Source organism: Zea mays, chromosome 4, assembly GCF_902167145.1.
Source record: "Zea mays cultivar B73 chromosome 4, Zm-B73-REFERENCE-NAM-5.0, whole genome shotgun sequence".
Classification (NCBI taxonomy): Eukaryota; Viridiplantae; Streptophyta; class Magnoliopsida; order Poales; family Poaceae; genus Zea; species Zea mays.
In genome coordinates this window covers 231026268-231097679 of record NC_050099.1, presented here as the reverse complement: position 1 = coordinate 231097679, position 71412 = coordinate 231026268, and the positions used below count along the sequence as shown (strand labels likewise).

General features: G+C 52.7%; 1 protein-coding gene and 1 pseudogene across 2 annotated transcripts; one reads left to right on the top strand and one right to left on the bottom strand.

The window, feature by feature from the left end:
* Positions 1-31291: 31291 nt before the first annotated feature.
* LOC109945954 (reticulon-like protein B2) lies at positions 31292-40075 on the bottom strand (annotated as a pseudogene).
* Positions 40076-43758: 3683 nt separating this feature from the next.
* On the top strand, positions 43759-45461 carry LOC100382331 (uncharacterized). Of its 2 annotated transcripts, XM_008679329.1 has the most exons (2): positions 43768-44442; positions 44989-45461. In XM_008679329.1, the coding sequence occupies exon 1, from the start codon at positions 43773-43775 to the stop codon at positions 44403-44405; it is 633 nt and encodes a 210-aa protein (XP_008677551.1). In that variant the 5' UTR covers positions 43768-43772; the 3' UTR covers positions 44406-44442; positions 44989-45461. The 2 variants fall into 2 exon arrangements, with proteins under 2 accessions (NP_001168551.1, XP_008677551.1); NM_001175080.1 differs by lacking the exon at positions 44989-45461 and having other exon boundaries at positions 43759-44527.
* The last annotated feature ends 25951 nt before the right edge of the window (positions 45462-71412 follow it).

The window sequence follows — 71412 nt, the reverse complement described above, 5'->3', positions numbered from 1 at the left end:
CCCCACCTCGTCGCCGGCCTGGCAAAGAAAAGGTTGACGACGAGGTGGCCGCAGCTGAACGGGACCTCGGGTATCAGTCACCCGAAGGGGACCTGAAGGATGTCTTCGCCGAAGGCTCCTACTCCGGTGGGGACAACTAGATGGACCCCCAGAGGGACCCCGTGCTCCCCGGTCTATGGGGCCGAAGCTTGCCTTCCCCTAGAAACCCTTCTGGACTCCCCACGGGTCCAAGCCTCTGACAAATCCATGCGAAAATGGCTACAACGCGAGGACGAGGACTCCCTCATCAAACGCAGATGGGAACCCAGGGTCGGGACCAAGTCCTACGGCAAGTACCAAACCAAGAAGGGCTCCGCAACTCTCCCCTAGCTGGGAAGGACCCTTCAAGGTGGCGGGAATACGCCGACCCGGGGGTGACTATCTTGCTATGACTGAAAGAGTACCTCTTCCCCACCTCTGGAGCATCTCTGTAAGTTCTATCCATAGGAGCAAGTCTGAGGGGTCGAATTTGTTTCCTTTTTGTAACTAGATAACACATACGTGTACGCCAACCCGGTGAGGTCCGCCCTCATAAGCCCTGCCTGTTGGTCTGCACCCATGCATGACAGGTTATAAAGAAAATATTTACCCCCTCAGATGTGCCTCTACGATAGTTTGTCCTACTGCACCATGGTCTTACCTTGCAGTTTTTCAGATATTATTTTATCTAACCCACCCGAACAGTTCCCTTTCGATCAGACATAATGACATCCAAATTGAACAGCCAGGCTTGCAGTTTAGGACCTCTCTGCGAAAGCAGGAGGGCCCGACAGCCTGGGAGCCAGCTCTAGAAAACGAGGCCCCGTTCCATGGGGTGGTCCGGAGCCTGTGTGGCTGCTTAGCCTCGTTCCGTACCCGGAAGCCTGCACACTCCACCACTTCGTGACGGGTACATAGTATTTGGAGCTATAAGTCCTGTGGGTTCGACAACCTGGGGTCTGGAACTAGAGAATAGACATTTGTCTCCTAGGGTGGTCCGGAGCCTGTGTAGCCGCTCAGCCTAGTTCCGTACTGTGGGCCTGCACGCTCCACCACCCTGCGACGAGTGTCTTAGTACCTAGAACCACCATCCAGGGGGTCCGGACGCACAACTTGGCCTCCCAGACTAGACCATGCAGGTTCCGAGCATGTATCAAAGGATGGCTAGTGTCAGATGACGGGTCCTGTGGGTGTACTACTGATGCTCCCTAGCCGAAGCTGTGTGCAGGCCCAGGTCCCAGTCGAGGTTACCTCCTGAGGGCCATCACCGACTCTTTCTTAGGTACACTGGTCTACAGCCTCGACAAATCGAGCCTACATCCCAGAGGGACCAGGTGCCAAGGAAGAATCAGTTACACCACACGCAACAGGGACAAGTGGTACACAGATAAGTGCTAATACTGCTTGATAAATAGTACTCAAAAGTACCTTACAAAAAGCAAAAGTATTACATCTGCTCTCAAGCGGAGCCCTAGCTCCATCTCTACTCTACAGGTATGAACTAGCTCCACACTAGTAGGACCGCGTGGTAGCTAGCTCTGAGCGGCTCGCCAGCGGAGGCGACCACCTCAGCACCGACGACAGCGGCCACCTCTGCACCGACAGCTCGCCAGCGGCGACGACTACCTCAGCTCCGAGTGGCTCGCCAGCAGAGGCAACCACCCCTGCAACGGGCAGCCTCACCAGCGGCGGCGACCACCTCTGCGCTGGGCAGCCCCCCCAGCGATGGTGACCACCTCAGCATGCGCGCCATAGCGAAGAGGTCCTCGCCTCCGTCCCCCTACGGGGGTGAGGGCAAGACCATCCAAGCCATGGAGCTGGGAGCACGGCTGAAGGCGGTGCTTGCGGCCTAGCCGCGACTGCGTAGCCAAAGTTTGCCTCCTTCACAAGGCTAGTGATCATCCTTTTCCTCCGAATGCTGGAGGAAAAGGCGGGCACCAGCCCATGTGGGAGGCGAAGCCGCGGCTCATCTCGCTCCCCACCACCGCGAGGCTGATGAACATCCTTGAAGCCAAGCACCGGTGGGAGAGCGCCGCTCCCCCAAGGCCGTGCACCTCCAACAGAGGAAAAACAAAACCGGTAGCACCGACCCACTAGGGAGGACAAAAGGCACAAACTCTCTAGCGGCAAGCTCATCGGGGTGGATGACGTCGGCGCAAATCCTTCCGACAAGCGCCGGCGTATTCCATCCAGGCGGGCGGTATACCATTTCGAGCACTCACTCAGTCTGGGTGTGCTCGGCATGAAGTTACAAGGCCATGGTAAATTACGACAACGCAAAGCAGAAAGCACGAAGGCGAAAGGGCACCGCAAGTGGGAAAGAAGCAAGACATGGCTGCTACTCGAGGGGTGAACCCCTTTTTAAAGGCAGATTTCCCCGCTCGCACCCCGAAGCGTCACGGGCAAGGTCTCCCCAATGCTGTCGGGGACCATAATTAGGGGTACCCCCAAGACTCTTAAACTCGGCTGGTAAACACCATCAGCACCAAGCTGCAAAGGCCTGATGGGCGCAACACAGGACAAAGCTCTGTCCACTCAAGGGACACGATCTCGCCTCGCCCGAGCCTAGCCTCGGGCAGAAACAGCAGACCCAGGCAGATTCACGCCTCGCCCGAGGGCCTCCTCAAGCAACAGGCGCACCTCCGACTCGCCCGAGGCCCAGCTCGGGCAGGCTTCGCGGAGAAGCAACCTTGGCCAAGAACGCCTCGCCAGCCGACCGGATCGTAGGAGCATTCAAAGCAAGGATCGCCTGACACCTTATCCTGACGCACGCTCTTCAGTCGACAGAGCCGAAGTGACCGCAGTCACTTTGCCCCTCCACTGGCTGACCTGACAGGAAAACAGCGCCACCTGCGCTACTTCGACTGTTGTGCCACCCGTCAGGGTGAGGCTGACAGCCGCCAAGTCTGGCCTCAGGCGCCATAGGAAGCTTCGCCTCGCCCGACCCCAGGGCTCGGGCTCAACCTCGACCACGGAAGACGATCTCCGCCTCGCCCGACCCCAGGGCTCGGGCTCAACCTCGACCACGGAAGACGATCTCCGCCTCGCCCGACCCCAGGGCTCGGACTCAACCTCGACCTCGGACGACAGTCTCCGCCTCGCCCGACCCCAGGGCTCGGACTCAGCCTCTACCTCGGAGGAGCCTCTGCCTCGCCCGACCTTGGGCTCGGACCGACCACGTCGCAGGGGGGCACATCATTACCCTACCCCTAGCTAGCTCAGGCTACAGGGGACAAGACCGGCGTCCCATCTGGCTCGTCCCGGTAAAACAAGTAAAGATGGCACCCCGCGTGCTCCATGACGACGGCGGTTCTTAGCCCCCTACAGAAGCAAGGAGACGTCAGCAAGGACTCGACAGCTCCGACAGCTATGCTCCTACAGGGCTCAAGCGCTCCTCCGACGGCCACGACGTCACATGAACAGGACGCCAAAACCTCTCCGACAGCCACGTCGGCATGTACATAGGACTCTAGCTTCCCTCTGCTAGACACGTTAGCACATTGCTACACCCCCATTGTACACCTGGGCCTTCTCCTTACATCTATAAAAGGAAGGTCCAGGGCCCTCGTACGAAAGGTGGTCGCGCGGGAGGAAGGACTGACGAGCAGGCTCTCTCTCTCTCCCCGCGAACGCTTGTAACCCCCTACTGCAAGCGCATCCGCCCTGGGCGCAGGACAACACGAGCCGCGGTTCCCCTTTGTTGTTTCCCTTTTGTGTTCCGTCTCGCGCCGACCCATCTAGGCTGGGACACGTAGCGACAATTTACTCGTCGGTCTAGGGACCCCCCGGGGTCGAAACGCCGACAGTTGGCGCGCCAGGTAGGGGCCTGCTACGTGTTGACGAACAGCTTCCCGTCAAGCTCCAGATGGGTAGTCTCCAGCAACCTCTCCAACCCGGGACGGTGCTCCGTTTCGGGAGTCTCGAGTTCATGTCCCTCGACGGCAGCTACGACATGGTGCTCCTTCCTCCGCCGCGCGACAACGACAATGGCGGCCGTCAGCCCGCCCGCCGGCAGCGGAATCGACGACGTCTTCCCCGCGTGACAGAAGAACAGCATCCGGGTCTGTCCCGTCACCTTCCCCGCCGATGGAGGAGGAGGTGGGGCAACCATGGCCAAGCAGGAGGCGACACCTCGTCGGCTATCGAGCGAGTCGACGGCGCCGGCGCCCCAGCGGGGGACACGTCGAGCGTTGACCTCGCGTCTAAGATGAAGACGAGCGTCGTCTCCCCGCAACACGCCAACCCCAAGCAGACAGACGACGCCATCACGCTCGCGAAGGACTTGCTGGGCGTTAGCCTCGTACCTGAGATAGCGGTGCAGTCCGTTCCCGACGCGACTTCGTCACCATCCATCGATCAAGAGGTACCGTCCGTTTTTCATCCTGTTCCTTTTAGATTCAGCTTCGACCCACCAAGCGACCCCGCTTCGGTGGATGCTTTCATAAAGGCATATCCGAACCTTCCGGGGTATCATATGCGGTCAACCTGGGACCGACTGACAGCCGTCTCGACCTACGGGCCCCCGAGTTCCGAGGAAGTTGACGAGCCCGACTATGGTTGGGATTTCTCCGGGCTCGGTAACCCCAGTACCATGTGGGACTTCATGACCGCATGTGACTACTGCCTCTCCGATTGCTCCGATGGTAGCCACAGCCTCGACGACGAGGACTGTGGCCCAAGTCGCGAATGTTTCCACGTCGATCTAGGGGGTCTCGACAAAGGCAACCACCTTGGTATGCCGGAGGACGACGATCCCCCTAGGCCTGCGCCTCGCGTTGACATCCTTCAGGAGCTAGCTGTGGTTCCAGTCCCTGCGGGGGTCAGGACGCACAGCTCGAGCAAATCCGCGAGATGCAGGCCAGGCTCGACGAGGAAGCAGGACAACTTGTGACCCTCCGGCAGAACATCGGGCAGGAGTGGGCAGGCCGAGCTCCGGTCGGAGAAGCGCGTCATCTGGCCCAGGACGTCCAACACCACATCGCCGACGATGCCAAGGCAAGGCTGCCCCCAGCTTCCAGTGGGGTCGGCCAGAACCTGGCTGCAGCAGCAATACTACTCCGAGCGATGCCGGAACCATCCACCACCGAGGGGCGGTGTATCCAGGGAGAGCTCAAGAATCTCCTGGAGGATGCCGCGGTCCGACGGGCCGAAAGTTGTGCCTCCCGAAGGCAAGGGTACCCCCCGGAGCATCGCGCCGCGACTTCCCGATTCATGCGGGAAGCCTCGGTCCACACCGGGCGCACGCGGGACACAACGCCTGCGGTCCCGGGACGCCTCAGCAACGAGCACCACCGCCGCGACCGTCAAGCCCACCTCGACGATTAGCTGCACCGAGGCTACCACCCCAGGCGTGGGGGACGCTACGACAGTGGGGAGGATCGGAGCCCCTCACCCGAACCACCCGGTCCGCAAGCTTTCAGCCGGGCCATACGGCGAGCGCCGTTCCCGACCCGGTTCCGAACCCTGACTACCATCACCAAGTACTCAGGGGAGACAAAGCCGGAACTGTGGCTCACGGACTACCTGCTGGCCTACCAGCTGGGTGGAATGGACGATGACAACCTCATCATCCGCAACCTCCCCCTGTTCCTCTCCGACGCCGCCCGATCCTGGCTGGAGCATCTGCCTCCTGCGCAGATCTCCAACTGGGACGACCTGGTCAAAGCCTTCGCCGGAAACTTCCAGGGCACATACGTGCGCCCTGAGAACTCCTAGGATCTCCGAAGTTGCCGCCAGCAGCCGGGAGAATCCCTGTGGGACTACATCCGGCGATTTTCGAAGCAGCGCACCGAGCTGCCCAACATCACCGACTCAGATGTCATCGGCGCGTTCCTCGCCGGTACCACTTGCCGCGACCTGGTGAGCAAGCTGGGCCGCAAGACTCCCACCAGGGCGAGCGAGCTGATGGACATCGCCACCAAGTTCGCCTCTGGTCAGGAGGCGGTCGAGGCCATCTTCCGGAAGGACAAGCAGCCTCAGGGGCGCCAGCCGGAAGACGTCCCCGAGGCGTCCGCTCAGCGCGGCACCAAGAAGAAGAGCAAGAAGAAGTCGCAAGCGAAACACGACGCCACCGACGCAGACCTTGTCGCCGCCGCCGAGCACAGGAACCCTCGGAAGCCTCCCGGAGGGGCCAACCTGTTCGACAAGATGCTCAAGGAGTCGTGCCCCTATCCTCAGGGTCCCGTCAAGCACACCCTTGAGGAGTGCGTCATGCTTCGGCGCTACTTCCACAAGGCCGGGCCACCGGTGGAAGGTGGCAAAGCCCATGACAACGACAAGAAGGAGGGCCACAAGGCAAAAGAGTTCCCCGAGGTCCATGACTGCTTCATGATCTACGGTGGGCAGGTGGCGAACGCCTCGGCTCGGCACCGCAAGCAAGAGCGCCGGGAGGTCTGCTCGGTGAAGGTGGCGGCGCCAGTCTACCTAGACTGGTCCGACAAGCCCATCACCTTCGACCAAGGCGACCACCCCGACCGCGTGCCGAGCCCGGGAAAGTACCCGCTCGTTGTCGATCCCATCATCAGCAACGTCAGGCTTAACAAGGTCCTCATGGACGGAGGCAGCAGCCTCAACATCATCTACGCTGAGACCCTCGGGCTCTTGCAGATCGATTTGTCCACAATTCGGGCTGGTGCGGCGCCCTTTCACGGGATCATCCCCGAGAAGCGCGTCCAGCCCCTTGGACAACTCGATCTGCCCGTCTGCTTCGGGACTCCCTCCAACTTCCGAAAGGAAACCCTCACGTTCGAGGTGGTCGGGTTCCGAGGAACCTACCACGCAGTGCTGGGGAGACCATACTACGCCAAGTTCATGGCCGTCCCCAACTACACCTACCTCAAGCTCAAGATGCCGGGCCCCAACGGGGTCATCATCGTCGGCTCCACGTACCGACACGCGTACGAATGCGACGTGGAGTGTGTGGAGTACGCCGAGGCCCTCGCTGAATCCGAGGCCCTCATCGCCGACCTGGAGAGCCTCTCCAAGGAGGTGCCAGATACGAAGCGCCACGCCAGCAACTTAGAGCCAGCTGAGACGGTTAAGTCCATCCCTCTCGACCCCAGCAACGGCGCCCCCAAGCAAGTCCGGATCGGCTCCGAGCTCGACCCCAAATAGGAAGCAGTGCTCGTCGACTTTCTCCGCGCGAACGCCGAGGTTTTTGCGTGGAGTCCCTCGGACATGTCTGGCATACCGAGGGATGTCGCCGAGCACTCGCTGGATATCCGAGCTGGAGCCTGACCCGTGAAGCAGCCTCTGCGCCGATTCGATGAAGAAAAGCGCAGAGCCATAGGCGAGGAGATCCACAAGCTGATGGCTACATGGTTGATCAAAGAGGTATTCCATCCCGAATGGCTAGCCAATCCTGTGCTTGTGAAAAAGAAGGGTGGGAAATGGCGGATGTGTGTAGACTACACTGGTCTAAACAAAGCATGTCCGAAGGTTCCCTACCCTCTGCCTCGCATCGATCAAATCGTGGATTCCACTGCTGGGTGCGAAACCCTGTCATTCCTTGATGCCTACTTAGGGTATCACCAAATCAGGATGAAAGAGTCCGACCAGCTCGCGACTTCTTTCATCACACCCTTTGGCATGTACTGCTATGTTACTATGCCGTTCGGTTTAAGGAATGCAGGCACGACATACCAAAGGTGCATGAACCACGTGTTCGGACAGCACATTGGCCGGACGGTCGAGGCTTACGTCGATGACATCGTAGTCAAGACGAGGAAAGCCTCCGACCTCCTCTCTAACCTTGAAACGACATTCAAGTGTCTCAAAGCGAAAGGCGTAAAACTCAATCCTGAGAAGTGTGTCTTCGGAGTCCCCAGAGGCATGCTCCTGGGGTTCATCGTCTCCGAGCGGGGCATCGAGGCCAACCCGGAGAAGATCGCGGCCATCACCAACATGGGGCCTATTAAGGACTTGAAAGGAGTACAGAGGGTCATGGGATGCCTTGCGGCTCTAAGCCGCTTCATCTCGCGCCTCGGCGAAAGAGGCCTACCCCTGTACCGCCTCTTAAGGAAGACCGAGCGCTTCACTTGGACCCCGAGGCCGAGGAAGCCCTCGGGAACTTAAAGGCGCTCCTTACAAGCGCGCCCATCCTGGTGCCCCCCGCTGCGGGAGAAGCCCTCTTGATCTACGTAGCCGCAACCACTCAGGTGGTCAGCGCCGCGATCGTAGTCGAGAGACGAGAAGAAGGGCATGCATTGCTCGTCTAGAGGCCTGTCTACTTCATCAGTGAGGTACTGTCTGAGACCAAAATCCGCTACTCGCAAATTCAGAAGCTACTGTACGCGGTAATTCTGACGCGGCGAAAGTTGCGACACTACTTCGAGTCTCATCCGGTGACTGTGGTGTCATCCTTCCCCCTAGGGGAGATCATCCAGTGTCGAGAGGCCTCGGGTAGGATTGCAAAGTGGGCGGTGGAGATCATGGGCGAGACAATCTCGTTCGCCCCTCGGAAGGCCATCAAATCCCCAGTCCTGCCGGACTTTGTGGCTGAATGGGTCGACACCCAGCTTCCAGCAGCTCCGATCCAACCAGAACTTTGGACCATGTTTTTCGACGGGTCGTTGATGAAAACAGGAGCGGGCGCGGGCCTGCTCTTCATCTCACCCCTCGGGAAGCACCTCCGCTACGTGTTGCGCCTCCATTTCCCGGCGTCCAACAACGTGGCCGAGTACGAGGGCTCTGGTTAACGGGTTGCGCATCACCATCGAGCTAGGGGTCCGGCGCCTCGACGCTCGGGGCGACTCGCAGCTTGTCATCGACCAAGTCATGAAGAACTCCCACTGCCGCGATGTTGGAACTTGTTACCAGGTGCAAGGGGATCCAACGGGGGTGAGAGTTGACGTAAACAGGGTTCTCGCACGAGATGGCAAAAGCTCTGTTAATCTAGCCTCTCAAGGGCACTGTGCGAGGGTATTTATAGGTATCTGAGTGCCCAGCGTCCTGTGTTAAGGACGCATGTGCCCTCAGACGTCTAGGTTATCCCCGGAATATTCCCATAAAGCGGGGTTACAGACCGTAATTACAGGGATGCCTTTACAAATTAGGCCCGTAACGCGCAGCGGCCACGCAGGGCCTGTTACAATGGGCCGGATCACACGTGGGCCTCCATGCTGGACGAGGTCGCAATGATGGGACGACCTCGTCACAGGTCTTCGTCCGATGACGTGTGGGACGAAGGGTGAGCCTGCCTGTTGTCTTGTCTCCCTCGGTCCGACGATTACGGCGAAGGCATCGAGCGAAGGGTGGCGTCTTCGCCTTCGCCCCAACATTTGCCCTCTGAGGGACCAGTTCGACTAAGTCATCTGGTGCCGAAGACGTCGCTAGATGGCGGAGACGCTGCCCTCGCTCGAAGTGGTTCCGCAGGGGTTTTTGACATGACCGTTGATTGACACCGTACTGTTGGACTGCGGGTTTCCCGAAGCACCGCGCCCTGTGTATAAAAGGGGGCGGGGGGCGGCGCGTTTTGAACTTTATCTTTCCGCGCTCCGTGAAAACCCTAGCCGCCTTTTCCACCATCTTGCTGCTCGTCTGCCCTCCTTGCTCTTGTTCGCCGGAGATCTGGCCCGAGTGAAGCAGACTGCCCGCCGCCGCCGACAGTACGTAGCGATGCCGACCTCTTCTTCTTCTGCTGCCGCTACGCCGCCGGCCGACGCGTCGTCTGAGGAGACGCTGAGTACTGTGGCGGCGGAGGAGTTGCGCGCCGGTGATACAGTGGATTTCGGTGTGTCGCGGATGTCCTCGGTCCGCGTGCAAGATATGCAGCAGCTTGGTTACTTTGGCGGCGGAGGCGCTCGTGTCCCGGGGACGGAGGAGGTCCCCGAGCCGGAAGGCGAGTTGGTTGTGTTCGAGGCGTTCTTTGCTGTTGGTCTTCGCCTGCCTGCGCATCGATTTGTGGGAGAAGTCCTACGCAGATTTAACGTTCAGATCCATCAGCTGACTCCGAATGCCGTGGTGGCTCTGTCGAAGTATGTCTGGGCGACGACTTCGTACGGCGGACAGCCATCAGTCGAAGTCTTCGCGAAGTACTATTGCCTGCACTGGCAGAAGAGGATGATCGGAAATGAAGTTGCCCAGTTTGGGTCCTGTACATTTACGCCGAAGACCGGCAAGACCTCGATGGAGGTAGTTGAGTTGGTTCCTTGCGCTCGCAACAAGTGGGCAGCTGGCATGAGTTTTGGTTCTACGTCGTGGAGGGCACAGTCGAAGACCATCCGGGGCTCCCGGTGTCCGAGATGTGCTCGCATTATTACTCAGCATACCCGCCGTTTGAAGTGGCGGAGGAGGATGCGGACGAAGGGGCCCTTCGGTGTGCCGCCGGCCTGAGCAGCGGGCGCGATTTGGTTGAGAAGTTTGTGGCGTACGGGGTATGGCCTTTGGCGCATGGCTGGGCATTGGGCGAAGTATGCCCTCGCCAGATGCCTTCCCATGGTGGGAAGCTTGTGCGAAGTCCCGCCTTCGCGCTGGATCTGCATAGCCGCGATCCGGCCGCCTTTGTGCGTGAGGCGGAGGATGGGGCGGTGCAGATCGTCGGTCGGTACGTGTCGAAGACAGAGGGCCAGCGTAGCTGGGATATTCGCGGGTCCAATGACCGCTTGAACAGGGTTTTCGAGTTGAACCGTCTGCTGTATGGCGGTTATCCCGGCCAAGACGATGTGGATCGTCGCGGGAAGAAACCGGTGGTAGAGACTGGAGATGACCCCGCGCCGGCGGCCGCCCCGTTCTCTAAGAAGAGGAAACTAGGTATTGCTATGGGAGGTCTGGGGGTTTCTGATGGTTTTGCTAGGGAGTTGATGAGGACATGCGCGGCCCCGGGGGGAAGGATGTCTTCGCCCGAGCTCCGGGAGTCCTCGGCGCGGATGCTGAGGGTTACCGGGGGTTGGTGGCCTAAGAATGTTCCTATCCCCCGCGCGGCCGGCGAAGACTTTTTTACATCTCGCATGGTTCGTGATTGGAAAGTGTTTCCTTACGAGCGGAATATCGCTGCTGTTGTGTCGGCAGTGATGGACAAGGATTGTCAGGGAGCTGCGCAGAAGCGCCAGTCGGTCGTCGGGCTTCATGAGGCCAGGCTGAAGAGGCAACGGGGGGCTGCGAAGGCTGCTGCCCCCGGCGGAGGCCAGCTGCCACTGGCGGCGAAGTCGGCCGTCCCTGCATCCAGCAGGGCGCCGGAGGTTGCGAAGGCGGCTGCCGCCGGTGGTTCCAAGTTTGTGAAGGCCGCCCCTGCGTCCAGCAGGGTGCCGGAGGCTGCGAAGGCGGCCCGAGAGTTGCTGCCGTCGGGCAAGCGTGTCGCCGACTTCACCACCGACATTAGTGTGGAAGATTATCTTGTTGGTAAGTCATTGGCTCGAGTTTTTTTATCTGTTGACACGTCGCAGGGTCGGACGAAGGCCAACTTGTTGTTGTTCCGCCTGCCGTGGCGATCGCGGTAGCTGCCGTGGTGCCCAGGGCGAAGGGCAGTGCTCTTAGTGCCGGCGGCGAGATACCGGCACTCACTGCCGTCAGGGACGAGGCGGGTGTTGTGTCCCGCCGGCTGAAGGAGATGCAGGAGGCACTAAGTCAGGTGCGTTGAGCTAGACTTCGGTTTTTTACCGGCTTCGCTGGGGCTGTGGTCTTATGTGTGTCTTGTAGGCGGCTGACTTCGCAGACCGCGCAGCGTCGGGGGCCCTGACGGCAGTTGTGTCTGCCGAAGTCAAGAGACTTCGGACGCAACATGCTGACGCCGTCCGGGAAAAGTCGGCCGCCGATAGTAAGTGCCACAAGCTGGCGGATAAGGTGGCCGCGCTGGAGGGTGAGAAAACTGACCTCCGGCGCCAACTGGCGGAGGAAAGGAAGGAGGCTAATGAGGCCCTCGCCAAGGCGCAGGCTGCGCAGGCGGAGGCCAATTTGGCGCGGGCGGAGGGCAGTCTTGCCAGGCAGCGCGCCGAGCAGTTGGAGGAGCGGCTCAGCGCTCTGCAGAGCCGTGTGGAGAGGACCGAGGCCTCGACGCGCTCGGAGGCTGAGCGGACACGCAAACAGCTTATGGATTCATACCATGAGCTGGGCGTGCGGACCGCTGACTTCGAAGTGCCGGACCGAGAGCCCGGACTTCGCTGCCTCGAGTGGATACAGGAGGAGTTGCTGGCGCTTCCTGCCATCGTGGAGGGGTTTATGTCCTATGCCTCCCTGGTCACCTGCGAGGGGGCGATGAACGCGCTCTCTCGCGAAGGGTGCCGGCACTATGAGGTCTTCGACCAAGCTGATGAGGATTTCGAGCGCGATATCTACAAGGTTGAGGACCCTATGGTGAAGGAATCCGCGGGAGCCCTCTACGACCGGATGTGGGGCCCCCACGGTCGGGAGGTGGTCAGGGAGCGGGCCGAGACGGCGAGGGGTCAGGTAATGTTTGGCTTTTGTTTGGTGTTTGTTGAATGTGGGCTATGTGTGGGTTTGCTGAATCTGTGTGATGTGTCTCAGGCGGCGCGTGGCGAGAGGGTGGATGACTTCGGGGCTTTGAACAGCGCGCTGCCTGACCCGGAACCGAACCCGGCGGCGGCTGTGTCCGAGGCCGCCCTGGAGCCACCCCCGGAAACCGCCGAAGGCGTTCTTGATGCCCCCGCAGCCACTGCAGCCGGCGGAGGCCCGTCGCCAATTGCTGCGCCGAGGGCTGAGGATCCTGTGAAGGTGGCGGCGGAGCCGACAGCGGAGGATCCCGCGACGGCTGGGTCTTCGCAGGTGGCTTAGTGGGTGTGGGTAGTTAGGGAATTTTGGATATGTTGCTGAATCTTGGTTGCTGCGCAGGTTCAAGATTTTGGACCTGCGCACGCAACCGCTACTACTAATTTTTTGGCACCTTCGACCGTGGATGATGGTAATAAATCGGATGGGTCTGCATCTAAGTTTTCTGATTTTGGTGACTCTGAGAGCTCGGTTGAGTGGACTGAGGAGTCATCGGATGAGGAGTTGGACTACTTCACGGCCTTGGATGTGGCAGCGGCGGAGGCTTCGCCGCATGCTGCGGATGCTGAAGTTGTGCCTGGTCCGAGTACTGGGCGTAGGCGGCGAAGGGCGGTTGCCAAGCATAGAGTGAGTGGGGCGGACGACGGTCGGCTTCGTGTGAGTAGGGCTGGCAGGCAGGAACTGTTGTCCTTGCCGGCCGCTGTGAGTGCAGGTGAGGGGGAGCTGCGAAGTCTTTTTGCGGGTGAGGAGCTTAGGATAATGTTATTTAATTATAGGGAGATGGGAATTATTCCGAAGGTTGAGCCGATGTAGAGTGTGATGCCCTCGCTTGTACATGTGTAATGGCTTGTATGATGAGGTTGTGTGCCTTCACACATTCGGCTATGCTCGCGAAGGCGTTACGTACTTGGTCTGGTGTATTTGTTATGTTGGTCTGGTGCGCATGTAGTCGGTCTTTGTGCGGACAGTTTGGCGTAGTCGTTTTCGCACTTGTTAAGCTTCGTCCGGCTGCACCCTTAGGTAACTGTTGCACGGATAGTCTTCGCGGAAGACTTCGATTTTTCGCACTTGTTGCGCTAGCCCGGCTGCACCCTTAGGCGACTTCTGCACGGATAGTCTTCGCGGAAGACTACGATTTTTCGCACTTGTTGTGCTAGCCCGGCTGCACCCTTAGGCGACTTCTGCACGGATAGTCTTCGTGGAAGACTGCGATTTTTCGCACTTGTTGTGCTAGTCCGGCTGCACCCTTAGGCGACTTCTGCACGGATAGTCTTCGCGGAAGACTACAATTTTTCGCACTTGTTGTGCTAGTTCGGCTGCACCCTTAGGCGACTTCTGCACGGATAGTCTTCGCGGAAGACTACGATTTTTCGCACTTGTTGTGCTAGCCCGGCTGCACCCTTAGGCGACTTTTGCGCGGAGTTGTCGCACGCGAGGGTGGTTAGCGCTGAGCCTCGCGGTGACTTTGTATTGGTTGAATGTCGAAGACCGTCGGCGCGGTCTTTTTTCGACGCAGGTTTTTGCGGGGGATTTTTCGCTTGTATATTACATGACTCCGCCTCGTTAAAAACCTCACCCCCCGGGAGGAAAAGAGTGCGGGCCAGAATAAAATTGTTTTTGCAAATTACAAGGGCGAATCAGCCCTGATGAGTCAAACAAAAAATTTGCGGAGATTGTCGATGTTCCAGGAGTGCTCCAGGTCTTCGCCGTTTGGCGTTGCGAGCCTGTAAGCGCTGGGGGAAGCCTTCATCTTGACAATGAAAGGGCCCTCCCACTTGGGCTCCAGCTTGCCCCTGGACTCTGTCCGAGCTGTTCGGACGAGTACGAGGTCCCCTTCGCTGAATTCCCTCGGGATGACTGCGTGGTCGCGCCATGCTTTTGTCTGGGCTTGGTATTTATTTAGAGCCTATAGGGCGAAGACTCGGTCAGACTCGGTCTCCATCGATGAGATCCTTCGAAGTGGGCTCGTCCACGTCGGGGACGGCTGACGGAACTGTTCGCGGGGACCCATGTTTTATTTCTTGTGGGGTCATGGCCTCCGATCCATATAGAAGGCGGAAAGGGGTGAACCTGGTCGCCCTGCACTCAGTCGTGTTTAGCGCCCAGACCGCCTCAGGTAGCAAATCGGCCCACTTGCCCTTTTTTCGTCGAGAAGCATGTTTTTGACAGCTGTGAAAATTTTTCCATTGGCGCGTTCCACAACTCCGTTGGACTGCGGGTGATATACTGAGGCGAAGGCAAGCTTGGTGCCGATGGAGAAGCAAAAATCCTTGAAGTCTTGGCTGTCAAACTGCTTGCCGTTGTCGACTGTTAGTTCGGACGGTACTCCGAAGCGGCAAACAATGTTTTGCCAAAAGAATTTCTGTGTAGTCTTTGATGTTATTTTGTGGAAACAACCCTCGCCTCGATCCATTTGGTAAAGTATTCGACAGCGACGAAGGCGAACTTAAGGTTCCCCTGAGCCGTGGGCAGGGGCCCAACGATGTCCAGGCCCCAGCGCTGGAGAGGCCATGTGTGGGCGATCAGTTTTGTGAATTGCGAGGGGCTGCCTGATCGAGGAGAAAACTTCTGGCAGGCTTCGCAGGACCTTGCAACCCGATTTGCGGCGCAGATCATTGCGGGCCAGTAGAAACCTTGGCGAATCACCTTTGCGGCTAGGGCCCTTGGCCCTGCGTGAGAGCCGCAAGTACCACTGTGGACTTCGTGCAGGATTTGGATGCCTTCGGTCTCGGTGACACATTTAAGCATTGGCTGACTGACCCCTTTCTTGTAGAGTTGGCCCTCAATCAGTGCGAAGTCCCGGCTTCGATGTTTGAGGCGCTTGGCCTCGTTGATGTCGGTTGGGTGATAGTACCCCTGTAGAAACAGGGTTATTGGTGCCCGCCAGTCTTTGGTCATAATAAGGTTGACTATGTGGTGGCCCTCGCTGTCATTGGTTATTTGGAGCCCTTCGGGGCTCCGGACGGCTGGCGTGCCGATGACATGGTAGAACACGTCGGAGGGCAGTGACTCGCCTCTGGCGGCAGCCTTGGCCAGTGCGTCGGCCTCTTCATTCTTGGCCCGGTCCACATGCTGCAAGGTGAATCCCTTGAATTGTCTCTCGAGACTTCGGATGGCCGCGAGGTATTGCATAAGTGCGGGGTCCTTTGCTGCATAGTCTTTCTCGACTTGGCCGGCAACTACCTTGGAGTCTATTCTGATGATGCAGGTGGTGACCCCAAGGGCCCTCAGCTTGCGGAGGCCGAGGATGACTGCTTCATATTCTGCTATGTTATTTGTGCATCTGTCGGATTCCAGAGCGAAGCTGAGGCGTGCTGCGTATCTGTGCTTGACCCCGGCGGGTGAGGTGATGACTGCAGCGGCGCCTGCCCCCGCATGGCACCACGCGCCGTCGCAGTGGACCGTCCAAACCTTCTCTGCGGACGGGTCCGACTGTGTTATTGGCCCAGTCCAGTCGACGACGAAGTCTGCCAGGACTTGTGACTTGATGGCTGTCCTGGGCTCGAAATTGATGTGGTAGCCGGAGAGTTCGGCTGCCCACTTGGCAATCCTCACCGATGCCTCCGGGTTTCTGAACAATTCACCGAGTCCCCTGTCTGAGGTGACTCGGACCTTGAATGCTTCAAAATAATGGCGCAATTTGCGCGAAGACATAACAACTACATAGGCAATCTTCTCCAGTTCTGTCATGTTACATTTGGACGGTGTCAGCACTTCGGAGACGTAATAAACTGGGCACTGCCTGATCACGCCCTCAACTGTCTGCTCCTGCACCAGTGCCGCGCTGACCGCTTGCGGCGAAGCCGCAACATAGAGCAACAGGGGTAGCGAAGAGTCGGGGCTTGTAAGGACTGCCAACTCCGACAGGTACTGTTTTAATGAGGCGAAGGCCGCTGCCTGCTCTGGTCCCCAAGCGAAGTCTTTTGCGCCACGGAGAGTTTTGAGGAAAGGGAGACTTCGCTCAGCGGATTTGGAGATGAATCTGTTGAGGGCGGCCAACCTGCCCGTCAGGCGCTGGACGTCTCTGGCGGACTGCGGAGGCGTCATGTTGATGATGGCCTGAATTTTGGTTGGGTTGGCCTCGATGCCGCGGTGTGATACCAGGTAGCCCAATATTTTGCCTTGGCGAACGCCGAAGGCGCACTTCTCCGGGTTCAGGCGAAGTCGTGCGTCTCACATGTTCGCGAATGTCTCGGCGAGGTCAGCGAGATGGTCCTCCTTGCTCTTGCTGGCGACGACGATGTCATCCACATATGTGAATATATTTCTGCCAACTTGCCCTTCGAGCACTGTTTTGGTAAGCCAGGAGAAGGTGGACCCGATGTTCTTGAGTCCCTCCGGCATTCTGATGAAGCAATATGTGCCGAAGGGTGTTATAAAGCTGGTGCTAGCCTTTTCTTCCTCCTTCATGTATATCTGGTGGTAACTGGAGAAGCAGTCGAGGAGTGACATGACTTCACATCCGGCTGCACTATCGACTATTTTGTCGATCCGCAGCAACGGGAAGTTGTCCTTTGGGCAGGCCTTGTTGAGACTGGTGAAGTCGATGCACATTCGCCACTTGCCGCTCTTTTTCTGCACCATCACAACATTGGAGAGCCACGTGGGGTAAGCCACAGGCTCGATGAATTTGGCTTCCAGGAGGCGGTGTACCTCTGCCTTGGCGGCCTCTGTCTTCTCGTCGGACATTTTGCGAAGCCGCTGTTTTTTCGGTCTCACCGAAGGGTCGATTCCCAAGCTGTGCTCAATTATGGATCGGCTGACCCCGACCAGGTCGAGGGCTGACCAGGCAAAGACATCTTTGGTCTTGGACAGGCAGCAGAGGAGCTTCTCCTCTTCATGCGAAGTGAGGTCTTTGCTGATAGTGACTGTCTGCTTGGGCGTGGCCTGGTCGAGGGGAACAGTCTTGGTCCCGTCGTTGCTCTGCAGCTGTGCCTTGTCGTGCTCTTTGTCAGTTGGGTTGACGGACACTGGGACCTCGCGCTGGGCCGTGAGGCAGTGCACGTTTCTTTGTCTGGGGACGAAGTCCCGCTCTATGTTGCGCGCAGTCTGTTGATTGTCGTAGACCACAATGGCGCCTAACGGACCTGGTATCTTCATGCACAGGTACATTCCATGAATGGCTGCCTCAAACTTGTTGATAGAACCCCGGCCCATGATGGCGTTGTACGGATACACCATATCGACGATATCAAAGGTTATTTGCTCACTTCGGGCATTGGGTGCTACACCGAAGGAGAGAGGCAGCTCTATTTTGCCGACAGGAAAAGTGCCCTTGCCGCCGAAACCATACAATGGGTTGTCCGAAGGCTTGAGCAAGCTGTGGCTTATGCCCATGCGGTCGAAGGCATGGAGGAAAATGATGTCTGCTTGACTGCCATTGTCGACTAGGACTTTGTGCAGGTCCCAGCCTGCGACGCTGTAGTTGATAACCATGGCGTCGATGTGGGGGGCGCTGCGCAGGTCGACGTCTCGTGCGTCAAAGGTTAGCGGTACGTGGGACCACTTCGTCTGCACGACTGGGCCGGTGATGGCGACGTGGTTGATGCTGCGGTAGTGGTCCCGCTTCTGCCGCTTTGTGTCGAAGTCGTTGCTGGACCCCCCAGTGATCATATGAATGACTCCGCGATACGGCTGATCGGCGAAGTCTTCTTGTTTTGGGGCGTGGGGGTGGGGGATGTTCTGATGTTGCTGGTGTGGAGGTGGGGGTGGGGGAGGTACGATTTGTACTTCCTGGTGGTGTTGGTATGCGTGGTGCGGTGGATGCGGGGCGGGAGCGTGGATGTATGGTGGAGGGGATTGCTGGTAAGTGTGCGCGACAACTCTGGGGTTGTCGGCTGGCTGTGCCCGTGCCATCCTGTCTTTGGTGGCCTTCATTTCTGAGCAGTCTCTGGTTTGGTGGGCGCAGTCTTCGCCATGAAAAAGACAGTAGAATCGGCGCGGCGGCTGCGCACGCCCCCGACCCCTACCGCGAGTTCCGTTTCCGCGGCCCTGGGGGATACTCCTGGCGGCGAGGGGCGTCAGCAGCGGGGTGCTGGTTGGCGATGTTGTGCACTTGCTGCTGATTGCGGCCGTCTCGACCGAAGTCTGGCTGCGGAGTCCTCGTCCACGTGCGACTGGACTGTGGAGCATTTTTGGGTTTCCTCTGGGACTCAACCTTGCGCTGGTGGAGTTCTTCGGATTTGGCATATTTTTCAAAAAGTTGATATAATTCCTGGAGGTTCTTGGGCGGGTCCCTGATTTAGTGGCTGTAAAGGACGCTGGCGCGAAGGCCACTGATGGCGTAGTGGATGGCGATCTGGTCATCAACTGAGGGCAGATGTGACTTGAGTGTTAGAAACTTGCGGTAATACTCCCGCAGAGTCTCTTTTTCCAGCTGCTTGCAGAGTGAGAGTTCGGCCAAGGCGTCGGTGTCTGGGCGGTACCCTTGGAAGTTGAGCAGGAATTTGTCCCGGAGGCTTCTCCAGGAGTCAATGGACAGTGGGGGCAACCTGGTGAACCAGGTGAGAGCTGGGCCTTCGAGGGCGATGATGAAAGACTTGGCCATCGTGGCGTCGTCCCCTCCGGAAGATGCAACGGCGAACTGATAGCTCATGATGTACTGTGCTGGGTTCGTGCTGCCGTTGTACTTGGGATAGGTCCCTGCCCGGAAGTTGGCAGGCCAGGGTGTCACTTGCAGGTGTGGTGCTAGGGGACTTCGCTCGTCGAGGTAGTTGACCCCTTGGAATGGCGCGGCGTGTGGGAAGGCGTGGTCTTCCATTTGCGCGCGCTGTTGCAGGGGTGGCCCGTGCTGCAGGCCGAGGTGGCCTTCGCGTATGCCTTCCAGTTGTGCGCGCTGTTGCAGGGGTGGCCCGTGTTGCAGGCCGAGGTGGCCTTCGCGCTGCATCAGCGCGATCTCCCGCTCGAGGTCCTGGGCCTTCTGCTCTTCGTCGCGTATCATTTGCCGCACCTTGGCTAGTGCGGACACGCGCTGGCGCTTGGCCTCCAATATCTCTTTTTGCCTCTGGAGATTGCGGTTCTTGAGGCGCAGGGCGCGCAGCTGTAGCTGTTCTTCCGCTGAGACGCCGAGGACTTCACCGTCCTCGGTGAGGTCCGCGCCCTCCGGTGGGGCAAAGCCTGGGGGAGGCTGCGATTGTCCTTCAGGGCCGCAGGTGCGGAGAGCGTCGTCTTCGCAAGTGTGGAGAACGTCGTCTTCAGTAGCCTCTTGGTGGGTGGAGTGAGTGAGGGCGAGGGCCTTGCCCTTTTTTGCGGCAAGCAGTGCTGCCTTCGCAGCCTCGTCAGCCTTCGAGTTAGCTTTCTTGGGTGCCATCGCGGGTGGTTTTTTCGTAGCACGAACGGTGGGCGCCAAATGTTGGAACTTGCTACCAGGTGCAAGGGGATCCAACGGGGGTGAGAGTTGACATAAACAGGGTTCTCGCACGAGATGGCAAAAGCTCTGTTAATCTAGCCTCTCAAGGGCACTGTGCGGGGGTATTTATAGGTATCTGAGTGCCCAGCGTCCTGTGTTAAGGACGCATGTGCCCTCAGACATCTAGGTTATCCCGGAATATTCCCATAAAGCAGGGTTACAGACCGTAATTACAGAGATGCCTTTACAAATTAGGCCCGTAACGCGCAGCGGCCACGCAGGGCCTGTTACAATGGGCCGGATCACACGTGGGCCTCCATGCTGGACGAGGTCGCAATGATGGGACGACCTCGTCACAGGTCTTCGTCCGATGATGTGTGGGACGAAGGGTGAGCCTGCATGTTGTCTTGTCTCCCTTGGTCCGACGATTACGGCGAAGGCATCGAGCGAAGGGTGGCGTCTTCGCCTTCGCCCCAACACGCGACCCAAAGATGGAAGCCTACTGCGACGAGGTTCGGCGCCTGGAGGACAAGTTCTACGGGCTCGAGCTCAACCACATCGCCCGACGGTACAACGAGACTGCGGATGAGCTGGCTAAAATAGCCTCAGGGCGGACAACGGTCCCCCTGGACGTCTTCTCCCGAGACCTACATCAACCCTCCGTCAAGACCGACGACACGCCTGAGCCCGAGAAGGCCTCGGCCCTGCCCGAGGCACCCTCGGCTCAGCCCGAGGCACCCTCGGCGTCGAGGGTGAGGCACTGCGCGTAGAGGGAGAGCGGAATGGGGTCCCGCCTAATCAAAACTGGCAGACCCCGTACCTGCAGTATCTCCACCAAGGAGAGCTACCCCTCGACAGAACCGAGGCTCGGGGATTGGCGCGGCGTGCCAAGTCGTTCGTCTGGCTGGGTGACGGAAAGGAGCTCTACCACCGCAGCCCCTCAAGCATCCTCCAGCGATGCATATCCATCGCCGAAGGTCAGGAGTTATTACAAAAAATACACTCGGGGGCTTGCGGTCACCACGCAGCGCCTCGAGCCCTTGTTGGAAACGCCTTTCGACAAGGTTTTTACTGGCCAACCGCGGTGGCCAACACCACTAGGATTGTACGCACCTGCCAAGGGTGTCAATTCTACACAAAGCAAACCCACCTGCCCGCTCAGGCTTTGCAAACAATACCCATCACCTAGCCGTTTGCTGTGTGGGGTCTGGACCTCATCGGTTCCCTTGCAGAAGGCACCCGGGGGCTTCACACACCTGCTGGTCGCTATCGACAAATTCTCCAAGTGGATTGAGGTCCGACCCCTAAACAGCATCAGGTCCGAACAGGCGGTGGCGTTCTTCACCAACATCATCCATCGCTTCGGGGTCCCGAACTCCATCATCACCGACAACGGCACCCAGTTCACCGATAGGAAGTTCCTGGACTTCTGCGAGGACCACCACATCCAGGTGGACTGGGCCGCCATAGCTCACCCCATGACGAATGGGCAAGTAGAGCGTGCCAACGGCATGATTCTACAGGGACTCAAGCTGAGGACCCACAACGACCTCAACAAGTTCAGCAGGCGATGGATGAAGGAACTCCCCTCGGTGGTATGGAGTCTGAGGACGACGCCAAGCCGAGCCACGGGCTTCACGCCGTTTTTTCTAGTCTATGGGGCCGAGGCTATCTTGCCCACAGACTTAGAATACGGCTCCCTGAAGACGAGGACATACGATGCCCGAAGCAACCAGACCAATCGAGAAGACTCATTGGACCAGCTGGAAGAGGCTCGGGACATGGCCTTACTACACTCGGCGCGGTATCAGCAGTCCCTGCGACGCTACCATGCCCGAGGGGTTCGGTCCCGAGACCTCCAGGTGGGTGACTTGGTGCTTCGGCTATGACAAGACGCCCGAGGGCGCCACAAGCTCACGCCTCCCTGGGAAGGGCCGTTCATCATCGCCAAGATTTTGAAGCCCAGAACATACAAGTTGGCCAACAGTCAAGGCGAGGTCTACAGCAACGCTTGGAACATCCGATAGCTACATCGCTTCTACCCTTAAGATGTTTTCAAGTCGTTCATATACCTCGTTTACATACACAAATAAAGTCTAACCATCAAGGAAGGGTCAGCCTTGCCTCGGCAAAGCCCGACCCTCCCTCGGGGGCTAGAAGGGGGAACCCCCTCTGCGTCAAAATTTTCCTCGGAAAAAGTCTTTCTGCCAGAACATCTTTCGTGCTTTTCGACTACTTCGATAGTGGGATCCTGAAAACGACGGAGTACACGTAAGCGGCAAGGCCGACCGAGCCGAGGGACTCCTACACCTCCGAGATACGGATACCTCACTCATCACCTTCTGCGATAAGTAACTCACGCTCGGATAAGCGATTCTGCTGGCCGAACAAGTCTTAACGCTCGAAAGCTTTTCTGCCGAAACAATTTTTCGTGCCTTCTCGACTATATCGATAATAGAATCCTACGGACGAGTAAGAGTACACGTAAGCGGCAAGGCCGACCGAGCCGAGGGACTCCTACGCCTCCGGGATACGGATACCTCACTCATCACCTTCCGTGAAAAGTAACTCTCGCTCGGATAAACGATTCTGCTACCGATGAACAAGTCCTGATACTCGAAACAAGGGGAAAAGAAACGCAGCTTTACAACACGACGACGGTTCAGACATCAATAGGGGGCAGCAGCACCCTCAGCGTCGACTCCACCTTCAGCGGAATCCGACCCGGCCTTGGACGGTGACACGGTCGGAGGATCTCCCCCTCGAAGGAAGACGTCAGCACCGCGCCTGGGCCATCGCCGCCAGGGTCTCCTCCAGAAACCTGGCCCAAGCAGATGGCTTGATCAGCCGCCCCGTAGCCTCAGCCAGCTGTCCCCCGAGGACATCAGCCCGACTCATGGCCTCAGCAACCCGACTCCGGCATTGGTCCCGCCAGTGGACGACCCGGCCAGGTTCTAGCCGCCGCTGCTACACCTCCTCGGCCTGGGAAGTCACCTGCTCCTGAGCCGACGAAGTTTTCTTTTCAAGCCGACTCCGCCTCTGTTCATGCTGACACCGCTGCCTCCGGCTCCGGCTCATCGTAGAGCAGCCGAGGTTTCCCCTAACCTAAACAAGAGAAGCCTTGGGTGGCAAGGCCGACCGAGCCGAGGGACTCCTACGCCTCCGGGATACGGATACCTCACTCGTCACCTTTCGCACAGGGCGATTCGCACTTGGTTAAGCGGTTCAACTAGCCGACAGGCGAGTCCTAGTGCTCGAAATGAGGAAAAAACACGGTATTGCGCTCAAATACCTCGATGTTCAGGCCCCGACAGCCACAATGAATAGACACCAGCACTCAAGGTGCTATTACAAACGGAACTCCGGTTCCACCCCCGCAGGTACGAACAACCCCCCACATTGGAGGGCCTGCGGGGCGACAAAATCCCAGGTGGCTCGCCGCCGCCCGCTCCGGCAGCAGCGACAACGACATCCGCTCCGGGCAGCCAAACAACAGTAGCGATGACCTCAGGGCAGACGCTGCTGCAACAAGGCCCTCACCCACGTCCCCACTCGAGGGGCGAGGACAAGCTATCAAAGCCAAAGAGCCGGAGACCCGGAGCGCAGATGGCGGCGGCAATCTCGTCGGCGACGAGGGCTTCTTCAGCCGCCACCACCTCAGCACCGACAACGGTAGCCATCTGCCCACCGACAGATCCCCACTCGGGTCCTCCCAGACAGGCGAGCACCGACCTCCGCACGGAGGCGTCGTACCGGAGCAAGGGCAGGATAGCCCAAGAACACGAACGCCGCCCTAGCAGCGCGCGACGTCTTGGGCGGTCCCCCAGTGCGCGTGGCGCAACAGCCGCCCGTATGGCGGCAGATAGCCGCACTCCGCCCAGCGGTGGGAGGTGGCACCAGAAGCTGCGCCAGAGCCAGCTGAGCCAGCGAACCAGGCATGCTGGAGCTGACGACGCTTACGTCCGATCGGCCCCGCGTTGTCGAAGTCCGCCCCTTCCGCTAAGCCGGCGAGCGCCCTCTCCCCTGAATGCTGAAGGAGGAGGTGGCCCGCCGGCCCGTACGGGAGGTAGAGCTCCGGCTCAGCTCGCCCTCCGCCCCAGCAAGGATGATGAAGATCCTTGAAGCTGAGGGCGGGGCAGAGGTCGCAGCCCGGCTTGCTTCTCCCCACCATCAAACTGGTGGTCACCGTCTTGGGTGACCATCGGCAAGGGGATGCAGCCGGGCTGTCTGATGAAAATCCTTGAAGCCGAGCGATGGCTGAAAGGTACCAACTTCCGCGAAGTTGCGCTCCTCCAACGACAGCAATACGAAAGCAACGCGGGCGCTCCCCATCCGGGGGCTCGGAAGGTGGAAGGATGCGATGCATGAGGGGAGTGCGAAGGCATGGCTGCCACCCAAGGGGGTCGCCCCCCTTTTAAAGGCGATTCTCCCCACTTGCGTCCTCAGGCGTCGCGAGCCAAGTCTTCACCAACACGCTCCAAGGTCCTCCCCCTGCGACACGAGGGCTGAGTCTCACGCGTCATGCGAGCTGGCCCAGGACAGAAGAAGCCAAACCGCCGCGCGTGGAGCGCGTAACTGCCCAGCGGTTACAAACGCTCTTCCATCTTCGCCTAAACCAGCGGGCGAAAGGGCGGACCGCCATGCAGGCGGCATGCAACTGCACCAAGGGGATGCACACTTTCAACTCCGACGCGTCCAGCATGGAGGCCTAGGCCCACACGTCATGTAACAGGCGCGCCGGTTACTACGTGCGAGAAACTGCACCGCCACTTGTGCCAGTGCCGCGCCTTCTCGACTGCGGAACCGGTGCCGTGACTCGAGGCGACCCTGCGCATGGCCCAACAGTGCCAACCGAGCACATCGGTCATGGGTTAGTCAGCCGCGGGAGGAGGCGCGACGGTCGATAGGCCAAAAATGGGCCGGCAGTAATGGCGGCGGCAGGCGGGCGGAAGCAGCAGTCAAATCGTCTGCAGGCTCACGTCCCCTCCTGGGACAGCGAGAGAGCCCTCTCCCACGGTGTGAAGACGACACGCTCGAGTTCCGTTCCTCGAACGGCTCACGCAACGGCTGCCCCACGAACCACTCGTCCCGTCACATTAACTCCGCGGCAGGGCAGGCGACACCTTTGGCAGGCGAAGCGGGCGACGCTTCACCCCCGCCATAATGACCGCGTCAAAAAAGGTGCGCCACATCGTTCAATTTCGTATCCTTTTCCTCTTCCCCTTTCTCTCTCTTGCTACAGGGATCGGGAAAGGGGATACTCCGAAAGGGATCCTTCTCCGTGAAGGAAGCGGGCCTCGAGCCCTCCTAATGATCAGAGGTTCAAAGGCTGGCCCCTCGGAAGGGTTTCGATAGCCGCCTCAGAGCACTCGGGCTCCGCGCCCACTACTGGTCAGAGGTTCGAAGGCTGGCCCCTCGGAAGGGTTCGACAGCCGCCTCAGGCCACTCGGGCTCCGCGCCCACTACTGATCAGGGGTTCGTAGGCTGGCCCCTCAAAGGGTTCGACAGCCACCTCAGAACACGTAGAGCAAGGGATGACTCTGGGTACGTCCGATACATGGCCGAGGCTCGGGCTACGCTCCTGAGGTACCCTAGGACATTTTCGAGACCAGCAGGAGCGATTCTGTAACGGAATCCCATTAGAGGAAGGCATCGAGCCCTCGGACCCTATCAAACGGGACCGGGTCCGGCAAATCACCTGCAGGTACTTTTGGAGCGCGCCTCTGGGCCACTAGCCGACCCTTATAGAACGGGGCACGGGCGTCCACTCGGATCACCCGTTAGCAACTCACTGGAGACACCATGTTCGGCGCCCTCCGAGGGCAACATGGCGCTTTCCCCCCTCCTCCTTGCGGAAAGGTGACGAAGGGGCGTAAGAAAAAAAGCCGAGTCAGTCCTTGACCGTCCTCTCGCTCTGTGCGGAGGCTCGGGGGCTGCTCTCACAAACCCGGCTTCGGCCAAACCATTGACGGTGTCAACATACCAGCCCGAGAACTCGGAACCTGACTATGCACCCGGGCTACGACCAGTTCGCATGAGGGAACAATCAGACCGGCTGAGGCATCACGAAAGGCATTAAGACCTCGAAGGAGTCAAACCACTCCTCCGAGGCCTTGGGGGCTACACCCGGCGGGTGCGCTCGCGCGCACCCACCGGAACAAAATGCAACCGAGAGAGGTCGGTCCCCTTGCAAAAAAGTGCGACAAAGCCTCCAAGCGAGTACCCACACTCCCTTTGAGGCTCGGGGGCTACTGTCGGGGACCATAATTAGGGGTACCCCCAAGACTCTTAAACTCGGCTGGTAAACACCATCAGCACCAAGCTGCAAAGGCCTGATGGGCGCAACACAGGACAAAGCTCTGTCCGCTCAAGGGACACGATCTCGCCTCGCCCGAGCCCAGCCTTGGGCAGAAACAGCAGACCCAGGCAGATTCACGCCTTGCCCGAGGGCCTCCTCAAGCAACGGGCGCACCTCCGACTCGCCCGAGGCCCAGCTCGGACAGGCTTCGCGGAGAAGCAACCTTGGCCAAGATCGCCTCACCAGCCGACTGGATCGCAGGAGCATTCAATGCAAGGATCGCCTGACACCTTATCCTGACGCACGCTCTTCAGTCGACAGAGCCGAAGTGACCGCAGTCACTTTGCCCCTCCACTGGCTGGCCTGACAGGAAAACAGCGCCGCCTGCGCTGCTTCAACTGCTGTGCCACCCGTCAGGGTGAGGCTGACAACCGCCAAGTCCGGCCTCAGGCACCATAGGAAGCTCCACCTCGCCCGACCCCAAGGCTCGGGCTCAACCTCGACCACGGAAGACGATATCCGCCTCGCCCGACCCCAGGGCTCGGGCTCAACCTCGACCACGGAAGACGATCTCCGCCTCGCCCGACCCCAGGGCTCGGACTCAACCTCGACCTCGGACGACGGTCTCCGCCTCGCCCGACCCCAGGGCTCGGACTCAGCCTCAACCTCGGAGGAGCCTCCGCCTCGCCCGACCTTGGGCTCGGACCGACCACGTCGCAGGGGGGCACATCATTACCCTACCCCTAGCTAGCTCAGGCTACGGGGGACAAGACCGGCGTCCCATCTGGCTCGTCCTGTTAAAACAAGTAATGATGGCACCCCGCGTGCTCCATGACGACGGCGGTTCTCAGCCCCCTACGGAAGCAAGGAGACGTCAGCAAGGACTCGACAGCTCCGACAGCTGTGCTCCTACAGGGCTCAAGTGCTCCTCCGACGGCCACGGCGTCACATGAACAGGGCGCCAAAACCTCTCCGATAGCCACATCGGCATGTACATAGGACTCTGGCTTCCCTCTGCTAGACATGTTAGCACATTGCTACACCCCCATTGTACACCTGGGCCTTCTCCTTACATCTATAAAAGGAAGGTCCAGGGCCCTCGTACGAAAGGTGGCCGCGCGGGAGGACGGGCTGACGAGCAGGCTCTCTCTCTCTCTCTCTCTACGCGAACGCTTGTAACCCCCTACTGCAAGCGCATCCGCCCTGGTCGCAGGACAACACGAGTCACGATTCCCCTTTGTTGTTTCCCCCTTGTGTTCCGTCTCGCGCCGACCCATCTGGGCTGGGACACGCAGCGACAATTTACTCGTCGGTCCAGGGACCCCCCCGGGGTCGAAACGCCAACAAATGCGCACCAGGGTTTCCATCCTATGACATGGGGGTCAGGCCTCACATGTCATACAAGCTGTCCCGAAGCGTGAAGAAGGCGAATCGTCGCACAAGGAGCGTGCAACCGCCCTGCGGTTATACACCCTTCCATCTCCGCCGCAACCAGCGGTCAAGGAGGCGAACCGCCGCACAAGGAGCGTGCAACCGCCCCGCGGTTGTGCGCCCCCTCGGTTTCTCTGCAACCGGTGGTCCAACTTCTGGCATGGGGGCCCAGGCCCACATGTCATGCACCCGGCGCGCCGGTTTCTGGGTGTAGAAAAATCGCACCGCCGATCGCGCCAATACCGCGCCTCCTCGAGGCCATCGCAGAAGACTGAGAAGATAATTTTTCAAAACCAATGCAGCGACTCGAGGCACCCCGCGCATGGCCCAACAAAGACATTAAGTGCAGAGGTCACGGGCCAGTTAGCCGCGGGGGCAGGCGTGACAGTCGGCGTGACCATGGGCGGGCCGGCAGTAATTGCATCAACGGGCGTGCAGGAGCAGCGAGCCAATCGCCAGTCAAACTTTGGCCCCACCTGCAGGCTCGCATCCTCCCCTAAGGCGAGCCCGAGGGCCACTGTCGGTACCTTGAATCAGGGGTACCCCTTACTACGGTATGAAGACGCGGTGCCCATACGACGTTCCCGAGCCACGCGGTGAACAGAGCTCGACCCCACCACGTGGGCCGCTCAAGGGGCACCATGTGGCGAAGAAAGATGATACATCCCAGGATGTAACAGTTGGACCGGACCTCCGCAAGGGGCACCGGACCACTGTACGCACAACCCGGACCCCCGATTACGGCCCGGGACCCCCAAGTAAGCATGCCGGGTCCTTTGGATGGGGTCCAGATCCATCCTAGTAAGGTTCGGGCCACAACGAGGTCCCGGGACAGGGGAAACCCCGGCATAAGTAAGGGTCCGGTACTGCCACGCGTCTAGGCCTTACCTTGCGCGCATGCGCTCCTCGCTCAGGCGGGGACCCGATGCTGCCACGTGGCTTGTAGCCCGTGACATAAGCCAGCGGGCAGAGTCTGACGTAAGGCCTCTAGGCCGTGTGGTCTCTGCATTTATTGTGGAAAGGACGCGCTGCCTGTCCACCCTGCTGATGGGCGATGTGCCCTCACAGCATTTAATGCGTCTTGTCCACTCCGCTGGCAGGCGGCGCCAGGGCCATCCTGCAGATGGTGCACCTGTCCAGTCCGTTGTCAAACAGTACGCCCGTGCTGCGCGGCGCACTGTGTTCATCATCCCTTATACGAGAAGCTTCCCCTGCACGACCGATGCTACGCAGATCTCGGATGTCAGGGCGGAAGAAGATTGCTCCAGCAGCAAACATTAGTAGTTCCAAGTGCTACATCCGTTATGTTCCTAGGCCCACATGTCGGGGCTCAGTACCCTTGTACATGCCCCCCTTAGCTATAAAAGGGGAGGCATGCAACGTTACAGGGGGGGCTTAGACACAGGCTCAATTTTTAGGCTGAGACTCTCAATCCTCAAGCTTCCACTGCAATCCAACACACAGTGGAGTAGGGTGTTACACTCCGACGGCCCGAACCACTCTAAATCCTCGCGTGTTCATGAGCTTGATGTTCGCTTAGCAGGACAGGCAAAACGCTTAAGCCCCTTCCTCATCTTAGGATCTAGGGCGGGTGCACTCCACCACCCGGCCGGAGAATTCCCTCTCCGACAACGTCGAATGGGAACCAAAATATAAGTTGTAGATCTCTAAAAGTTATGAAACTTTTTAGTTGATAACTTTTTTATTTAAGGGGTGTTTGGTTACACCCCGCTAAAATTTAGCCCATGTCCCATCGAATGTTTGAACCTCCGTTCCGGGTATTAAATGTAGTCGGATTATAAAACTAATTTGTCAACCGAAGATTAAAAGACGAGACGAATCTAGTCCAGTTGGTTGGGTCTATATTTCATACTCCTATTTAAAAGTCAAACGCTTGATGTGACCCGGGCTAAACTTTAGCAGAAGCAACCAAACACCCCCTTAAAATCATTTTGGCTCTCAAAAGTGGGCATATGAATTTCTCGAATTTAAAATACAAATTTTGAAAACCACCTCAGATGGAAAAGTACCAAATAGAGGTTGTAGGACTTCAAAAGTTATTCAACTTTGTAGTTGACAACCTTTTTGTTTGAATTCGTTTATGACCTTGAACAATCAATTTACACTAAGTTGGTTATAATACATTGACAACAAAACTGCAATATAGACATAAACTAAGTGATGAGTGAAGTGGTGGGTACACACGAGGGTGAGGACGCCAGTTTGATTCCCATCGTCCGTGTAGCGCGTGAATTTTGCTCGAAAAATGCTGCGACATAGACGAGCGGGTGGGGCATAGGTGAGGTCTCCCCTAATTAAAATATTTTTTTGCTATTTTAAAACTCTATTTGTGTTTCTAGAAAAATTAGTACTGATGGTTTTATTACTTCAACCGCCAGTGGAAATCGATTTCTGCGCAAAAAATGTCGCGATGTAGACGGGCTGATGGGGCTTGTATGAGGTGTCCCCTAATTAATTTTTTTTGCTATTTTAAAAACTCTGTTTATGTTTTATGGAAAAGATTAGTACTGATAGTTTTATTACCTCAACCGAAAGTGAAAATTGGTTTCCACTGATGGTTGTCTTAACTAAACCTTCAGAGAAAATCGATTTCCACTGGTGGTTCTCATTTACCTATCTTTAAAAATAATTATTTGTAATGGCCTCTAGTACTGTCGGTTCTGAAAAATGCTAGTGTAAATGGTTTTCGAATCGTCTATAGAGCTTTTTTACTAGCGAATCTCTTCTCTTAATTTCAATGATATGTCACCAAATATGATGATGTGTTACCATATTTAATGAGTACGAAATATAGAATTACCTTAAAACGAAAAGGTTATTAAAGCCACGACTCAACATAATTATTGGTGGAATGGTAACATGCGTATTGGTTCATATAAAAATATAGGATTGCTACTAGAATTATCGTGCGTTGCAACGATACATAAATATTCGATAAAATATTAGTGCTAATGCTGACTATATGAAAACAAATAATGTATATATTTTCATTGGTTTCAATATCTTATAAATTCTTTGTCACCAATCAATACAAAATTTAAAACTATAATCGAGAGCACCTCCTCCTCTTCCTTGGTTGCTTAGTCACGTATCGCCGGCAGCGACGTCTCTTCCTCTAGTGTTTAGCCACGCATGTGTCACCTCCTTCTCCTCTCCCTTAGCTGTTCTTGCCGTGCTGCATCTATGGAGGCACACGACGGCCGAGAGTGGCGGAAGCGGTTCAATGCGTTTGTCGATGGGTCATGGGTGGTGCACAAGAATCTACATGGGACGTATAACGCATCGTGCTTTAAAGGAGCAGAGAGTAGAGACAGAGAAGGCATATGACCAGAACATTTACGTGAAAGTGAAACACTGAAACTGTACGCCTACGGGCCTGTTTGCTTCAGTTTTTTTCTGACCAGCTTCTCCGAGAATCTAGCTGTGAAAAGAATCTGGCTGTATAGAGAATTTGAGTATCATTAGGATTACGTGCGGAGGAAGATAAAGTTGTTCATAGGGCTCAGGATCTATAAAGTGACGGATTACTAATATTGCAACGACTCAACCGATTATATGTTTATGTTGATTTTGAATGTTTTATCAAACGAATTTTATAGAAGCTGGCTGAAAATCTGAGTCTTTGGCAGTCCGCAGCAGCTTTTAGTGACCAGAAGCTGCGAAAAGCCGAAACAAACCGACCCGGCTACAAACTCTTGCCGCCCAAGCCAAAAACAAGTCTCGCTTGTCATCCTTTAGATCTGAGTTTCTAGATGGTTTGTTCTAGTTTTGTTTCTTTTATCTTTTGGTGGAGATCTTGGAATCTTGCTCAGAACTCTGGCGTCCAGGACCTCATATTCTTTGCAGAGCTCCCTGTGTGCCTTTGCAGCGAAATCGTCCACCTGGTCCTCATACTTGTGGTCCAATATCGGCACCGTGTGGAGGATCAAGACCGCTGTCTGGAGAATTGATGTTTAGCTAACCAGAGTGTCTGTTCGAAGAATCGTTAAGGGGCCGTTCGGTTACTACAGAATGGAGGCCTGGAACAATTCCTATCTGAACAATTGGAACAATGATTTCGAACAATTGGAACAATCTAGAGGGCAAAGATCACCTTAAACATTGGAACAATGATTTGGTCAGCACGCAATGCTAGCGCGATGTTCACAGCAAGATCTTCAGATGCACTTCAGATATCTTCCTTACTTTTTGATAAAGACAGTGGAATCTTACCATAGGAATAAGATGCTCAGTGCAGCAATCAGCACAAGAGAAACCAGGGTCAGGAGGTGGTATTCCACAGTTTCGAACAGAACCCACAAGACAGTTGCACCGCCAACTACTGCAGCAGAGGTCTTCTTACATCAGCAGCTTCACAGAGGAATACAGATGAGAAGATGGAACAGCATCATGTTAACAGTCTAGATTATGCAACCATAAATATGAGTACCATTTTCATCAACAATATTCTGTTGTGGTTATTTTCCTAATGAGAATCATTTATAACATGGCATATCATATTTTTTTGTCCTCCTCCCCCCCTCCCCCTCTTTTCACCACAGGAAATGGCATTGCCGAGTCTGTAAAAATGGTCTCAGACTCCCTGTCCCTTCACATCTCTGTCATATCTTCCATTTTTAATGCAAAGTTGCAAACTAACAGGAAACTAAAATTTAACCCCTAGCCCTAAACTACATAGTAAGGTTTAGTACTAAGCATGATTAAGTCACAGTAACTAAGTACCGGTAACGTTTAATAGATAGAAGTAAGTAACAAGTACCGGTTTAGCACATATGGGTCAAATAGGCATACCGATAGAATAATAGGCTTGTACACAAGGTGAGAGAAAGATCGGTATATGTTTATGTTGAGAGGAAATGCATTGTTTGATTTCCGAAGCAAGTAAAAGCGCGCAGTGAAAGGCATGCATGTTTCATTTGCAGGTGCTACCGGTCTTCGGCTGAGCTTACTAAATAAAAGAAAGCACGGCCTGGAATTGTAAATAGACGAAGTGGTGTTTTTTCCTTTCCTTGAGGATCTATGCTTTTCATGGCTCTCTTTCTAACGTGGATGACATGTTTCAAATAGTGGATCGGTTTCTTAATTTTCAAAGTGCTTTTCGTTGCCTTCTTATCTTTATGTACCCTGGAAAAAGAGAAGAATCTTCACCGTTACCATCACCTCCAATTGTTGGCGTCCCTTTAATTGTTATTTAGTAGTAGATAGGTTTGTTGAGGACATAATCCCTCGGCCTTATTCATGCATGATAAAGGTAGCCTTTCATAGTCTAAAGCCTTTGTGTGCTTTTGTATTGAACTCTTTTATACAACGTTGAAGGATTGTCTTACGGGATTAGCAATGGCTTAATAAAAGGATTCAAAAAGGGCTTCTCTTAGGTCCCATACTAGATGACCACCCGAAACTGGATGTACTCGTACTAGAACATTTGGTGATTACCCACCGGGACTTCCTACTAAGTATTTGACACTTCCATCAAGAAGAAAACTCTAAAGTACTCAATCAATGCGAATAACAGGAATGGTACTTGCAAAAATACATATAGGACCAGAGAAATGGGAATGAGGCTGACCTATCCGGGTAGTGAAGTCTACCTATGCTAAAGAGCAAGTTCAATATTTGGTTCGAGTAGCCAGCCCATTTTAGGAGTGGCTTATTATAGTATTCTAAAAAATCATACGAACAAAGAAAGCCTATTTTAGGAGTCCACCATATCAAGGGAAAGGGAGATCAGGCTTGGCCTTCGCTTTGCTTATGAATCTTGATTTCATTGCTTTTGAATGCCTTGATGGGTCTGGATAATAACAAGAGTCAAGGTAGCGAAAGTAGCTATACTCTAGTAGCTTGCGGGGCTGGTGCTAGTGGTGAAGGAAATCAAATGGCAGAGAAGACACGGATTCAGACTTCTTTTTCCCTTGGTGGTATGCGGATTCATTGAACGAAGAAGGCATTCCTTCTTCCTCACGAACAAGATCGGAGCACCCAAGGTTAGGCACTCGATTGGCCCGTACGTACTCTAGAAGCAAGATCGTGAGACGTCCCTATAACACATCGCTGATGTCCTCAAGGCTTTTGTTGTCGAAGAGTGAAAGATCTCACAAGTCCTCCATACGTCAGTTTCTATTCTAGCCCAGCAACGAAGGTCCGTTTGCAACATTCCCTGGTACGAGTATGCAGCGTAGTGACTAGTTGATTCTTCAATTCCTTGAAGCCCATTGCGTAGTCCATGTCGAGTTGTCCAATCCTTTATCGAAGAGTCCTACACTTCACAAGTAACTTATACCACAGATAAGAGTATATGAAGTGCACATCGTACTAAAGCAAGAGACAAAGAACAGAAACAGAGACAAGATAAGAGTCACAACATAGAGCACGCAGGACACAAGGATTTATACCGAGGTTCGGCCAAGCCTGAAATGCTTACCTAGTCCTCGTTGGAGTTAGCCACACCTTGGCTTGGAGTATCTTACTCCGTCCTCCGATGTGCTCAAATCTGTCAACGTGACGGATAGAGCCTTCCAATATGTTGATGATTGTTACAACTTTGTCACGACTGCTTACAACTTTCTTGACAACACTCCAACAGAGTAACAATGCTCAAGATCTTGATCTTTCTCTCAGCAGCACTTCCCCTCTCTCTAAAGGCTTATAAGTGTGCCTCTTACACAAACTAGAGAGAAATACACAATAGAGGGAGAGGAAAATGATTTGCAATGAGTCTACAAAGTGTTGCTGCACTTGGGAGTCTTCCACACATGTAGATGGACGCCTAGGGGTCCTTTTATAGCCCCAAGGGAGCCCCTAGCCGTTGGTTCTTCAAATGGGAAGCAATCAGCCTTCCCTGTCCGCGTGTGCACCGGACTGTCCGGTGCACACTGGACAGTGAACATCAGCTGATTTCCTTCCTTTCCTGGTGAAGCTGACTGTTGCCACCCTTCGGCCACTTGGCACACCGGATAATCCGGTGTGACTTGATGACCGTTGGCTTGGCTAACGTGGTCGACGCTGATTACGCGGCCGACTATTGGTCAGGCGTGCGGCTAGCGCACCAGACAGTCCAGTGCACACCGGACAGTCCGGTGATTTATAGCCACAGCGCCACCAACTGCTTCCTGAGAGAGGCCTGTTCACCAAGGGGCCAGCCTGGGCACTAGACACTGTCCAGTGCTCTCAGACTGGTGCAACTTCTTTACTCCAATTTGTCTTCTTTTGGGATGATCCCTAGCACTTAGACGCACATAGTTAGCCACTAAAACCATTGACTAAGTCTTGGGATCATACCTCTTTACTCTAGGATTTCTGATCTACTTTAGACTGATCTTCAAAACCATCAAGTCAACTTGACTTGATCTAGATTAATACACATAAGCTACAACACCTTGCAAAGGTCACATAGAACATATCCAAACATAGGAACAACCCAAACTAAAGGTCAAAGTAAACTTAGCTCTTTTGGACTGCTTCCAGTTTTGGTTTTGACACTGCTCCTCCTTCTAGTGACCTTGTTCACTTCTCAAGCTTGATCTTAAGCCTTATGACTTACAATACATAACCGTAGGTGTTACCTCATTGGTTGTAAGTCATGTCCTTATGTAGTGACCCTTGATGCACCATAACTCTTCTTAACTCGATCAACCTTGACTTTGCAAGTCTTTTTCTTCACCCGTGGCTTTGGGTTCCTTGGTCTCCTTGACCTTCTCCTGTGCACTTGGTACCTCTAAGCTCATCTTGCCTCCATCCTTGGCTTGATCGGTTGTCTCTGAGTTCCGCACACCGAGCCTCACTTAAGCAATGTCCATCTTACTTGTGATGTCCATTATCTATAGATATTCTAGTCTTTGGACCATCACACTTGTTCACTTGTGTTGAACCCTGTTAGCTTTGCATTAAGCACCTGTTCAACACTTAGCACACCTGTTAGTACTTCAATTGGGTTGTCATCTAAACCACCAAAACCCACAAGAGAGCTTTCAATCTCCTGGCAACACAATTAAAGCTTACACAAGAATAAGATTTAAAGCACAATTTTTTTATTCTAAGTTATAGAATGCTCCCCCTAAATATGTGCTTACATTAAAATCTCAACTTTGGCCTTATATGCCAAATTGCACATACTTAGGCTAATTGCGAAGCATTACTACACCTTAGCACCCATGGGATGCATTGTGTCAATAATCAAACCGTGATGTGTATGACACACAAATGCACAGAATCAGGGTTAAACACCAATTAAATGGATATACCACAAGAATATCAACCTACCACTATTCATCATTAAGATACCAATTTAAACCACTAGAACCATATGAATATCTATCACAAGATAAACAATAAACACAATAGATACCAATTGATTCATATCAACGGAAGCACTAATTATGCATTATCACCATATAATACAACAAGAAGCATATGATAAGCATTATCAACAACACTAACACATTCTTCCCCTTAAGATCAAAGTAACTCAAGGAAACCCCTTTGAGTCCTTTAGCACACAAAAAAATTAATCTTCACCCTGAAGATATCTTCATCCTTAAGATAAGCTTTCCTCTCAGGTCGAGGTAAGCTTTAATGCACAAATTCTCCCCCTTTGACATCAAACACCAAAACCATATTAAAGCAAGAACATAGGATGATGTCAAGGGACAACCTGGTATTAAGCAGGGAAAATGCAACACACTAACATTACTCCCCCTTACACATTAAACATATGCAACACAAAGCATTGGAGGGAAATTAAGGTACAAATACGCAAAAAGGTCAATACCTCCTTTTGTACCTTTACCATGTGATGGTGTACTTTCCATCTAAGTAGGCGGAGTTCCTTTTGTCATCAATTTAAGATTTCCATCTTGAAAGCTTTATCTCTAGGGAGCTCCTTCACACTTATGCCTGATCCTTTATCCTGGCCTTTTCTTGTTGCTAAGACACCAAACTTAGAACAAGTTATAGTATTGTGGCACAAGAGGAAACTTCTATTCTAGTGATCACCAAGATATACCAATTGAAGCACACTACCGAGGCTACTAAATGAAAGATCATCACCAACATAGCTCCATGATATTTAAAGACAATCATCTATGATCACCAACTATTATAGAGGATGAGCAATCTTTAAATACACAATTACTAACAACTTTAGATACCAAGTACTCGACTTGTGGAGGTACCCAAGTCCCGATTGCTCCATTTCTTGCTCATCTTCCCTTTTCCACCTTGAGACTATATAGAATCACTCAAGAAATAGTTAGTCTCAAAATACACAAGTTATGTGTGCCCCCCTAAAGTTGTGCATCAAGTCTTTGAATGACTTGCACCTTGCACATTCTAGCATCCCTTAGAACTAGAGGGGCTCACAACATACCATGGTCTAGGCATAATATATCAATTGCATCACAAAAAGATACCAATTGAATAGATGACATAATACAACTTATGCCTAGTGGAAACAATGCATGCCTCAAGATATATAACATTTTAAAAGCAACCTAGGCATGCTTCACACATGATGATCATTGCAACACATATACCAATTTAAAAGGCAGGATCATACATATAAAGCACAATGTCTAAGCACGCCATGATTAAGAAGTATTTTCTTAGGTACACCAAATGAAAGGAAACAACTTATTAAAGCATAAAGCACCTAAGCCAAGATAATACCAATTGGAAGGCAAGAACATAGCTATGATCACAATCAACGAAACTTCAAGATATTCAATGAAATTGCATAGTTCCATTCTCCATACCTTTGCCTTTTACCTGAATGCCATGAGATCCATTCTTTTAGGTAGTGTGGAGTGAGAGCACCTGTTGTCACCAACTGAGGGCTCCTTTTGATCATGCACCTCATAGCTCGAGAGGGTGCATTAGAGACACAACATGGATTTCTTGTTTTGGTATACATAGAGTACCAAGACAAAGCAATCATGTGAACATGGACTAAACATGACTATCATGCTTGCACATAGGTTAATACATAATCATTAAAAACCACACAACATGATTTACAAAAGGATACATGTTTAGCCACATACACCAAGAGAGTTAATCATGGTAGATATATCAAATGAAAAGCTACCAATTTGGAAGATTCAATAGATATACATTATAAAGCACACAACCATGATCAAGCAAGCATGATTATTATATTGAAAAACATGGATTGCTAGAACACCAAATGAATGACATTATACAACAAGCAATCTTAAAGGTATAATTACTCCAAGGATAGGTCAAGCAAGACAAGCCAATACCGATTGAAAATAATGCACTTAAGATACATGGGTACCGTCTTTTGGAGAGCAAGTTGCAGATTCTCATCAAAGTCCTTTGCTTGATTCACCAATAATGATTAAGGAGCTCTACAACTTATTTAAATCGAGATGAACATGGGATTAGTATTGCACAATAATTCAACCTTGGGTCAATAAATAGACAATAAATTGACAACTTAAGCATAGAGTTGAATTAACCATCTTAATCTCTCCCAAGGTCTCTAGTCCATCTCGAGGCACCTGCATGGTCTTGGTGGCACAATTTGGTACCCATCTCGGGATAGGTCCATAGAGATCATTTAGTAGTGCCTTGGGTACCCAAATAGCATTTGTGCTGGATCTAGGTGATCTCATTATTGATCTAGCATAAGTGTATGATTTGGGTCTCCTAAGCGAATAGGATTGAGATAAATTTACTTTCTTAGGAACCTTACCCTTCTTACATACCTTACGTAGATGACCTTGCTCACCACACTTGTAGCAGAAGCGTCGCTCAGCTTGGTATGATGCTTGTTGTCCATTCTTGTTTTTGGTGAGGGTCATCATGGAGAATGCACGTCTTTGATTCTTCATGAGCGGGCATGAAGTGATCATATGATCCTTATCATTGCATCCAAAACAACTCCTCATCCCTTCATCCTTGTCTTTGTGTGGACAATACGCAATGAAGTGGCCTAATTCCGTGCACTTGAAGCATCTACTTTTTCCTCTTCCCTTTTTGCTCTTGGATGACATAGAGAGATGATCAGTGCATCTTTCTGTTGCTTATCTTCAAACTGCTTCATCTTCTGCTCTGCTTCCAAAAGGCTAGACAGCCTAGCTTCACTAGATTTTAATCTCTCTATCAAGGAGAGCAGGATTTTATCCTTCTCGAGAGCTTCGTTCCTCAGCGTTATGACTTCCAAACGAAGGTTTCCAATTGCTATCTGATTACCCTCATCTTCTGCATCCTTTTGATCCTTTAAAGCTTTGCTAAGAATTAGACCCTGACAAACAAAAAAAACATACAAATAACAATAATAAGAATCACCACACAATCATTCATCACAACAAAAATTACCAAATGCAAAGACTAAATATGCAAACCTATAGGCTGTTATAAGCGAGGATGTCTGCAAGTTGGTCCTTCGTCATTGCAGATAGACCAAGCTCAAGCTTTGAGTATCCCATGTTGTCCATCATTTCCCAACAAACATTAATCTCCTTGCTATCTGGTAGACAGTAAAGAAAGTCATCTTTGTCGCTCCCTCCATAAACTAAGGATCCCCACTGGTATTTCAGATCCCTTGCATAATGTTGCACTTCGGTAGCTTGTTCTTCGGATAGTTGTTTCCCCGAAGCATGACGAACAATATATTCTAAATCAACTTGGGAAGGTGCTTCAGGATTAGGCAATGTTAGCTTTTCATGAAGACTTTCCTTCGCTAGTTCTGCTGGCTTAGCCCCCAAAGTTTCAGCTTCAATGTGAGTGAGAGAAGCACTTGCAGTGGGTACTTCTCTCAGATCTTCAGCTTTGTCCTCGGGAGCTTCAGTGGAAGTAGGAGTCGATATCTTTGTAGATTTTAAAACAACATCCAAAACATTGGTCATCCTCCTCTTCTTAGGATTCATTGTTGCAGCAGTAGTTAGCTTCGGCAACCCCGTTGTGGTTAGGGGACTCAACAATATTGAATGCTTTTCTTCCTTTGACTCTTCTACTAGACCGACACTAGCTTCGATCGTCACAGCAGAAATTGTTTCCAAAGCCAAGGGGATAGCTTCGACCTGTTCAGCAATCCCTATCCTCTTTGTATCAGGTATTGCAGCTGTCCTTTCTAAAGAGTGTGGCTTCGACCTATTTGTCAAAACCTTAGCTCTCTTCTGCTTAGGCGTGATGGAAGAATATAAAGTCACCATTTTTCTTTTCGACCCTTGTTTTCGGACATGAAAGCAGTAATCAGGATAAAAAAATCCAATTACATCAAAAACTCTATTCAACCTCCTCTTTCCGCGAGCGCCGAAGGCAGTGGTCATGGCTTCATCCTCTGCCTTCGTATAAGCTCCCAACAACTCGTCACTAGTATCTTCGATAGCCTCAAGCCAGTCATCATTCGGCTCATCAAACTAATTTCTGTAGCGATAGGTGTATCTCAGGTAAACCAGACCACCCTTGCTAGAACTAGCAGCAGTCTCCTTCGGCATCTCCCAGTCATTAACAAGCAGCCACACCTTATAGGGAATATGCTCCTGGACCAAATCCATGGTACCGATGTAAGTACACAGTGTGTTAAAATCCATCAAACATGCTTGTACTTTGTTCCCACTTGCAATCGACGGCCTCCTGATGCCGAAGCGTGACCGTATGGGGCGCTGGATCAAACCCCTCACATCTTCCCTCTTGCTCAAATAATTCTTGACATAAAACCACTGTTTCATACAAGAGCCCAACCATTTCTTTCAGAACGTTGGCACGGGATACCTCGCATCAGAGAGGTGCACAAAGCTACAACACCCAAAGTTGTTATGATACTGCTCCTTTCCAATTACCTCTGTCTAGTAGGATAATTCATGAATGTTACAGAAACACTTGGCATCTGGCTCTAGCCCTTGGCTCCTCATGGCCCAAATAAAAACCCCACTTTAATTAAAGCTTTGGGAGTAAGCTGATGAAGGTATATCTCAAATGTCTTTAACACTTCAACCAGCATCCTGTGCAAGGGAAAACGAAGCCCAGCCTTCATAAAACTCTTAAAAACCACTACTTCGTCTGCTTCAGGAAGAGGAACGGTACTCTCTCCCCTAGCCCTCACAATGGATATATCATGAAAATATTTTCCCTTCATCGCTTCAATCTGTCCTTGCTTAATAGTGGATTTTCCTAAAACAACATGACTTGGCCTCCATGGCCGATCTTTGACATCTTCGTTATCACTCTTCACATCAAAACTATCACTGTCGCTGGAATCCCCAGATAGCCCAGCCAACATTTCATCGGTGATTTTTCAACATTGGTCCTTTCTGTAGCTTCGTAAAAACCAACCAATGTGGAGTCTACTGTCTTCTTATCTTCGGCCATTTCGATGATGATCACAGCAAAAGCCGAAGCTCAAAAAACAGTTGAGCTCACAGAAGAAGAAAACTAAAACGACAATCACAGCATAAAAAGCCAGATAGCACGAAAAATATTCATAGCGCAAGCCTCTGTATATATACACAAAGCACCACTGAGCGGTGGGGCCCATGATTCAGAACGATTCACTATTCTAGCGAAGGGAATGTGTTTTTTCGGACCTTCGGCTAAAGGCCTCCGTTCATATCGCAGTCTGAGTTTGTTACAAAGAAACAAACTAATACTGTGAGGAGCTACTGTTGGGGGCCTTCCTCTTCCGAAGGTCCTCAAAAACACGACTAACCATTTATTTCTAGCATAATGTCGAGTATAATAGGATCTTCGTCATAAACAAAGGTTCATGATGGTAGTCTTATTTTCCGCCGAAGGTCTTTAAGACAAAGATATAGCCCGAAAATGACAACAATGAATGCCGAAGTTATAACCGAAGAGCAACAACTTCGGCTTAAAGTGGTGTCGAAGATCAAGCATGATGCTGAGCCGAAGAGGAAAAGACTAGCTAGTCCCTAATGATTTATGTTACAATTATGAACACATGTTAAGGTCATAAATGTATTTTTATCTGGGCTGCGTCCCGTGCCTATAAATAGGTGAACAGTACCCCTGTACTATTCACGAGATATTATATTTGCTCTCGTGTCAACACCTTCAATCAAGCCGAAGATATCAATATAATATAAATTATGTTAATGTTCATATGCACATATAACGAAATAGATATATGAATGAATGGATGAATGGATAACATATGTTATCTCTATGAACTCTTATCCTCATAAATGATGAAGGTGTGACCTTCATGACCTCCGTCTAAATATCATTATATCCGAAAGGAGATAATGCTTCGAAGGATGAAGGTCCTTAATCTTTAACAATTGTGTTGCCTTGTTCTTGATTCACAGCATTTGAGAACAAGTGACCAACACCTTTTTTACCGTGCCTTAACCTATATGCTTGCGAGTGACCCAAACATACTGGACACACGACCTACCGTGCACACACAAGACAAACCAAATGTCATATGCCAATAGATCATGAATTGATCATAGATATGTCGCGCGTAGTTTAAATCTACATTTCATATGGCTATCAAAAGCCTCTACTCCCTGCCACAACATTTTTAGCTCTTCGTTCAATGGTTGCATAGATGCATTGATTTTGTTAATGGATCCTTAGGGCTCGAAACAATTAGAGCAAGGAACGTGTCCCCTTATTTCATGCATTTGCTAGGAGGGAGATTATAGGGCATCATGAAACCAGCCAACATAAGTACGAAGTGGAACTTTTGCTATAAAGAGTGAATTGGTCCATCGACAAACCAAGACAAACACTTCTAGGGTCCCTTGCACATTCTGGATAAAAAGGTTAAGTGCTTGCCATGCCTCACTATCTGATCCATGCACCATGATATCCGAATCTTGGTCTTGATGATCCCCTTCCTTATGAAACCTCATTTGCTTCGTTGTCTCCTAATTTAGAAACATTCGTTTAAGAAGTAGAGTGATAGGCATGTACCAGAGCTGCTTGATTGGTACTTATGTATTAGTAATCTCAGTCCCATCCTTGTCTACCACCACAACATATCTTGACTTACTGTAGTGCATGCAATGGGTCATGCTTTTGCTTGTCTACCACCACAACATATCTTGACTCAGTAGGAGCATCCATCTTTCTATGCTCGTGTCACAACAGATAGTTTGGCTTGAAGCCACATTTGCAAAGATGAATTGAGAGGTCATGCTTTTTCAATCGGATCAACTTTTGACACCTACTAGACATGCATTTCGTAACACGAGGCTTGACAGCAAATGTGTGTTACACGAATTCCTCTACAACCTTGATAAATATACACTACAATATAATACATAAAAATACAATATAATACATAATTAAGGTAATAGCTAGTACCACGAGGGCGAACGGACGATGGTGGGGCACGCTACCTCGGGCACGCGACCATGGGGCGCATGAGGCGCAGTGGTTCGGGATGCGGTGGCACTAGCGCGCAGTGACATGGGATGAAGTGGCGCAGCGGTAGTGGCACGATGGTTGTGGAGTGTGGGGGCGTGGGCGGCCAACAGTACTGGCGGTGTCACAAGAGCTGGGTTGGTGAAGCGGCCACGAGGCGTCAGAGCTTCGGAGCCAGTGGCATGTCAGGGCACGGAGGCCGTGTGATTCCATGTCGGTGGCGGTGGCGGCGGGGGGGTGGGGGGGGGGTTGCCGAGGTGACAGGGGTGCAACACGGCGATGGTGCTTCGGGGCATGGCACCAGCGCGACGTTTGGTGAGCCGAAGTGACATTACGATGTTTGATGAAGAGGAATGCGTGTGGGAGAAGAGAGAGATCGACACGTTCAATTGACTTAGCTTTCAGTAAGTATGCTAGTTCCTGGGGTCAACGTACTTAACTTTTAGTACATTAGTTATTGTGGTGGACCGACATACTTAACGTTAATTACGTCAGCTACTAGAAACCGACATACTTATTTAAATTTAAATATGTCGACCAAGTAGTAACCACTAGGAATACCACTAGGAACCGTCTTATTTAACATTAAGTACGTCGGTCCTAGGGAGGGTAACGGATCATGATCTAAATATTTCTTTACAATTAATTTGAGCTGTTTATTATTTTAGATAAAAATGAATAGAAATAGATTACGATCCTAAATTTTCCAATGCCAGCTGAATCCCATCATATAAAACTGTAAAACAAAACATTTAAACCACTAACCTTCGAGATCACCCACCCACTACCTACCACAGATCTTCGCTACTTCACCGTTCTCCTACCTCTCTTCCAACCAATGCAACCAGCACTTGGCCTCCCATGATCCGATCCACTGATGCCATGGGCAGCAACGCCGTTGTCAACTTCCCATTTCTGCGCCTCCGCTGCGTGCTCATCTCATGCGGCATTATCAGCATCCTCATCGGCGCTGCCTCGCTAGCTGTGACGCTGACCGTCTACCGCGTCCGCGAGCCCGTGATGAAGATGAACGCCATCTGTGTCAAGGACCCCGGCGCCACCGTCGCGTCATCTTCGGCCTCCTCGACGCCACTCCTGTCGCTGACGGTGGTGGCGGACGTGTCGGTGAAGAACCCGAACGCCGCATCGCTGCGGTACGGTGCGACGGAGACGTCGGTCTACTACCGCGCGCGTCAGGTCGGGGAGGCCCTGGGCCCTCCTGGCACGGCCCCGGCGCGGCGGACCGTGCGGCTGAACGTGACGGTGGACGTCGCCGTGGGCGCACTCCTGGGGGACCCGGCGTTCCTGGAGGACGTCGTGGCGGCAGGCGCCGTCGTCGTGGCCACTGCCACGCGTGTGCGCGGGCGCGTCGCCGTGCTGGGCGGATTGGTGCACCGGCGCGTGGTGCTGGAGATAAACTGCACGGCCACAGTCGCCGTGGCCGACATGTCCATCAGCGATCAGAGGTGCCTGCAACACGTCTGGTTGCCTTAAATAAGTTGAGTGCGCTCGTGGATCGACGAACAAACAGGTAGTTTAGCCCAGCCACATGTACGTCCGTCCTCATGCATCGTCGTATCTCAATGATGTCAATAATATGTAGGATAACGTTTAGCAATTTAAACATTTTCATGTTTAATTTAATTTAGAAAAACTATAACAAAAATACGAAGATATGCATTAGTAGGAGAGATATATACATATAAATTATACTGATCAAAATAACATGAACTTAACTGAATTTAACAAATTCAGAGACTGGCTATACTCAAGGCAGTGGTGGTGGTATTCACACGAGCTAACATGTAGACATTCATATTGCTGCCCCTTTGGGCGTTCATTAAGAAGAGTGCAAGGCAGATGCTATGTTAGGAAAAAAATTGCACGCGGCCGTGCCGCACGAGGCCGCCGGTGCGGCCCGGCACCGATTAACGACGCGTGGATATTCAACGGCATCTGCATCTCATGGATAAAGCCTCGGACGTATACGCAGCTCGGCTAAGCCTCGGACGTATACGCGGCTTGGCTTACAGAACGGCTCGCTTTACCATCGTTGCTTCCATACGCTTCCATACAGATACGTATCTTGGCTTCCAAAAAACATGTCCTGCTAATCATATTGAAGCCGCCGCCGCCGCCGCCACGCGTGACTGGTGGCCGCCGTCTTCAGAAATGGATGCTCAGGGTGTACAAGGAGGATACACAAGTCTTTTACTTGGAGTTGATCAAGGTGCTGCTTCAGTAGTTAAGAAGTTGCAGTTTGATGGATTGCCAAATAACGAGAATATCTGACAATCTAGATTTCAGACCGAAAAGACTACCAACTGGAAGAGAAGGAAAAGAGCATCGGCAGATGCTAGCTCATGCGAGTGTGCACAGGGACACTTGAGTACAATCAGTAGTAGCATACTTGGAAAATTTAAGTTCACGTGTAGAAAATTCTACTAGTAACTTTGTAATAATGGAGTACGAGCTGGCCGGTTCATTCAAAGCTGACAATCCCAGTTCAATGTCATTAAATATTGCAATTGCAGTTCGAAATGATTTGTCTCAGAACATTCATGTTTATTCAGTATAATATCATTGTTTATTCCATTGCACAAAAGCACAAACAGACAGGTAAATACAAAGCTCTTTTACAGGCACAATTTCACCTAATGAGCTCAATATTGCAAGACAGAGTTATGCTCTGTACTTCATAACAATCACAGACACACACTTCTGCTCTTGACTGCTCTTTGTACCTGCAAGAAGTTCAGGAACACTAGATTGAAATTTTGACTGCATAAGACAGTTCTGAGTACCCATCTCTTGACTGCATTCTGCCAAGCTTGTGACCACATGTGCATTTTGTCGAACACCAGACAGACGCGAGGTAAGGCACGTGCCCGGGGAGAATGAATCAGCTCCAAAACAGCTGTAGCATCCTTGCCAAAGGCTTAGGTTGCTGCCTAGGAACAGCTTGTCCAGATTGTCCTCCTCCGGGAATAGGCTCCAAAGTAGACGAACACGGACGTGGCGAGGCAGCCGCCGCTCCACGAGGGCGCCGGATGTCCATGCACGCGGCCGGGTCCTTGGCCTCGTAGGCGTGGAGGAGGGGCTGCTGCAGCAGGCCCCGTAGCGCGGCCGGCGAGCCGTCGAGAGGGCCGCGCGACGCCGCCTCACCATCTGCTAGGCACGCACCTAAAGCAGAAGCGAACAGAACGGAGTAGAGCTGAGCCGATCCTGTCATATGTAATTCGAGCCGTCTGGAAGGGTGATTGTCGTGGGAGCGTTAGATACGCAAGAGCTCCACGCGGCAGGCATCGACATCAGGAGCGCACGGTGGTGGCTTTACGGCCCTGCCGCGTAGAATTTTTTTCCCTATGTTATGGCACCCCGTTGATGGTTTGTAATGTCGAAAAGTTGATAGAACGTTTCTAAAGTTTGTAGAGAACGCAAAAAATATGCAACATGATTGATTGCCTAGGCAACCGGCCCTTGGCTCATTGCACTAGTAGAAAAAGGCTCAAAGCCTGCGGTGCGGTATATTTTTACAGTCGGATTCAGTTATCAACCGTCTGTGCTATTTTTAGTGGCGGTTTCTTAAGAAAACCGCCACTAGAAATCGTATTTTTAGACGCGGTTCTTTATGAAAACCGCCACTAGAAATCATTTTTATCCTTAATTTTTTGAGTTTTTCAAACGACCTCGTACGATGAAACCCTCAAAATAAAAGTTGTAGATCTCTAAAAGTTATAAAACTTTGTGGTTTACAACTTTTTTATTTGAAATCATTTCAGCTCTCAAAAATTGTATCTAAATTTGTCAAATTTAAAATTCAAATTTTGCAAACGACCTCGGATGAAAAAAGTGTCAAAATGAAAGTTGTAGAACTTCAAAAATTATTCAAATTTGTAGTTGACAACTTTTTTATTTGAATTCGTTTACGATCTCAAACAAGCAATTTACACTCAGTTGGTTGTAATATGTGGGCAACAAAACTACAAATTAGACACAAAGCAAGTCATAGGTGGAATGGTAGAAGAGGGTACACGCGAGGGTGATGTGGTCAGGGGTTCGATTCCTAGCAACCGTGTAGTACACGAAAAATGTTGCGACTTGTGAATTCGATAGAGACAGGCGAGTGGGGTGGGTGAGCGGCCTCACCTAATAAAAATGTTTTTTTGCTATTTTTAAAACCCGTTTTATGTTTCCTGAAAACGATTTTTACTGGCGGATTATTATGCCGACCGCTAGTGAAAATCGATTTTTACTGGCGGTTTATTATGTCGACCACCAGTGAAAATCGATTTTCACTGGCGGTTCTCAGTTATCCGCCTGTAAAAATGATGATTTCTACTGGCCTCTAGCACCGGCGGTTACAAAAAACGTCACTGTAAATAGGTTTACGACCGCCACTATAGAGCTTCTCTGTACTAGTCCGCAAGCAGACATCCAATCAGGTGCTCTTGGGCAGCCAATGCACGCACACAGGCTGGCTACCGAGAAGCAGGCATCCAATCACGTAGATAATGTTTGGTTTAAGCGCTGATGGTATGAACCCTTTTGATGCGCAGAGCAGTGTCATATCACTTGGGTGCTGTTTGGTTTATATGTTTGTAATGTAATAGATAATAAATAACGTTAAATCATGTTTGTTTAAGTCCAACCGTAATCGGATACCACCCTAGAAATTGATACAAGTCTATTCAAATTTGTTACCGTTGGTAATCGAATGCAAACCATTACCGTTACCATTTACGTTATATTTTGGGAACCAAGCGGCACCTTGGTTCGTCTCTATATTATTTACAACCTATCCCTCCTAAATATGTTTAAAGCACAAGTTTAGTTCATTATGATGTCGATGCTAATTCAAGGCTCAAAGCAACTTGACAATGATATTCATGTGTATCTAAACCATTTGTGGAAGAACTTTTGCAATTATGGTCGAAGGTGTATGCATGTGAGATGAGCATAAAAAGGATGCTTTCACTAGTACAAAACAACTCTGTCGTGAGATCTAATTCCTACATGCGGTTTCAGTTATCGAATGCAAGTACAAATAAAGTGGCCAGCCTAACTCAAGAATCGCCAGTGGAAACATCTTTGCACTAGCGATTTTCTTAAAAAACACTAGTACAAATAGCGATTTTCTTAAAAAGTTATGAAACTTTGTAGTTGACAACTTTTTCATTTGAAATCTTTTGGGTTCCGAAAATTGCATATGAATCTGTCAAATATAAAATGCAAATTTTGCAAACGACCTCGGATGGAGCAAGTACGAAAATAAAAGTTATAGAACTTAAAAAGATATTCAACTTTGTATTTGACAATGTTTTTGTTTAAATTCGCTTAGGGCCCCAAACAATCTAGGTTATTCTTAACTTCTCCTTCTCTTTTTAATTAAGCTTCAGAGAGTGAGTTGAACTGCAACCGGTACTTAAAAAAATCCAAAAGTTCTATAAAAATTAGAGTATCTTCCTACTAGTTATTAAAGGATTCCATATGAGTTTGAAGTCAAAACTAATTAAGGTCTGTTCTACACAAAAATGACAAACTAGTGCAGAGGGGGCACTTAACACTACATGGCCTAGGTAATTGTGTCTACTACCTTTTTCGGTATTTTTCCCATTAACTAGACAGGGTATTAGTGAATTCTACAAAGTTTCATAGGTAGAATTATTGTAGGATTTTATCTAGGCATTTCTAAAGCTTTTGGCCAAAAGAGCACTTACAACTAACTTGCCCTTTGAAAAATGTCAAACAACAAATTTGGTATTTTTCCTAGATTCTTCTTAGCACAAGAGCAATCATTCCGAAGGTTGGGACTTTATCCCTTCAAGGATGATTTTCTAGGGTTTTCTAAAGTCATCCTTGTTTTGCTTATTAAGATTACCACTTATTTTCTCTCTAGATCAGGGTTGGTTATATTTTTTCTAGGTTCTACATCTACCAAGTGATCTAGGAAAAATAGAGAACTTACTGGTCTAACATATTTACCATTTATTTTGCATTTCTTTAGTTAAGTCATTTTTAGTTTTAAGAGGATAAACCCTATCAAAAACCTTTGTAATACCCAAATTTGTAAAAGCATAAGAACTAATATTATTCTCCCTATATGTGTTGCCTTTACTCATTGGTACATGTGAATAACCACATTGAAAAGTGAATAATTAACAAGTGGCACATAAACAACCTGTGCATCATGCTGGATCTTACTTTGTGTGCATTTTGTGATGATATAAAAATATGGTAAACAAAAAAAATAATTATGTTAATACCCCAATGGGAAAATTAAATCCTAAAAGAAATTCTAGAAATTGGAAAGGAGGAGAAATAAAATATTTTGTTGATAAAAATAAGTATATAAAAACAAATACTATTGTTACACTGGAGAAATGAAGTTGAACATTTGGCCAATGGCGAAATTCATAACAAGATCCATATTCAAATTTGAAATTTGAAAAAAATGAAAAGAAAAAAAAATAAAACAGAAAAGAATAAAACAAACCTAACCTAACCGGGCCCTGATCTCACTTTCAGCCCAATACACAAACTCACCCACGGCAGCCCATTTCCTCGTTTCCTTTTTTCTTTTCTGTGAAGTCACTGACGTGCGGGCCTGGGTCCTCGGTGTCTCACGCCGCGCTGTGCGCCCCTCGCTCGTGCCACTGCCACGCGGGCCCCATCTCGCGCCTCGGCCTGGTAGACTGGTTGAGGACCCGTCTTCCACCTCTCGGTCTTCGTCGCCGCGCGGAAAGCGTCGCGCCAGGCGGATCCATCGCCACCTCGCGCGGACTCCGTGGTGCCAGGGGACTTTCTCCCACCTTCCGCTGCGCAACAAACTCGCCCGCATCTGCCCACCTACCAACTACCTCCGTAACCACCGGCCGGGCATGCCGGACTTGCATGGCGACTCCCTAGGCTCCTGGTTATATGACGGGGAAATCCCTCTCTCGTGCCCTCGAACCCAATCACGTAAACCCCCTCACGGCACCGGCAACGTTGGGAAATCGCGAGCTCGAACCGGCGGGATCTGAGCTCGGGTTGACCACCGCCGCCGTCGGGATTCCTCTGCGACTGCAGTCGGCCGTTGGGCGGATTCGCGAAGGTGGCATTTTGAGCGTTCATCGGGAGCGGGTTTCGGCGGGACGGCCGCGGTCGATTCAGAGATTTGAGCAGGGCCGAGTTCGCGGAACCGGGCTGGGAGCATCTCCGGGACGCCTGGGTGCAGTGCGAATTTCTCGTCGTCGCTCTTTTGCCGCCGCAGGGCTGTGGCGTCCCGTGGCCAGGGATGTTGGGCACGCAACTCAAGGTATGGATGTCTCCCCTGGATTCATGTTGGTCGCCGCTTAGTCTAGGTTTGATTAGTCTGGGTAATAAACCATAGAATCACCGTGGGGTTGGCCGGGTGTTGCTCCGGTGGCCTCGCCGTCGCGCGGTGCGTGCTGTTCGCCGTGGCCCACAGAGATAGAAGAAGGCCTGGTGCCGTTGGATATTCTTTTGATGGCCCAGATTTGGTTGCCGCGTAACGCTTCGGATAGAGATAACAGGAACCGTTAGATTGCGATCGAACGGATCCGACCAGGCGCTCTCGTTTAAACTCTGCACCATCGATGGGAGATCCATCGGCCAGCGTGGCGTACTGTTTCGTAGATAACAGAGTCTAATCTGGACCGCTGATAGGGAATCGTGTGGATCTGAGCGCATGGTACCCCCTTCGTTGCGTCGCTTTTGCAGATGAGGCCCTAAGTTTTAGAGAAACAAACCCGCAGTCCTGCGTAGAGTATGCTGAGTCTGGGTCAGTTTTGCAGACTGACCCTGGAATTTTCCAGTTTTGTGCGCGCAGTACAGTTCACTGAGGAAATTGAATTAATTAAGGGCAGAAATCATTTTTAGTACAAAAAGAATGCCTTAATATTGGAAAATTCATAACTTCCTCATTTTAATTCTGATTTGACTCATTCCAGTTGCGTTAGTCTCGTAAAAATATCTATTACACAATAGCAATATTTATTATACCATGTCTCATTATTTTATGATTAGATCTTTATTTAACTTATGTTGGTTAGTCTCGTTAATGCGTTCATCATTATTTACTAAACTATGATCAGTGGTCAATTTATAACTTAGATTAAAGTTGAGATAATTATTCACACAGATCTTCTATAAAATCATAACTCCTTAATCGTAACTCCGATGTTAGTAGTTCTCGATTCCGCGATCTCGTAGCAGCGTGTAGAATATTCTTATTCAATTTGTACTTATGTTTGGTGTGATGTTAATTTTGTCTATACCATGTTTGTTTGTATTGCTACGACTAGCAGTGAGGTTTCGAGGATCTGAAGAATCATCCTGGTACCTGGAATCTCAAGTCCCAGGCAAGTTGTGCCCTTGATCACTTCTTTCTACCCACTCATGTTCTAATTAATCATAATGATCTGCATAGGTTAATTTTGATGGGACCTAATAGGTTACCCTAGTTTGTCTATCTTTATACCTTGTTTACCACTGAACTTTTTGGGTAGTACTTGCTAGTGCTTTATGTGGTTTTGGGTATGAAGATACAATATTCATGATCACACTTTTATTATCTGTTTATTATTACTGTTCATGATAATATCATTATGTTAATTGGAACATGGAGCGACCACCCGGGAAAACAGTGCTACCACAAGGGTTTAATGGGACGCCCTTGGCCGATTAATTAGGAAAGCTAGTGGAAGACTACCTTACCCGAAAGGGGCAAGGGCAGTAGGGGAGTGGTCAGTGTAGGGAGGCCCTCGGGAGGATTTTGCTGCGATGGCGGTCCTGCAAGGGATTCCTGCATTGGAGCTTCCTATAAACTGTAGCGGGTTTTCTGAAGCTAGTGGAACTTTGTAAAGGCCTCGTAGTGTTACCCTGCCTCGCCTCCTCGGTAGAGGTGTATGGGAAGTCGCGATCCCTTGGCAGATGGGTAACATGACTTGTGGGTAAAGATGCGCAACCTCTGCAGAGTGTAAAACTGGTATACTAGCCGTGCTCACGGTCATGAGCGGCTCGGACCCTCACATGATTAATCTATGGAACTTAAATTCAAATTGTCATATGCATTGCATCGCAGGTGATGTTGTTACTTTCGTTCTACTATTTAATTGGGTTGGTATTTACTTATACTTAGTAATGGCTAATAAAATTTTGACCAACTTTAAAAGCAATGCTCAGCTTCAGCCATCCTCTTTGGTAAGCCTTACACTTCACATGAACTCCCACCTTTGGCGAGTTCATGCACATTATTCCCCACAACTTGTTGAGCGATGAACGTATGTGAGCTCACTCTTGCTGTCTCACACCCCCCCCCCACAGGTCAAGAACAGGTACCACATGATGAGGCGCTTGGAGGATGCTGCGATGAGTTCGTGAGAGGTCTAGGCCGTCGTCTCCCAGTCAACTTTGGGTGGCTGGACTGTTGTCTCCTTATAATGTAATTATTTATTTTGTATAGAACTCCTGTTATATATAAAGATGTGACATTCGATCCTGTGCCACTATACATCATATGTGTGAGACTTGGTCCCAGCATATCTGGTGTTTATGTTCGCGCCCGGGTCTTGGTGCCCCTAAAATCCGGGTGTGACAGAAGTGGTATCAGAGGAATGTTGACTGTAGGATGAAACCTAGATAGAACTGGACAAGCATTCTTTACTTAACCTTGCTACTCTGATTCTTTTCTAAACTTTTCTTAATCTTTTCTCATCTATTTCCGCTTTACTCTGATTATTCTTACCTTTTCATTCTAAAGACAAATGTGGATTTCACACTTTGAAATCCTGTGCCTAAAGTGACTTTAGGAATAGGAGACCTACTCTTAGGAACAAAAACAAAACTATTTTTATAGGTATTTGTATGCTTGAATGTTTGTTCTTATGATATTTGTCTGATTTGGATCTTTGATTGAGTGTGATGAGTGGTGGAGTAATGTCCACAATTACATCTGCATATACATATAGGCATAAATAGAATTCATAAGGTAACTAGACAACTTAGATTATCCTCCATAAAAATGTACCTATTTCATATATATCCCTCTTATCTTAAAAGACTCTCTCTTAATAAGATCCATCTTGTCTTAAAAGATACTCTCTTACATTAATAGATTCATCTCGTCTCGAAAAGATTCTCATCTTATCCTAATAGATCTAACTAATCTCAAAAGATTCTACCATGGTCTTAGAAACTCATATTGACCTCTTGTCCCTAATCCGGAAGAAGACCCCAAGATTCGAGAAGAACAAGATCAAACTCGTTGAGGAATGATAATATTCAAGCCATACCTCCAAAGGAATCAAGATCCACAATCTGGGGCGGAGTCTTTCCCTTACCCCACTCTTTCTTACCAACACCTACTCATACTTCTAGGACATCTTTTATCCTACATAATAAGGTGGCCATACATATGCCTTCCTAATCACCTGATAATTTGATATAGACTATAAAAAAAAATTCTTTTCGTACTAGAACTAATTAGAAAATGAAATCTAGACTACAAGATAGACTTGTATCCTCTTTCCTCCTAAATCTCGGGGACGAGATTATTTTTAAGGGGGTAGGATTTGTAATACCCAAATTTGTAAAAGCATAAGAACTAAGATTATTCTCCCTATATGTGTTGCCTTTACTCATTGGTACATGTGAATAACCACATTGAAAAGTGAATAATTAACAAGTGGCACATAAACAACCTGTGCATCATGCTGGATCTTACTTTGTGTGCATTTTGTGATGATATAAAAATATGGTAAACAAAAAAAATAATTATGTTAATACCCCAATGGGAAAATTAAATCCTAAAAGAAATTCTAGAAATTGGAAAGGAGGAGAAATAAAATATTTTGTTGATAAAAATAAGTATATAAAAACAAATACTATTGTTACACTGGAGAAATGAAGTTGAACATTTGGCCAATGGCGAAATTCATAACAAGATCCATATTCAAATTTGAAATTTGAAAAAAATGAAAAGAAAAAAAAATAAAACAGAAAAGAATAAAACAAACCTAACCTAACCGGGCCCTCACCTCACTTTCAGCCCAATACACAAACTCACCCACGGCAGCCCATTTCCTCGTTTCCTTTTTTCTTTTCTGTGAAGTCACTGACGTGCGGGCCTGGGTCCTCGGTGTCTCACGCCGCGCTGTGCGCCCCTCGCTCGTGCCACTGCCACGCGGGCCCCATCTCGCGCCTCGGCCTGGTAGACTGGTTGAGGACCCGTCTTCCACCTCTCGGTCTTCGTCGCCGCGCGGAAAGCGTCGCGCCACGCGGATCCATCGCCACCTCGCGCGGACTCCGTGGTGCCAGGGGACTTTCTCCCACCTTCCGCTGCGCAACAAACTCGCCCGCATCTGCCCACCTACCAACTACCTCCGTAACCACCGGCCGGGCATGCCGGACTTGCATGGCGACTCCCTAGGCTCCTGGTTATATGACGGGGAAATCCCTCTCTCGTGCCCTCGAACCCAATCACGTAAACCCCCTCACGGCACCGGCAACGTTGGGAAATCGCGAGCTCGAACCGGCGGGATCTGAGCTCGGGTTGACCACCGCCGCCGTCGGGATTCCTCTGCGACTGCAGTCGGCCGTTGGGCGGATTCGCGAAGGTGGCATTTTGAGCGTTCATCGGGAGCGGGTTTCGGCGGGACGGCCGCGGTCGATTCAGAGATTTGAGCAGGGCCGAGTTCGCGGAACCGGGCTGGGAGCATCTCCGGGACGCCTGGGTGCAGTGCGAATTTCTCGTCGTCGCTCTTTTGCCGCCGCAGGGCTGTGGCGTCCCGTGGCCAGGGATGTTGGGCACGCAACTCAAGGTATGGATGTCTCCCCTGGATTCATGTTGGTCGCCGCTTAGTCTAGGTTTGATTAGTCTGGGTAATAAACCATAGAATCATCGTGGGGTTGGCCGGGTGTTGCTCCGGTGGCCTCGCCGTCGCGCGGTGCGTGCTGTTCGCCGTGGCCCACAGAGATAGAAGAAGGCCTGGTGCCGTTGGATATTCTTTTGATGGCCCAGATTTGGTTGCCGCGTAACGCTTCGGATAGAGATAACAGGAACCGTTAGATTGCGATCGAACGGATCCGACCAGGCGCTCTCGTTTAAACTCTGCACCATCGATGGGAGATCCATCGGCCAGCGTGGCGTACTGTTTCGTAGATAACAGAGTCTAATCTGGACCGCTGATAGGGAATCGTGTGGATCTGAGCGCATGGTACCCCCTTCGTTGCGTCGCTTTTGCAGATGAGGCCCTAAGTTTTAGAGAAACAAACCCGCAGTCCTGCGTAGAGTATGCTGAGTCTGGGTCAGTTTTGCAGACTGACCCTGGAATTTTCCAGTTTTGTGCGCGCAGTACAGTTCACTGAGGAAATTGAATTAATTAAGGGCAGAAATCATTTTTAGTACAAAAAGAATGCCTTAATATTGGAAAATTCATAACTTCCTCATTTTAATTCCGATTTGACTCATTCCAGTTGCGTTAGTCTCGTAAAAATATCTATTACACAATAGCAATATTTATTATACCATGTCTCATTATTTTATGATTAGATCTTTATTTAACTTATGTTGGTTAGTCTCGTTAATGCGTTCATCATTATTTACTAAACTATGATCAGTGGTCAATTTATAACTTAGATTAAAGTTGAGATAATTATTCACACAGATCTTCTATAAAATCATAACTCCTTAATCGTAACTCCGATGTTAGTAGTTCTCGATTCCGCGATCTCGTAGCAGCGTATAGAATATTCTTATTCAATTTGTACTTATGTTTGGTGTGATGTTAATTTTGTCTATACCATGTTTGTTTGTATTGCTACGACTAGCAGTGAGGTTTCGAGGATCTGAAGAATCATCCTGGTACCTGGAATCTCAAGTCCCAGGCAAGTTGTGCCCTTGATCACTTCTTTCTACCCACTCATGTTCTAATTAATCATAATGATCTGCATAGGTTAATTTTGATGGGACCTAATAGGTTACCCTAGTTTGTCTATCTTTATACCTTGTTTACCACTGAACTTTTTGGGTAGTACTTGCTAGTGCTTTATGTGGTTTTGGGTATGAAGATACAATATTCATGATCACACTTTTATTATCTGTTTATTATTACTGTTCATGATAAGATCATTATGTTAATTGGAACATGGAGCGACCACCCGGGAAAACAGTGCTACCACAAGGGTTTAATGGGACGCCCTTGGCCGATTAATTAGGAAAGCTAGTGGAAGACTACCTTACCCGAAAGGGGCAAGGGCAGTAGGGGAGTGGTCAGTGTAGGGAGGCCCTCGGGAGGATTTTGCTGCGATGGCGGTCCTGCAAGGGATTCCTGCATTGGAGCTTCCTATAAACTGTAGCGGGTTTTCTGAAGCTAGTGGAACTTTGTAAAGGCCTCGTAGTGTTACCCTGCCTCGCCTCCTCGGTAGAGGTGTATGGGAAGTCGCGATCCCTTGGCAGATGGGTAACATGACTTGTGGGTAAAGATGCGCAACCTCTGCAGAGTGTAAAACTGGTATACTAGCCGTGCTCACGGTCATGAGCGGCTCGGACCCTCACATGATTAATCTATGGAACTTAAATTCAAATTGTCATATGCATTGCATCGCAGGTGATGTTGTTACTTTCGTTCTACTATTTAATTGGGTTGGTATTTACTTATACTTAGTAATGGCTAATAAAATTTTGACCAACTTTAAAAGCAATGCTCAGCTTCAGCCATCCTCTTTGGTAAGCCTTACACTTCACATGAACTCCCACCTTTGGCGAGTTCATGCACATTATTCCCCACAACTTGTTGAGCGATGAACGTATGTGAGCTCACTCTTGCTGTCTCACACCCCCCCCCACAGGTCAAGAATAGGTACCACATGATGAGGCGCTTGGAGGATGCTGCGATGAGTTCGTGAGAGGTCTAGGCCGTCGTCTCCCAGTCAACTTTGGGTGGCTGGACCGTTGTCTCCTTATAATGTAATTATTTATTTTGTATAGAACTCCTGTTATATATAAAGATGTGACATTCGATCCTGTGCCACTATACATCATATGTGTGAGACTTGGTCCCAGCATATCTGGTGTTTATGTTCGCGCCCGGGTCTTGGTGCCCCTAAAATCCGGGTGTGACAACCTTAGACCAGGGTGTTCTATAATTTTACACATTGACAAATCATATCTTGCTTCTACTCTAAATTTCTCAAGCCCAGTCCAATGGTACTTCTATTTTCCCCTCTATTATTTTGAAATGAGCAGCAGTTTATCATTTTAAATCAAAAGTACCATGAAAAGTAATAAGCCTGTATGGTTCCTATTTTTGGGTGGAAGTTTGCTTTATCTAGTACTACAAAATTGGTTCTACCATTTTTGGGCTTATATTTATCATGTTATGCTAATTCTATGTTCTCTGCATTTAATAAAAGAATTTAAATCTAAACAGGAAAGGAAAAACGAGTTTGCACCAAGGACCCTAGCTTTTCTTTACACTTTTCTTCAAACCATACCCTTATTGCACTGTTCATATGAGTCTTGGTCTTAACAGAAAACATCCTAGCATTTTAACCACCTAAACCCAGGGTCCTTAGATCACCGCAATAGTGCTCGAGGGAAAGAATGCGGCGAAGCAGCTCATCGACGGTAGTATATCTCCGGTGGAGGGCTTGGTGGTGTCGGGGAGACCGAGGCGGTCGCGATGATGTGCGGATCGTCGCTAGAGGTGACCGGAGCTACCTGGTCCAAGTGCGCAGGTGGCGGAGATCGACAGCGACTCCAATTACGGCTAGCCGAAGGTGGTAGAGTTCGGTTTGGTCTGGCCGGGGAGCTTCATGGGGTTGCAGTGGAGCTATGGGTGGCAGGAATCTACTGACCGTGAGGTGCCGAGGGCTGGCCACGTTCACCGGCAAGCAGAGGAGGTCCGGCGAGGGCAATCTCCCTTCTCCAATGTGGTAGAGCTTCGACACCAGCTTAGGAATTCACCTCTTTGGGAGGGGAGAATATTCCCATTTCTTCCGCTTCCAAAATTATCTTTGAGCTCTCATTCGTGTAGAGCCGAAGGTATGCTTGTAATTGTTATCACATTGCCTAAAATGAAATTTGAGATGAATATGCAGATAAGTAAGATGACTTGTTCTTTATTATTTGTACTTTCTATTCTTGTTAGAGATATGCAAATTCTTTATTTGTCACCTTCTTCTTTCATATGACCTTCGGAAAGAGGTTAACCGAAGGAAAAAGTGGGCAACATACTAATTTATGTTGTCTTGTTTTTGACATCCCGAAGGATTCAAAAGCAAGAGCTCAACAATACTTAATTAGCTACAACTTTTGTTAAGAGACCACTTGTGGTTAGGTGATTTGGTTGACTTTCTTGTTCACTTTGTTTTGGGGCTCATATGCTCTTAAGAGTGTGGTTAGGGTTTTTGTCACTCTCTTCCATTTTACCACTATGGGATGGCTAAGTTAAGTCCTCTAGGGTGTTTATCACCTAGTTCGAAGTTTAATCTCTAATTTTGGTGGCTTTTACCCCAAGTTACCCACATGTGATAATATGGTAAGTGGTGTGGGTTTTGTTAACCTTCCTAACTAACACATCGGGTGTTACATGATCGACCTAGCACCACATGAAATCAAGAGAAAATGAGTCTTCAAGTTTTTCTATCAAGCATGGTTGGGTTCACTCTCTAAAGCTGAAACCTATTTTAGTTCGTGGGTGTAGGGGCAGTGGTCGCTGATGATGTGCTTCTACGCCGTGATTTGGACGGGGCTGAGATTTGTGCTTGATGCTCATCTGCTCATCAGATAAGGGTGTCACCATAGTGAACGTCGTGACCCAGGGAAACACCATGTAGCTGGCTGCTTCGCTATTTCCCTTCTTCACTAATGCCCTTTGTTACCCTTAGGAAAAGATTTAGGAAGTACATCTAACAGCTCGTTAAAACCAGTGTATGAGAAACCATGACGGACCTTCACTATAAGCAACTTGAGATTAAAACACAACGTCGATATATGCTTCGGACAATCGCCCTTCTCATAGTGTGGATCATTGGTGACTGGTTTATCTCTCTAAATTTTTTGAGCCACCTCGGGTTCCTAAGTGTCGGCGTTTCGACCCTGGGGGGTCCCTGGACCGACGAGTAAATTGTCGCCGCGTGTCCCAGCCCAGATGGGTCGGCGCGAGACGGAGCACAAAAGGGGGTGAGAAACAGCAAAGGGGAAACCCGCGGTCTTCGTGTTGTCCTGCGCCCAGGTCGGGTGCGCTTGCAGTAGGGGGTTACAAGCGTCCGTGAGGGAGAGTGAGAGAGGGAGAGAGAGACTGTCCGCCAGCCCGTTCTCCCGCGCGGCCAACCCCTTTTGTACGAGAGCCCTGGACCTTCCTTTTATAGGCGTAAGGAGATGGCCCAGATGCACAATGGGGGGTGTAGCAGTATGCTAACGTGTCTAGCAGAGAGGAGCTAGAGCCCTAAGTACATGCCGTCGTGGCAGCCGGAGAGGTTTTGGCGCCCTGTTCATGTGATGTTGTGGCCGTCGGAGGAGTGCTTGAGCCTTGTGGAAGTACAGCTGTCGGGGCTGTCAGATCCTTGCTGACGTCTCCTTGCTTCCGTAAGGGGCTGAGAGCCGCCGCCGTCATGGAGCATGCGGGGTGCCATCATTACTTGTTTACCGGGGCGAGCTAGATGGGACGCCGGTCTTGTTCCCCGTAGCCTGAGCTAGCTAGGGGTAGGGTAATGATGGCCTTCCCTGTGACGTGGCGGGTCCGAGCCCGAGGTCGGGCGAGGCGGAGGCTCCTCCGAGGTCGAGGTCGAGTCTGGGCCCTGGGGTCGGGCGAGGGGGAGTTCGTCTTCTGATGTCGAGGCTGAGTCCGAGCCCTGGGTCGGGCGAGGCGGAGACCGTCTTCTGAGGCTGAGGCTGAGTCCGAGCCCTGGGGTTGGGCGAGGCGGATTCCATCTTCCGGGGGTCGAGGCTGAGTCCGAGCCCTGGGTCGGGCGAGGCGGAGACCGTCTTCCGAGGCCGAGGCTAAGTCCGAGCCCTAGGGTCGAGCGAGGCGGAGTCCGTCTTCCAGGGTCGAGGCTGAGTCCGAGCCCTGGGTCGGGCGACGCGGAGCTTCCCATGGCGCCCGAGGCTGGACTTAGTTGCTGTCAGCCTCACTCTGTCGAGTGGCACAGCAGTCGGAGTGGGGCAGGCGGCACTGTTTTCCTGTTAGGTCGGTCAGTGGAGCGGCGAAGTGACTGTGGTCACTTCGGCTCTGTCGACTGATGAGTGCGTGTCAGGATAAGGTGTCAATCGATCCTTGCATTAAATGCTCCTGCAATACGGTCAGTTGGCGTGGCGATCTGGCCAAGGTTGCTCGAAGACTGGGCCTCGGGCGAGCCGAAGGTGTGTCCGTCGCTTGAGGGGGCCCTCGGGCGAGACGTGAATCCTCCGGGGTCGGCTGTCTTTGCCCGAGGCTGGGCTCGGGCGAGGCGAGATCGCGTCCCTTGAGTGGACTGAGCCTTGACCATAATCGCGCCCATCAGGCCTTTGCAGCTTTGTGCTGATGGGGGTTACCAGCTGAGATTAGGAGTCTTGGGGGTACCCCTAATTATGGTCCCCAACAGTAGCCCCCGAGCCTCGAAGGGAGTGTTAATACTTGCTTGGAGGCTTTTGTCGCACTTTTTTGCAAGGGGACCGGCCTTTCTCGGTTGCGTTTCGTTCCGGTGGGTGCGCGCGAGCGCACCCGCCGGGTGTAGCCCCCGAGGCCTCAGAGGAGTGGTTTGACTCCTTCGAGGTCTTAGCGTGTTTCGTGATGCTTCGGCCGGTCTGGTTGTTCCCTCATGCGAACTGGCCGTAGCCCGGGTGCATAGTCAGGTTCCAAGTTCTCGGGCTGGTATGTTGACGCTGTCAACGGTTTGGCCGGAGCCGGGTTTGCGAGAGCAGCCCCCGAGCCTTCGCACAGAGCGAGAGGACGGTCAAGGACAGACTCGGCTTTTTTTCATACGCCCCTGCGTCGCCTTTTCGCAAGGAGGAGGGGGGAAAGCGCCATGTTGCCCTCGGAGGGCGCCGAACATGGTGTCTCCAGTGAGTTGCTAGCGGGTGATCCGAGTGGACGCCCGTGCCCCGTTCGATAAGGGTCGGCTAGTGGCCGAGAGGCGCGCTCCAAAAGTACCTGCAGGTGATTTGCCGGACTCGATCCCGTTTGATAGGGTCCGAGGGCTCGATGCCTCCCTCTGATGGGATTCCGTTACAGAATCGCTCCTGCTGGTCTCGGAAATGTCCTAGGGTACCTCAGGAGCGTAGCCCGAGCCTCGGCCATGTATCGGACGTACCCAGAGTCATCCCTCGCTCTGCGTGCTCTGAGGCGGCTGTCGAACCCTTCGGGGGCCAGCCTACGAACCCCTGATCAGTAGTGGGCACGGAGCCCGAGTGGCCTGAGGCGGCTGTCGAACCCATCCGAGGGGCCAGCCTTCGAACCTCTGACCAGTGGTGGGCGCGGAGCCCGAGTGCTCTGAGGCGGCTGTCGAACCCTTCCAAGGGGCCATCCTTCGAACCTCTGATCAGTAGGAGGGCTTGGAGCCCGAGTGCTCTGAGGCGGCTGTTGAACCCTTCCGAGGGGCCAGCCTTCGAACCTCTGATCAGTAGGGGGGCTCGGGGCCCGCTTCCTTCGCGGAGAAGGATCCCTTTCGGAGTATCCCCTTTCCCGGTCCCTGTAGCAAGAGAGAGAAAGAGGAAGAGGAAAAGGATAAGAATTTGAACGACGTGGCGCACCTTTTTTGACGCGGTCATTATGGCGGAGGTGAAGCGTCGCCTGCTTCGCCTGCCAAAGGTGCCGCCTGTCCTGCCGCAGAGTTAATGCGACAGGACGAGTGGTTCGCAGGGCAGTCGTTGTGCGTGCGCGAGCCGTTCGAGGAACGGAACACGGGCGCGTCGTCTTCACGCCGTGGGAGAGGGCTCTCTTGCTGTCCCAGGAGGGGACGTGAGCCTGCAGACGACGTGACCGCTGTTTCCGCCTGCCTGCCGCCACAATTACTGTCGGCCCTCTTTTGGCCATATTGACCGTCGCGCCTTCTCCAGCGGCTGACTGACCCGTGATCGATGTGCTCGGTTGGCACTGTTGGGCCATGCGCAGGGTCGCCTCGAGTCGCGGCGCTGGTTCCGCAGTCGAGAAGGCGCGGTACTGGCGCAAGTGGTTGTGCAGCTTCTCGCACGTAGTAACCGGCGCGCCGGTTACATGACGTGTGGGCCTGGGCCTCCACGCTGGATGCGTCGGAGTCGAAAGGGTGTGCCCCCTTGGTGTGGTTGCATCCCGCCTGCATGGCGGTCCGCCCTTTCACCCGCTGGTCTGGGCGAAAGTGGAGGAGTGCTTGTAACCGCTGGGCGGTTGTACGCTCCGCGCGCGGCGGTTTGGCTTCTTCTGCCCTGGGCCAGCTTGCATGACGCGTGGGACCCAGCCCCCGTGTCGTAGGGGGAGGACCTTGGAGCGTGTTGGTGAAGACTCAGTCCGCAACGGCTGAGGACGCAAGTGGGGAGAGTCGCCTTTAAAAGGAGGGTGACCCCCTTGGATGGCAACCATGTCTTCGCACTCCCTTTATGCATCGCGTCCTTCCACCTTCCGAGCCCCCGGATGGGGAGCGCCCGCGGTTCTTTCGTCTTGTCGTCGTTGGAGGAACGCAACTTCGCGGAAGTTGGTACCTTTCAGCCATCGCTCGGCTTCAAGGATATTCATCAGGCAGCCCGGCTGCATCCCCTCGCCAGTGGTCACCCAAGATGGTGACCACCAGTTTGATGGTGGGGAGAAGCAAGCCGGGCTGCGGCCTCTGCCCCGCCCTCAGCTTTAAGGATCTTCATCATCCTGGCTGGGGCGGAGGCCAGGCTGAGCCGGAGATCTACCTCCCGCACGGGTTCGTGGGTCACCTTCTCCCTCAGCATTCAGGGGAGAGGGCGCTCACCGGCCTAGCGGAAGGGGCAGACTCCGACAACGCGGGGCTGGTCGGCCGCGAGCATTGTCAGCTTCAGCGCGTTGGGCTCGCTGGCTCAGCTGGCCCTGGCTTGGCTCCCGGTGCCCCCTCCCGCCGTACGAGCGGTCGTCGCGCCGCGCACACCGGAGGACCGCCCAAGACGTCGCGCGCTGCTAGGGCAGCATTCGTGTTCTTGGGTTGTCCTGCCTTTGCTCCGGTACGACGCTTCTGCGCGGAGGTCGGTGCTCGCCCATCTAGGAGGATCCGAGTGGGGATCTGCCGGTGGGCAGACGGCTGCCGTCGTTGGTGCCGAGGTGGTGGCGGCTGGAGAAGTCCTCGTCGCCGACGAGATTGCCGCCACCATCCGCGCTTCGGGCCTCTGGCTCTTTGGCTTTGATAGCTTGTCCTCGCCCCTCGAGTGGGGATGCGGGCGAGGACCTTATCGCAGCAGTGTCTGCCCTGAGGTCATCGCTGCTGCTGTTTGGCCGCCCGGAGCGGAGGTCGTTGTCGCTGCTGCCGGAGCGGGCGGCGGCGAGCCACCTAGGGTTTTGTCGCCCCGCAGGCCCTCCAATGTGGGGGGTTGTTTGTACCTGCGGGGGTGGAACCGGAGTTCCGTTTGTAATGGCACCTTGAGTGCCGGTGTCTGTTCATTGTGGCTGTCGGGGCCTGAACATGTATGTATTTTGGCGTGAAGCCGTGTTTTTTCCTCATTTCGAGCACTAGGACTCGCCTGTCGGCTAGCCGAACCGCTTAACCAAGTGTGAGTTGCCTCGTGCGAAGGTGACGAGTGAGGTATTCGTATCTCAGAGGCGTAGGAGTCCCTCGGCTCGGTCGGCCTTGCCGCTCGAGGCTGCTCTTGCTTAGTTAAAGGAACCTTCGGCCGCTCTGCGATGAGCTGGAGCCGGAGGCAGTGGTGCCAGCACGGACAGAGGCAGAGTTGGCTCGAAAAGAAGCTTCGTCGGCCGGAGCCTGGCTGTGCCGTCCACTGGCGGGACCGACGCCGGAGTCGGGTTGCCGAGGCCACGAGCCGGGCTGATGTCCTCGGGGGACAGCTGGCTGAGGCTACGGAGCGGCCGGTCGAGCCGTCTGCTCGGGCCGGGTTCCCGGAGGAGACCCCGGCGACGATGGCCCAGGCGTGGTGCCAACAGGTTCCTTCGAGGTGGAGATCCTCCGACCGTGTTGCCGTTCGAGGCTGGGTCGGATTCCGTCGAAGGTGGAGTTGACGCCGAGGGTGCTGCTGCTCCCCCACTGATGTCTGACCCTGCAGGAACAGTTTATCTTGTAGTGTGCGTATGTTTTTTTGCGGCCGTCAAGGCCTAAACATATCGTCGTCGTGTTATAAAGCTGTGTTTCTTTTCCCCTTGTTTCGAGTATGTGGACTTATTTGTCGGTAACAGAATTGTTTGTCCGAGCGAGAGTTACTTTTCACGGAAGGTGATGAGTGAGGTATCCGTATCCCGGAGGCGTAGGAGTCCCTCGGCTCAGTCGGCCTTGCCGCTTACGTGTGCTCTTACTCGTCCGTAGGATTCTGTTATCGATATAGTCTAGAAGGCACGAAAAATCGTTTTGGCAGAAAAGTTTTCGAGCAATAAGACTTGTTCGGTCAGCGAAATCGCTTATCCGAGCGTGAGTTACTTATCGCAGAAGGTGATGAGTGAGGTATCCGTATCCCGGAGGCGTAGGAGTCCCTCAGCTCGGTCGACCTTGCCTGCTTACATGTACTCCGTCCTTTTTAGGATCCCACTTTTGAAGTAGTCGAAAAGCACGAAAGATGTTTTGGCAGAAAGACTTTTTCCGAGGAAAATTTTGACGCAGAGGGGGTTCACCCCTTCTAGCCCCCGAGGGAGGGTTGGGCTTTGCCGAGGCAAGGCTGACCCTTCCTTGATGGTTAGACTTTATTGGCGTATGTAAACGAGGTGTATGAACGACTTGAAAACATCTTAAGGGTAGAAGCGACGTAGCTGTCGAATGTTCCAAGCGTTGTTGTAGACCTCGCCTTGACTGTTGGCCAGCTTGTATGTTCCAGGCTTCAAAATCTTGGCGATGATGAATGGCCCTTCCCAGGGAGGCGTGAGCTTGTGGCGCCCTCGGGCATCTTGTCGCAGCCGAAGCACCAAGTCGCCCACCTGGAGGTCTCGGGACCGAACCCCTCGGGCGTGGTAGCGTCGCTGGGACTGCTGATACCGCGCCGAGTGTAGTAAGGCCATGTCCCGAGCCTCTTCCAGCTGGTCCAGTGAGTCTTCTCGGTCGGTTCGATTGCTTTGGTCGTCGTACGCCCTCGTCCTCGGGGAACCGTATTCTAAGTCTGTGGGCAAGATTGCCTCGGCCCCATAGACTAGAAGGAACGGCGTGAAGCCCATGGCTCGGCTCGGTGTTGTCCTCAGACTCCAGACCACCGAGGGGAGTTCCTTCATCCATCACCTGCCGAACTTGTTGAGGTCGTTGTAGATCCGTGGCTTGAGTCCTTGCAGAATCATGTCGTTGGCACGCTCTACTTGCCCATTCGTCATGGGGTGAGCTATGACGGCCCAGTCCACCCGGATGTGGTGATCCTCGCAGAAGTCCAGGAACTTTCTGCCGGTGAACTGGGTGTCGTTGTCGGTGATGATGGAGTTCGGGACCCCAAAGCGATGGATGATGTTGGTGAAGAACGCCACCGCCTGTTCGGACCTGATGCTGTTTAGGGGTCGGACCTCGATCCACTTGGAGAATTTATCGATGGCGACCAGCAGGTGCGTGTAGCCCCCGGGTGCCTTCTGCAAGGGACTGACGAGGTCCAGACCCCACACAGCAAACGGCCAGGTGATGGGTATTGTCTGCAGAGCCTGAGCGGGCAAGTGGGTCTGCTTTGCGTAGAATTGACACCCTTGGCAGGTGCGTACAATCCTAGTGGCGTCGTTCACCGCGGTTGGCCAGTAAAAACCCTGCCGGAATGCGTTTCCAACGAGGGCCCGAGGTGCTGCGTGGTGACCACAAGCCCCCGAGTGTATTTCTTGTAATAACTCCTGACCTTCGGCGATGGATATGCATCGCTGGAGGATGCCTGAGGAGCTGCGGTGGTAGAGCTCCTTCCCGTCCCCCAGCAAGACGAACGACTTGGTGCATCACGCCAGTCGCCGAGCTTCGGCTCGGTCGAGGGGTAGCTCTCCTCGGTGGAGATATTGCAGGTACGGGGTCTGCCAGTCTCGATTAGGCGGGACCCCATTCCGCTCTTCCTCGACGCGTAGTGCCTCACCCTCGGGGGCCGAGGGTGCCTCGGGCTGAGCCGAGGGTTGCCTCGGGTTGAGCCGAGGGCGCCTCGGGCAGGGCCGAGACCTTCTCGGGCTCGGGCGTGTCGTCGGTCTTGACTGAGGGTTGATGTAGGTCTCGGGAGAAAACGTCCGGGGGAACCGTTGTCCGCCCCGAGGCTATCTTAGCCAGCTCGTCCACAGTCTCGTTGTATCGTCGGGCGATGTGGTTAAGCTCGAGCCCATAGAACTTGTCCTCCAGGCGCTGAACCTCATCGCAGTAGGCTTCCATCTTCGGGTCGCGGCAATGGGAGTTCTTCATGACTTGGTCGATGATAAGCTGCGAGTCGCCACGAGCGTCGAGGCGTCGGACCCCTAGCTCGATGGCGATGCACAACCCGTTAACTAGAGCCTCGTACTCGGCCATATTGTTGGACGCCGGGAAATGGAGGCACAGCACGTAGCGGAATTGCTTCCCGAGGGGTGAGATGAAGAGCAGGCCCGCGCCCGCTCCTGGTTTCATCAGCGACCCGTCGAAAAACATGGTCCAGAGTTCCGGCTAGATCGGAGCCGCTGGAAGCTGGGTGTCGACCCATTCAGCCACAAAGTCCGCCAAGACTTGGGACTTGATGGCCTTCCGAGGGGCGAACGAGATTGTCTCGCCCATGATCTCCACCGCCCACTTTGCAATCCTACCCGAGGCCTCTCGGCACTGGATGATCTCCCCCAGGGGGAAGGATGACACCACAGTCACCGGATGAGACTCGAAGTAGTGTCGCAACTTTCGCCGCGTCAGAATTACCGCGTACAGTAGCTTCTGGATTTGCGGGTAGCGGATTTTGGTCTCGGACAGCACTTCACTGATGAAGTAGACCGGCCTCTGGACGGGCAATGCATGCCCCTCTTCTCGTCTCTCAACCACGATCGCGGCGCTGACCACCTGAGTGGTAGCGGCGACGTAGATCAAGAGGGCTTCTCTGGCGGTGGGGGGCAAAGATGGGCGTGCTGGTAAGGAGCGCCTTTAGGTTCCCGAGGGCTTCCTCGGCCTCGGGGGTCCAAGTGAAGCGCTCGGTCTTCCTCAAGAGGCGGTACAGAGGTAGGCCTCTTTCGCCGAGGCGCGAGATGAAACGGCTCAGGGCCGCAAGACATCCCATGACCCTCTGTACTCCTTTCAAGTCCTTGATGGGGCCCATGTTGGTGATGGCTGCGATTTTCTTCGGGTTGGCCTCGATGCCCCGCTCGGAGACGATGAACCCCAGGAGCATGCCTCGGGGGACTCCGAAGACACACTTCTCGGGATTGAGTTTTACGCCTTTCGCCTTGAGACACCGGAATGTCGTTTCAAGGTCAGAGAGGAGGTCGGAGGCTTTCCTCGTCTTGACTACGATGTCATCGACGTAAGCCTCGACCGTTCGACCAATGTGTTCTCCGAACACGTGGTTCATGCACCTTTGGTATGTCGCACCCGCATTCCTCAAACCGAATGGCATAGTAACGTAGCAGTACATGCCAAAGGGTGTGATGAAAGAAGTCGCGAGCTGGTCAGACTCTTTCATCCTGATTTGGTGATACCCTGAGTAGGCATCGAGGAAAGACAGGGTTTCACACCCAGCAGTGGAATCCACGATTTGATCGATGCGAGGCAGAGGGTAGGGAACCTTCGGACATGCTTTGTTTAGACCAGTGTAGTCTACACACATCCGCCATTTCCCTCCTTTCTTTCTCACAAGCACAGGGTAGGCAAGCCATTCGGGATGGAATACCTCTTTGATGAACCCTGCGGCCATCAGCTTGTGGATCTCCTCGCCTATGGCTCTGCGCTTTTCTTCGTTGAATCGGCGCAGAGGCTGCTTCACGGGTCGGGCTCCAGCTCGAATATCCAGCGAGTGCTCGGTGACATCCCTCGGTATGCCAGGCATGTTCGAGGGACTCCACGCAAAAACTTTGGCGTTCGCACGGAGAAAGTCGACGAGCACTGCTTCCTATTTGGGGTCGAGCTCGGAGCCGATCCGTATCTGCTTGGAGGCGTCGTTGCTGGGGTCGAGAGGGACGGATTTGACCATCTCAGCTGGCTCGAAGTTGCCGGCGTGGCGCTTCGCATCTGGCACCTCCTTGGAGAGGCTCTCCAGGTCGGCGATGAGGGCCTCGGATTCGGCGAGGGCCTCGGCGTACTCCACGCACTCCACGTCGCATTCGTACGCGTGTCGGTACGTGGAGCCGACGGTGATGACCCCGTTGGGGCCCGGCATCTTGAGCTTGAGGTAGGTGTAGTTAGGGACGGCCATGAACTTGGCGTAGCATGACCTCCCCAGCACTGCGTGGTAGGTTCCTCAGAACCCGACCACCTCGAACGTGAGGGTTTCCTTTCAGAAGTTGGAGGGAGTCCCAAAGCAGACGGGCAGATCGAGTTGCCCAAGGGGTTGGACGCGTTTCCCGGGGATGATCCCATGAAAAGGCGCCGTGCCGGCCCGGATCGTGGACAGATCGATCTGCAGGAGCCCGAGGGTCTCGGTGTAGATGATGTTGAGGTTGCTGCCTCCGTCCATGAGGACCTTGGTAAGCCTGATGTTGCCGATGACGGGATCGACAACGAGCAGGTACTTCCCTGGGCTCGGCACGCAGTCGGGGTGGTCGACCTGTTCGAAGGTGATGGGCTTGTCGGACCAGTCTAGGTAGACTGGCGTCGCCACCTTTACCGAGCAGACCTCCCGGCACTCTTGCTTGCGGTGCCGAGCCGAGGCGTTCGCCACATGCCCACCGTAGATCATGAATCAGTCGTGGACCTCGCGGAACTCCTCTGCCTTGTGATCCTCCTTCTTGTCGTTGTTGTGGGCTCGGCCACCTTCCGCCGGTGGCCCGTCCTTGTGGAAGTGGCGCCGAAGCATGACGCATTCCTCAAGGGTGTGCTTGACGGGACCCTGATGATAGAGGCATGGCTCCTTGAGCATTTTGTCGAACAGGTTGGCGCCTCCGGGAGGCTTCCGAGGGTTCCTGTGCTCGGCGGCGGCGACAAGGTCCGCGTCGGCGGCGTCGCGTTTCGCTTGCGACTTCTTCTTGCCCTTCTTTGCGCCGCGCTGAGCAGACGCCTCGGGGACGTCTCCCGGCTGGCGCCCCTGAGGCTGCTTGTCCTTCCGGAAGATGGCCTCGACTGCCTCCTGACCAGAGGCGAACTTGGTGGCGATGTCCATCAGCTTGCTCGCCCTGGTGGGAGTCTTGCGACCCAGCTTGCTCGCCAGGTCATGGCAAGTGGTGCCGGCGAGGAACGCGCCGATGACATCCGAGTTGGTGATGTTGGGCAGCTCGGTGCGCTGCTTCGAAAATCGCCGGATGTAGTCCCGGAGGGATTCTCCCGGCTGCTGGCGGCAGCTTCGGAGATCCTAGGAGTTCCCAGGGCGCACGTATGTGCCCTGGAAGTTGTCGGCGAAGGCTTTGACCAGGTCGTCCCAGTTGGAGATCTGCACAGGAGGCAGATGCTCCAGCCAGGCTCGGGCAGCGTCGGAGAGGAACAGGGGAAGGTTGTGGATGATGAGGTTGTCATCGTCCGTGCCACCCAGCTGGCAGGCCAGCCGGTAGTCCGCGAGCCACAGCTCCGGCTTTGACTCCCCCGAGTACTTGGTGATGGTAGTCGGGGTTCGGAACCGGGTCGGGAACGGCGCCCGTCGTATGGCCCGGCTGAAAGCCCGCGGACTGGGTGGTTCGGGCGAGGGGCTCCGATCCTCCCCGCTGTCGTAGCGTCCCCCACGCCTGGGGTGGTAGCCTCGGCGCACCCTCTCGTCAAGGTGGGCTCAACGGTCCTGGCAGGCTTGACGGTCGCGGCGGTGGTGCTCGTTGCCGAGGCGACCCGGGGTCGCAGGCGCTGAGTTCCGCATTCGCTCGGTGTGGACCGAGGCTTCCCGCATGAATCGGGAAGTCGCGGCGCGATGCTCCGGGGGTACCCCTACCTTCGGGAGGCAGAGCTTTCGGCTCGTCGGACCGCGGCATCTTCCAGGAGATTCTTGAGCTCTCCCTGGATATGCCGCCCCTCGGTGGTGGATGGTTCCGGCATCGCTCGGAGTAGTATCGCTGCTGCTGCCAGGTTCTGGCCGACCCCCTGGAAGCCGGAGGCAGCCTTGCCCTGGCATCGTCGGCGATGCGGTGCTGGACGTCCTGGGCCAGGTGACGCGCTTCTCCGGCCAGTGCTCGGCCTGCCCACTCCTGCCCGATATTTTGCCGAAGCTGCACAATTTGTCCTGCTTCCTCGTCGAGCCTGGCCTGTACCTCACGGATTTGCTCGAGCTGTGCGTCCTGACCCCCCGCAGGGACTGGGACCACAGCTAGCTCCCGAAGGATGTCAACGCGAGGCGCAGGCCTAGGGGGATCACCGTCCTCCGGCATACCAAGATGGTTGCCTTCGTCGAGACCCCCTAGATCGACGTGGAAGCATTCGCGACTTGGGCCACAGTCCTCGTCGCCGAGGCTGTGGCTGTTATCGGAGCAATCAGAGAGGCAGTAGTCGCATGCGGTCATGAAGTCCCGCATGGCACTGGGGTTATCGAGCCCAGAGAAATCCCAACCAGAGTCGGGCTCGTCATCTTCCTCGGAACCCAGAGGCCCGTAGGTCGAGACGGCCATCAGCCGGTCCCAGGGTGACCGCATATGATACCCCGGAGGGTTTGGACACGCCTTTACGAAAGCGTCCACCGAAGCGGGGTCGCTTGGTGGTTCGCAGCTGGATCTAAAAGGCATGGAACGGGAAACGGACGGTACCTCTTGATCGACGGGTGGTGACGAAGTCGCGTCAGGGGCGGATTGCACCGTTGTCTCAGGTACGAGGCTAACGCCCAGCATGTCCTTCGTGAGCGTGATGGCGTTGTCTGTCTGCTTGGAGTTGGCGTGTTGCGGGGAAACGGCGCTCGTCTTCGTCTCAGACGCGAGGTCGACGCCCAACGTGTCCCCCGTTGGGGCGCCGGTGCCGCCGACTCGCTCGACAGCCGACGAGGTGCCGCCCATTTCTTGGCCATGCCTGCCCCGCCTCCTCCTCCGTCAGCGGGGAAGGTGACGGGACAGACCCGGATGTTGCTCTTCCGCCATGAGGGGAAGACGTCGTCGATTCCGCCGCCGGCGGGCGGGCTGACGGCCGCCATTGTCGTTGTCGCGCGGTGGAGGAAAGAGTATCATGTCGTAGCTGCCGTCGAGGGACATGAACTCCAGACTCCCGAAACGAAGCATCGTCTCGGGTCGAAGAGGTTGCTGGAGACTACCCATCTGGAGCTTGACGGGAAGCTGTTCGTCAACACGCAGCAGGCCCCTACCTGGCGCGCCAACTATCGGCGTTTCGACCCCGGGGGGGCCTGGACCGACGAGTAAAT

Coding starts and splice junctions, on each gene's coding strand:
- LOC100382331 (XM_008679329.1), top strand. CDS start 43,773: ATGATCCGATCCACTGATGCCATGGGCAGCAACGCCGTTGTCAACTTC.